General features: G+C 34.4%; 1 protein-coding gene and 2 long non-coding RNA genes across 8 annotated transcripts; 1 reads left to right on the top strand and 2 right to left on the bottom strand.

Moving 5' to 3' along the window:
• Positions 1-33775: 33775 nt before the first annotated feature.
• On the bottom strand, positions 33776-51971 carry LOC133334260 (uncharacterized). 6 transcript variants are annotated; one of them, XM_061542548.1, is made up of 7 exons: positions 51709-51971; positions 40176-40332; positions 39229-39550; positions 39001-39112; positions 36023-36967; positions 34137-34351; positions 33776-34067 (listed from the first exon to the last, which is right to left on the bottom strand). In XM_061542548.1, exons 5-7 carry the CDS (start codon positions 36855-36857, stop codon positions 34050-34052), a joined length of 1068 nt encoding a protein of 355 aa, XP_061398532.1. In that variant the 5' UTR covers positions 36858-36967; positions 39001-39112; positions 39229-39550; positions 40176-40332; positions 51709-51971; the 3' UTR covers positions 33776-34049. The 6 variants fall into 6 exon arrangements, with proteins under 6 accessions (XP_061398532.1, XP_061398533.1, XP_061398531.1 ...); XM_061542549.1 differs by having other exon boundaries at positions 40176-40320; XM_061542547.1 differs by lacking the exon at positions 51709-51971 and having other exon boundaries at positions 40176-40945.
• On the top strand, positions 49585-50347 carry LOC133334262 (uncharacterized). The gene is made up of 2 exons (XR_009754486.1): positions 49585-49978; positions 50033-50347. It is a non-coding gene; the product is annotated as an uncharacterized LOC133334262 (long non-coding RNA).
• Positions 51972-52627: 656 nt separating the features above from the next.
• LOC133334263 (uncharacterized) lies at positions 52628-55912 on the bottom strand. Its single transcript, XR_009754487.1, has 2 exons — positions 55685-55912; positions 52628-54113 (listed from the first exon to the last, which is right to left on the bottom strand). It is a non-coding gene; the product is annotated as an uncharacterized LOC133334263 (long non-coding RNA).
• Positions 55913-72089: the final 16177 nt, after the last annotated feature.

Below are 72089 nucleotides of genomic sequence, written 5' to 3'. Positions count from 1 at the left end.
AATCTTTGTACTAAAAATTATAAATATTGGTAAATTTTTTCGGGTAGCCCCCATATAAGGGTACCCCCCAATATTCTGTATTTTAGGGATCTTGAGCGCGGTTTTCAACCGAATTCGATGAAATTTGGTATATGGGGTTCTTATTGGGTACCAAATTTCCCCTCTAAAAATTATAAATATAGGTCCACTTTTTCTGGTAGCCCCCATATAAGGGTACCTCCCAAGTTCCAGTTTTTGGGGGGTTTTGATCGGATTTTTTCACCTAATTGACTGTAATTTAGTAATTTGAGTTCTTATTGGGTAGCAAATCTCTTCACAAAAAATTATATATATAGGTCAATTTTTTCGGGTAGCCCCCATATAAGGGTACCCCCAATTTTCAATATTTTGAGGTTCTTGAGCGCGTTTTTCAACCGAATTCGCTGAAATTTGGTAATTTGTAGTCGTATATGGTAACAAATCTCCCCACCAAAAATTATTAATATTCACCGATTTTTAGGGGTAGTCCCCATATAACCCCCTTTTTATACCCTCCACCATAGTATGGAGGGTATATTAGTTTTGTTTTTCCGTTTGTAACGCATCGAAATAATCATTTCCGACCCTATAAACTATATATATTCTTGATCAGCGTAAAATTCTAAGACGATCTAAGCATGTCCGTCTGTCGGTTGTAATCACTCTAGCGTCTAAACGAATTGAGATAGAGCCCCAAAATTTTGCATAGAGTCGTCTTTTGTCTGCAGGCAGGTCAAGTTCGATGATGGGCTATATCGGTCCACGTTTAGGCATAGTATAAGGGTACCCCCAATTTTCAATATTTTGAGGTTCTTGAGCGCGTTTTCAACCGAATTCGCTGAAATTTGGTAATTTGTAGTCGTATATGGTAACAAATCTCCCCACCAAAAATTATTAATATTCACCGATTTTTAGGGGTAGTCCCCATATAACCCCCTTTTTTATATTAAAATAGTTTACTGATTTGTTCCATGTGTTGCGGTTGGTTAGTCGTTACGGGGAATAGTCAATTTTTACCCTACAAAGACTATTTAGCCATCTGTTGTAAGCATTCCGCCTTCTAAAGATATTGTGATAAAAAAAACTCAAACATGATGATAATGAAATATATCGGCAGACTTTTAGGCATATCCTCAATATAGTGATACCTCCTGAAGGAAAGAATTGAGATAAACAATTAAAATATTTGGTTCAAAATTGGCATATACCGGTCATTAATTAGGCATAGCCCTCATATGATGATATCCCCAAATATTCACTATTTCCTACACTATGTAATCAATATTGGTCCCTCTTTAGGCATAGCCTCATACAACTTTGTAATCTAAATTACAGTAGTTTGAGGATTTCATACTCTACAATGCGTTATAAATATCAGTCCACTTTTTGGATCATACAGATTTTAGTAAAAATCCCCATTAAAAATTGCCGAAGTTTGTATTTAATGTACATAATGGTTTACATAAATCGGTATTATCGGTATGTGCCCACTTTTTGGTATGTTCCCTATATTTTCATTGCATGTATCTGTCAGTATAACTATGGTGGAGGGTATCCAAAGTTCGGCCCGGCCGAACTTAACGCTTTTTCACTTGTTATAGTTAATAACCAACTCAGAAAAATTTCAAAAAGATCGATTTTTTTATACGGAGGTTGCCTAGAAAAAGAGGCATTACTCGCAAAACGCAAAAAATCGCAACTTGTAAAAAATTGAAAATAACTCATCACTTAATTTATGTGCAAAATTTCAAAGAGGTCATATTGGGACATTTTTTTAAAGTTTACTGAAAGTCAATATATCAAATTACTTTAACTCTTTAAAGTCTTCATAGGCTAAATGGTTATTTTCAAGTATAGTGTCGCAAACATAAAAATGTAAACACAATCGAAATTATACGCACTCAAAGTTGATTAAGCACCACAGAAATATAAGCATTTTTGTAGAATAAATTATATGGAGCGTCTTGCACAGCCAGATTTTTATAATAATAAATATCACGTCTCTCTCTTGTGGAGTGTTCTAAATACAAAAAAAAAAAAAAAAAAATAACTCGTGAAAAGCGACACATTGATTTTTTCAATTTTGCACAAAAAAACTATAATTTGACCTATAGTGCGTTGGTCAGAAGAATGCATTTTGTTGGTAACAAAGACGTAGTATAAAGGTACCGCAGAACAATGGTAGGCTCATGATATGATCAATTATTATGAGAGCGTTTTAACTTGTGTTTCATGTTGCTTGCATTAGAATAATCAAAGCTGTTTCTGCTATCAATAGAGCCTCACATACCGTGGATTTTGAAGTGCAAGTGAAGTTCCTAAGTCAGATTTTGCAACGTTATTTTTGCCAAATTATAACCAAAAAGTTAATTCTGAGTTATTAAAGTTATAAAGAGATAATTGAGGAAAGATTTAAATAATAATTATGTAATTACTCTTTAAATACACTACATCTACATACTGATCAAGAATATATATACTTTATAGGGTCGGAAATGAATATTTCGGTGAGTTACAAACGGAATGACAAAATTAATATACCCTCCATACTATGGTGGAGGGTATAAAAATGAGAATAAATGTAACAACAACAATAATCAATTTTATGGGTGACAAACAAAATAAATAAATTTGCAATTTTTGCTTTAGACAGTAAAGCTGAATGAAAAAAGTATTTCTTCAACAACAACAATTTTTGGAGGGAGTACCGATGAAACAACATTTTCAACAATTTTTATTGTTTTAGAAAAATAACCAAACAAACAAAAGAATAGCAACGATTTTGGAGACAATAGAATTTTCGATTTTTTTTTTTTTGATTATGATGCTGCCGAATGCAAGCATCCAATTAGAAGCCACGATTGGCACGAAAAACAAAAAGAGGGGTTTCTATGACGTAGCAAAACTACCTTTGAACAAAACCGAATGTTTTGTTATTTACACGAAAATTTACTTTCGCGGGCTCACCATTGGCAATTTATGGACTGTATAAATTTTCAAGATGAAAGCTTCCAAATCCAGTAAGATATCCAATTTGATAGTTCAATCTGGCTCGAATTGACCAAATGTTTAACTCAGAGGGGCTCCGCCGATGGGGGTTAGTACGCCGAATGCGTCGAGCAGTGGACCGTAGGGGAGGGGTGTATGAATAGCGCAGTGTGCCGTGAAAGTAAAAGAATATAATAAAACACAACAGTTTTCTTAATAATAATTCTATAGTTTATTGTTGATATGCCTGTGCGCAACAATATGCGTACTGTCTGTCCGATTGACAATATGGTATTCCTTGATGCTTAAAGGAGGCGGAAAAGCAGGTGACAATTATTCGTTATAACGTCAAAAGGGCTAACCCAAGGTCGCAATAAACCGTAGCGCATACAATTTAAAGAATAATTGATGACCACAACAGGGGTCAATAAAAAGTATTAATTATATACAAATCTAAATTAAACAATTGGTTTTAATTACAGTGTATATTTCGCTAATTTGTTGTTGCAACAAACTTAAATATCTTTTGACGTATAATATAATATACTCAATTTTAAAAACATTTTAACATTTCATTCGCATCTCCCCAGCAGAGAAGGATGTAGTCGAGGGTGAATACAACAGTTCCCTTCGGGCACAACATTTTGACCAACGTACTGTAGTAACGTATGTCAAGTTTTTTTTAATTCGGGTCAGATTTAGAAATATCTCACTTATATACTTTCGTCCGATTTTAAATAAATAGTGCTGCAAATACCCAATATTTGGCCGAGTGGTATAATATTTTGCAAAACGTACTAAAGTTAGTGTTATCTATGTTCACCCATTAGGGTGAATTTGTCCGGAAACAGGTCAGTCATGCGAACTTATACACCAGAGGGGGTGTGCGAAAGGGGAGCAATACACTGCTGCTATTTTATCGACTTAGACTGTTAGCTACAGGAACAAACACATGATATGTATCGCTGACGAATGCAGAGCAGCGCTGCTTTATCTCTGCGCTGCTACTAGGTGCGCATTGTACTGACCATCTATAAGGTGAAAGGAGTTAATGATCGGGTGACTCAGAGGTATTGCTGTTCAGGGTGGAATAGGGTAGAGGAGACAGACCAAACTATATTATACCGAAATGATCATGACCTCATTTCGACAGGATAATGTTAGCAGCAATGAGAAATCAAATTGATCATGTTGTGATAGACAGAAGGCATTCATCCAGTGTATTAGACGTTCGATCGATCCGGGGAGCGAATATCGATTCGGACCACTACCTTGTAGCAGCCAAGGTTTGCACTCATCTTAATGTTGCAGCATAGGTGCGATCTAACTAACGGAAACTCAACGTCGAAAAGCTGCAAACAAAACAGGTAGCCAAGGCCTACTCGGCTCAACTTTCCCACCTGCTTGACGAAAACCCTTCTTGTCCCGATAGTTGTATAGAACACAATGGAAAAGAATTGCACCTTCCCTACATACTTCAGGAAAAGCAACACTTGGGTACAAAAAAAAAAATGGTACGATCAGGAGTGTCGTAATGCTAATGATCTGACAGTAGCTACACGTAATGTGATGGAGAATTATCGTGATAAAAGGAGAGAGGAGTAACGTGTTTTCAGAAAATAGGACAAGAAAACGTGAGCGTGAGCAAATCGAGATGTACAGAAGCCAGAATGAAGTCCGGAAATTTTAATAACGAGTAAAACAGTAAACAGATGGTTTTGGTGCAGGCACATTCTCCTGTAGAAATGAAGAAGGAATCCTGTTGACACATACAGATAGCGTGTTGAGCATCTGGAAAGAGCATTTTGAAAAGCTTGTGGTATCAAATAGTGGTGGTGAAGAAGATACCCCAGAACCAATGAGTGACGATGGTATAGTGTATACCACCTAGCCAAGATGAGGTCAATTAATCGGCTGAAGAACAGTAAAGCAGCAGGAGCCGATTGGTACCAGTCGAACTATTCAAGGCGGGGGTCCTTCGCACATGTTGACCAAAAAGGTATAATTCCCTGCTGGGAATTGTACTGCTTGGAACATGGCATCCAGCCTGATGGTCAAATGCCCTCTGATAAGACTTGATATGGAATTCTATGACGATTTAGCCATCAATTTTAATCATTCTACCTTCGGGGGATACTGAGGTAAAAAAACTTGACGGCCAGGTTCGAGAATGATATATAATAGATGGGCCCCCAGTTACGTCTATCCCTCATATTGTGTACCTACCCATTTTCGGTATTTTTAATATTTAGCGTGAAGGAAGGTATTGTGATGCCAAAATGTTTTGTTAAAAATAGAGCTATGTATTGCATAGAAGCTCAAATAATTACAACTCCAACTGTAAGGAACCTACACATAGAAATGTTTTTTTTTCTGCAATGACGATATCCATATTAAAGCAGCAGCTTACACCCCACCCAAAAATAAAATCATGTGTACGTCGGAGATGGCCTCATATCGACAAAATCGGTCCACATTTTGGGGTTTTCCGATTTTAGGACAAATCTCCATTAAAAATAGTTGAAATTTGTATTTGGTATACATTATGGTTTACAACAATAATTGTTGGTATATGTATACGTGTTGGTATGTTCCCCATATTTTCGTTTCAAGTAACTATCAATATACCTATGGTGGAGGGTATCCCGGCCGAACTTAACACCTTTTTCACTTGTTGTTACTAGAATTTGTTATGTTTGAATTTGGAAGAAATTGGTTTAGATTTGCATATAGCTCCCATGTATATGTTCATCCGATTTCAGGTTAAAGATGCACTAAATCGGTAATATACAACGGACTGCGGTGAAATTTGGTTGGTACAATTTTTTGTTTTGAGTCTGCAAATAAAAATATAGAATTGGGAAGAAATCGGTTCAGATTTGGATATGGCTCGCATATATATTTTCGTCCGATTTCAGGTTAAAAATGCACCAAATCGGTAATATACAATGGATGGCGATGAAATTTGGTTTGTACGATTTTTTTGGAGTCTGCAAATAAGTGTGTCGAATTTGGTTCAAAACGGTTCAGATTTAGATATAGCTCCAATATATAGGTTCTATCCGATATCACGTCTAATTAACTCAAAATACAAAATATATCCGATCATCGCAAAATTTAGTTTGCATGTTTTTATGGGAAAAAAAATAACTCAGAAAAATTTCAAAAAGATCGATTTTTATGCGGAGTTTGACTAGAAAAAGAGGCATTACTCGCAAAACGCAAAAAATCGCAACTTGTAATAAATTGAAAATAACTCATTATCACTTAATTTATGTGCAAAATTTCAAAGAGGTCATATTGGGACATTTTTTTAAAGTTTACTGAAAGTCAATATATCAAATTACTTTAACTCTTTAAAGTCTTCATAGGCTAAATGGTTATTTTCAAGTATAGTGTCGCAAACATAAAAATGTTTTGATTTAATATAATTATGCTCACTTGTATGTATATTTTCCATTTTACACTAATTAATTATTGTAAACACAATCGAAATTATACGCACTCAAAGTTGATTAAGCACCACAGAAATATAAGCATATTTATAGAATAAATTATATGGAGCGTCTTGCACGGCCAGATGTGTGACGGTACTTCATATTAACACTAATAAATATCACGTCTCTCTATTTTGGAGTGTTCTAAATACAAAAAAAAAAAAGCAATAACTCGTGAAAAGCGACACTTTGATTTTTTCAATTTTGCGCAGAAAAAAGAAACATTAACTGTTGCGGAAGAATTGTTGAGGAAATTTGCTTGAGTTTAAACACACTACTTCTAAATTTAAACACAATTGTTGTCCAATGTAAGTTTGCGTGTCCACTTTATAGTGAACATTGTTGGGAATGTGTTTTTGCATAGTGTTACTTAAATTTCCAGTTAACTTTACCATTTTCACAAATATTTGGGGTGTCGTTCGTTTGTAAAAAAAGTGGTCAAAAGCGTGGCGGAACTCATGCGCAAGGCGCATCGACTTTTGTGGAGCCAGGCTAAGTTATAGCATATGTTAAGCAGCTGTCTGAATTTCAATTTTGAGTTTGACTGTCTGTGTTTTACTTAATTGTTAATTAATAAGTTCATTTGAAGTCATTTCATTTAAAATCGTAATTGTTAGGGGTCTATACTAGGTTTATAGAACAAGTATTTGTCCAATGGTGATTCCGTCTGGAAAGAGCTTATTCTGGGTAAGGATTTCTGTTTTCTTTTTTTTGCAAAAATTTTATAGAGTGAGAAAACGTAGACTAGATCCTGTGGTCCTGAAATGGGACTTCCAGGAGCGTAAGGATGGGAGGGTAGCGAAGGGGACCGGTATCCCGGTTCCCCAAATGAAACGTTGGATATATGATCTCATTGTCAGTGTTGTTTGGTCCATGTCAGTCATCCGTTTGTTTACTTCTTGTACCCATAGGTGACATGGTGCGTAGGGGGATTCACAACAGTACGTACAGTGGGCGATTGGGCCTCGCTAGCGGCATTTAATTCAAATTTGAAAAAGCGTTATTTTTTACAGAAATCGATAACGGACGCATTGATTAGATTTTTGACGTCTTTTATAAGCTCTACGATAAGCTGATCATCAGCTGCGAGCTGTAAAACAAAAAATATGTTTTAGCAAGTGCTTTACAATATTTTTTCTTTGTTGTGCGCATTGATTTTGAGCTCCTTGGAAATTTACAATTTTTATTTGAGTTTCTAAAAGTGTGGCTTTTTATTAACTTCTAGGTATGTATTAAATAAAAAATCAGTGTTTGTGACCGACCTATAAATATGTTGTTTATAAAACGTAGTGGTAATTAAGTGTATTATCAACTAGCCCGCTATAGCGTGCACTTGTCGTTCGTGGAGTAGATCTTACAAGATTCGCACGGATTCGGTCTAACTCTTTTTTAGCTGGATGTATGAGTCATTGTGCGTCCAAAATATGAAATATGAACTGCTATTACCTGCTAACCTTCAAATCATGGCAATTTTTAGGAACAATGTCCATAGCAAAACGAGTGTTTTTTTTAGTATGGCATGAAGAAGCGACCCCAACCAAGAAATTTCTCGCCATGGAAACTTTGTAGTTGGTACAGTTCTCAAAAATCTGAAATATACTCAGGAGGGACAGTACGAAATTGACAAAAAGCTGGGAAATTTTACTAGTAAACTTGTAGAAAATTGTAGACTTGTCTTGCAGAGAAATTGAAAACATTAACAGCCAAATATTAAATATTGTTCCAACAGTTGTGAGTACCTTAAGAATTGGTCACCAATTGCATATGACCATGCTTGTTGGCAAAATGTTCAGTGCCATATCGGAATCGGCTTCGCAAACATGTGGAATCTGTAGCACGACTCCCAAAAATATGAACGATCTAAATTTGGTGAAAAGCTTTCCTATTAAGGGAAACCTATTTGAATATGGCTTATCAAGTCTCCACGGATTAGATTTTACAAAAAAGTCAAGCTCGTGGTGCTGACAAGGATGTCGTCGAACAAAATAAAAGAAGTATTCAGCAGAAGCTAATGGAAGAAATGAATTTGTTGGTGGATATACCAATGGCTGGTACTGGCAGCACTAACAACGGAAACACTGCAAGGAGGTTTTTCCAACAACCAAATTCGGCTGCTCGTATAACAGGAGTAAGCTATGATTTAACACATCAATTTAGCGTAGTCTTACGAGCATTGGCTTGTGGACACGACATAAATACGGACGCATTTGGATCTTACGCATTGGAAACGGCCGAAAATTTTATTAAAACATACTCCTGGTTTTACATGCCGTCGTCTGTTCACAGAATTTGAATTCATGGAGCAGATATTTCATTTTTCCCTTCCTATTGGTATGATGTCCGAAGAAGCTCTTGAAGCCAGGAACAAGGACTATCGAAACATACGCGAGAGCAATACGAGAAACAACTCAGGAAAAATACAATGGAAGACCCTTTGATATCTTCATTGTCAAATGGGTCTTCAATTTCGTCTTCAAAAAATATTATTATGGATGATGATGTTAAAAGCTTGCTTTTAATTCATTTTAATCATAGATTAAAAAAAATCTACGATTTTTTTTCTGAGCTGTGAAAAAAATCCGGCTGAAGATAGAAGAAGTTATTAATTAAATGCCGCTAACGAGGCCCAATCGCCCACTGGGGCACGGTGGAAAAAATACAGATCTAGCGTGCAGAAAATAAAAAATGAACTTGAAGGAAACTTTAAAACATTAATGCAGTTTTAAAGTAGAGTGTTGAGTGTACTGAAGTGCGTATAAAATAATCCGAATTAATTAAATGGAATAGTTATATAACCCATAGTTTATTTTAATTCAGGCGTTTCGGGCTAAATATATTTAAGGTCCGTTTTTTCTGAATTCCTTCAATTATAATAGGGGTTTCGGATGGAGTGCAGACGAGTTCAGCGTTGTTTTTTTTTTTTAATTTTTTGTGTGTCTGTCTAAAACATCATATTAATTTTTTCCTGCGACTTCCTGCGACTCTCGGATTTATGGCAATTTTTTTGAAAAAATGCCAATTTGGTGTAGGAAGCTTTTTAAGGTTTTGTGAATTTTGTTTATATTATTGATCAAATATGACTTGGAATAGATCACAGCATAGCAGGTAAGAAAAAAACAAGTTCAAAATGTCCGTCCAAAGGTACCATAAAAATGGGTGTGAGTATGAAAATGAGGGTATGTGAGTAAGCTGCTCCAAACAGCGATTTTAAAGTAATGCACATTTAGTCCAAATGTATTGTTAAATAAAAATTGAAATTACAACGAAATTTGTTGTAAGAGCCTTCCCAAATACCGCAGGTAAAGGGTCTACTTTATGAACCCTGAAAAAAATCATTGGTGTAACATTCATAAATACACGGCTTTACCTACATTTGTGGTTTTTGCTATAAGCAAACGGAAATTTTGTACGTGGAGGTGGAGTTTATGGACTTTTATTATACCTCTTATGGGGTTTCCAATGACTGACATGACTTCGGATGACTTTATGACTTTGTCATACGAATTTCGTTAGGGTCGGATACATGTATCAGTTACATATGAATAAAAAAAAATACATATTATATGGGGATTTATAGATTTTCAATAAGTGAGAGAAGGATTATGAGTTGCTGCAAGTTCGGTAAACGGGATGCCGCCAAAATTCTGGATGCAATAGAAAGGTCACCAACTAGTGCCACCAAATTAAAACAAAAGTTATGTGACTCTCTAGTTCTTCCATTTCCATATTTATCCACCATACAATGTGTTACGAGAAGCGAAGAAAAGATGCTATACTAAAGAATCGGACATAAAGGTTATTGATATATCTGCTGAAGTTAGTTTGTAGGCCTTGGCTGATCATACAACATCAAGAATCGTTGAGAAACAAAGAGAGGTTAAAGAATCGGACATAAAGGTAATTGATATATCTGCTGAAGTTAGTTTGTAGGCCTTGGCTGATCATACAACATCAAGAATCGTTGAGAAACAAAGAGAGGTTATTTCGAAGGCAATAGAAACAAGTGAAAAAAGCGTTAAGTTAGAACGGGCCGAACTTTGGATACCCTCCACCATCACGAATATATATACTTTATAGGGTCGGAAATGAATATTTCGATGAGTTACAAACTGAATGACAAAATTAATAAACCCTCCATACTATGGTGGATGGTATAAAAAGGGGGTTATATGGGGGGTACCCCAAAAAGGGGGGGCGAATATTATTAATTTTTCGTAAAAAGATTTGTTACCATACTCGACTACAAAATAAAAACTTCGATTGGAAAACGCGCTCATGAACCTCGAAATTCCGAAAATTGGGGGTGCCCTTATATGGGGCTACCAGAAAAAGTTGGCCGATATTTATAATTTTTAGTAGAGATTTTGGTACACAATAAGAACCCAATGTACCAAATTGCTGCGAATTCGGTTGAAAATCGCGCTCAAGATCCCCAAAATACCAAAAATTGGGGGTGCCCTCATATGGGGGCTACCCGAAAAAGGAAGCCGATATTTATTGTTTTTAGTAGAGATATTTGGTACCCAATAAGAACCCAATGAATCAGAGAATTCGGTTGAAAAATGAGCTCAAGAACACCAAAATACCGAAAATTGGGGCACCGTTATATGGGAGCTATGTTTAAACTTAGACCGGTATATCCCATAATTGAACTTGACCTGGCTGCCGACAAAAGACGACCCTATGCAAAATTTCAGCACCCTATCTCAATTCCTTGAGAAGATAGAGTGATTACAACAGATGGAAGGATGGACAGACGGGCATGGCTAGATCGTCTTAGAATTTTACCCTGATCAAGAATATATATATATACTTTATAGGGACGGAAATGAATATTTTGATGAGTTATAAACGGAATTTATATCCTGTTGGAGGATATAAAAATAGACATATTCCATTTAACAATCATGTGGAATTTGCGGTGCAACACCAAAAGTAATGAATGATTACAACAAAATTTCGTAATTAACACCAAACATCAACTTACACGAATACGACCTGTCTACCTTAGATGCAAGGATTCGATGTTTCGAATGTATATTGCACATTAATAGTTCTGATCGGCCACTTTTCGAAGAAAGGAATGTACGTATCATTAATGATTTGAAGGATGAAATTCATATTATTGTTGACACATCTAAGTCAGTATCCGGAACAACAAACGATGGCAATACTGCTAGGCGTTTTTGGCCAACCTGGTGGCATCGTCGATAACTGGTGTTGATGAATAATTAATTAAAAATTTTAGTATCATCCTTTCAATCGTGGCCTGTGGATATGCTATTAACACAGAGTCATCTAAGGGAACCCTACTCATTCTCTATTTTAATTTTTCAAGATTTTCAATGGGCTGGTAAATCAATACCAATGCTTGTTAAGGTTTGTAACTTTGCACATATATATTTGAAGATTTAAAAGAGAAGAAAAATAATTTACAAAAAAATTTGTTTTTATTTTGTTGTTGTTTTTTGTAATTAAAGAAAAGTCCTTATTTTTATGGCGGGCATGATAACTCCTCACTGCAACATCGGAATCCGAAAATCCCAACGGTTTTAGAAAGAGTGCATGTCTGGCTCTCGTATGAACTAGGATCATTAACTTCGCCCTAAAATTAACAAAATGGCGGAACTTTAAAAAAATATTTTAAAAAATAAGGAAGATCTTCACCGATTGGCTCTATTCTAGTTCATACAATAGCTATACACTCACAGAGAAACGTGTAAAAATTTGGAATCGATTGGATTATTAGTTTTTGAGTTATCGTGCCCTCCATTCGCAAAAGAGAAAAACGCGTTTAAAGTTTGTGAATCCCTTTAGCCGTCACTTGATGCTGACACAATAAATCTGCTATATTTTCACGAGTTCTTAAGATTTTCACTTGAAATTTTGTAGGAACATTCTTGAATTAGTGTAGAATTGAATTAAATAAAAAAATTTACCCCGCGAATGGGGGCGTCCCCTTAAAGAACTTACCGAAGAAGCATTTATTATTTTCGTGGAATTATATCCTTGTTTCTATAAGACTTCAAGCATACAGAAAATATTAGTGAATGGAGCTGATATAATTAAATGTTGTCTGAAGAAGCCGTGGAATCCAGAAATGAGGACTTTCGGAATTACAGGGAACTGTACACACAATGAGTAGATGAGTAGTGATCCAAAAATATCAAGTTTGCCTTGTAGTACATCTCTTAACCATCGATATAGTGAGCCACTATCGACATCTTCAGATAGTGGCTCACTATATCGATGGAGGATCCAATGCTACCAACTAATTCTGATCAACACTCGGATTCTGAATGTGATTAGTATTGAATAAGTAATGCCTAAATTTTATAAAATATATATAGAGTAAAGTTTTAGGTATATAATATTAACAATAATAAATATACATATTATACAAAAAGTGTTTGCTTAACCCACTTTTTACCCTCCAAATGTTTCGGAATTTTTAAAAGAAGCTTCCATTTTAGGAGTACTATTAGTTATAACGAAAAATGTTGCTTAGTAAAAATGTTTAAGAAGCTTCAAAATAGTAATTTTCACCTACAAATTTAAGTTTTTTCTAACTAACTTAGTGGGTAAATAAAAATGTTGCCAAATTTTTTCATAAAATAATTAAAATTGTCCATCTAAATCTATTCTTATACAAAATATAGATAAACATACAATGAAACATCTACTTTTATTTTCTTCGCGTTATTTCTGCATTTTTTCCCACTGTGTGGCGCCCAATAAAAATATAACCAGAGTCATAATCACAATTTAATTTCGGTGTTGCAATATATATGATTAGTTTTTCTTATAACCGTCGATACATTCAAAATTATGACGAGAAAACTTGAAGATGAATTTTATAATGTACATTATAATAGTTTTCTTCACGTCAATTACAAAAACTACCACGACTTGTGATCCCAAGAGAGAAATCAAGACTGAATTATAAACATAATATTGTCGCTCGATTCCTGTCCATGAAAACAGAAATTCGAAATCCAAATAAATGTTAGATTTGGATGTTCGAATGTAGTTAGGTATATGTTGTATGTAGAATGAGAACGAATAACTAACGTTAAACACCAACAAAAAGGACACATCCCTATCAAACTTATCATTCAAACCTTCCTTGATATTCATTGTATTAGTGTGATATACATTGGGTATCTAAGTTATTGTACTTTGCTCTATCATATCAATTAAAACCACTTGTTTTCACTTAGTATTGTTCTGCTTTTCGTCATATAAACCAATCATATTTGATAAGAAGGTGGAATATATATTTTGTTGAGTATATCTTGTTTAATTTAATTGTACTCTGTACCAACAAAGTGCCACTTGACCGGTCCCCGCCAGCGTCTTTTGCGACGGGAAACAATTCGGCTCAACAACCGCAATTATTAGGAAATTATTTGACTCTACAAATATACATATTAGGTGACAATTCGGCTCAACAACCTAATCCAGTAGGAAGCAATTCGGCCCAAAAAACACAGGAAACAATTTGTGTCAACAAAGAAAAACTATTTTAAATGAGAAATATATTCACAGCCAGTCAATGAGTAAAATACGGCCCCTTTCACAACGGTCGTTATTCTGCTATCAGTGTGGCTGCCCAGGAGTCACTTGTCTAACATGCCAGAAATGTCTGGGAAATGCCCAAAGGCGTGTGTCGAACTCGGGAGAGGCACGCTCGGTTCCAACTCCCGAACAGTAACTCATCTATCCGAAACAGGAAGAAATGTTACGATTCTGAAGGCAATTAAAGAGGTTGTTAGGAGCGTTCCGGTGGTTAAAGTACTAAATTTTCAAGAAAGAATGGAAAATTATAACAGGATTAGAAACAGGATTTTTGGTATTGAGGATAGTCACATAGAAAATAAGGTTATTTGTAAAAATGGTCAGGGAAAAATAGAAATGTCGTACGAGGAACCTGGACTAGGTAGGACCAACAAAATAAAACATACCATCGAACTTATGGAGGGTGCTTAGCCGGTTAAGGAGCGATATTACCCCATATCCCCAGCTGTACAAAAGCTAATATATGCTTCGGTTGGGGGTAATCGAAAAATGCACAAGTCCATGGAGAGCATGCGGCACAAGGTATTAAGACGACTTATTGGTCATTTCATCTGACATCGAGTCGCACATGAACCAATTGGCAAAGATGGCCGGAATTTAATTATAGGCTCTAAAAAGTCAAAATTTTCCACCAGGAACTACATTATTTGGGTTTTATCGTTGGAGGGGGAATAACGAAACCAAACCCATCAAAGTTTGAAGGTATACGCAAAGTTTGAAGGTATACGGTTAGAAGTTTTATCGGAGTTTATCGGTTGGTACCGGCGATTCATCAAAAACTTCTCCGAATTGACGGCACCCGAACTTGATCAAAAAGGGCAAAAAGTTTATTATAAGGCTGTTGACGCCTTCAATAAAGTCAAACATGCCCTTACAAAGGCCTCAGTGTTAGTAGACCCAGATTGAAAAAAATGGTTTTACATACAGTGTGATGCATTCGGTATGCTCTAATGCTGACCAAGAGTGTATGTGCTATTTAAATAGCACCGGATGCGTTAGATGCAACAACAGACACACACATCCATTAAAAATGCAATGTATGTTGTTGTATTGTTTTTCGTCTTTATTGTCAAATTCCATTCAGCGCTGGAAACGTCACTTACAAACAGGCTAGCTGTGACGTCGACAAAAAAGAAGAAAATATTTTGAAGTTTAAACAAAACCGCCGCCGCGTTAAAAAATGAAACAATCTAAGAACAAAAAACCCTTGAATATAAAAATTTTTATTTTAAAGTAATCAAGTGAAAAAGGCGTTAAGTTCGGCCGGGCCGAACTTTGGATACCCTCCACCATAGGTATATTGATAGTTACTTGAAATGAAAATGTAGGGAACATGCCAACACGTATACCTATACCAACAATTATTGTTGTAAACCATAATGTATACCAAATACAAATTCCACCTATTTTTAATGGAGATTTGTCCTAAAATCGGAAAACCGCAAAATGTGTACCAATTTTGTCGATATGAGTCGCACAACATGGCCTAGCCCCCGTAGTCGCTGCAGCTCAATACGACTGACTATGTCGATGTCCGTTTATAAATTGTAGAGCTCGTGGTTCATTCGACGCCGATATTCACCCTCGAAGCAGATCGGCCCGTAGATCTTTCGGAGAATTTTTCTTTCAAACACCCCAAAAGCTGCCACGGGTAGTATCAGCGTCTTGTAAAGTGTAAGTTTGGTCTGGCGGAGCTGCCACGGGTAGTATCAGCGTCTTGTAAAGTGTAAGTTTGGTCTGGCGGGAGGTGACCCTGCTTTTGAGTTGTTTGCTCAGACCATTGTAGCATCGGTTGGCCATCACAATCCTTCTCCGAATTTCAAAACTGATGTCATTCGTTTTATTTATGGCGGTGCCAAGGTATATAAAGTCTTTAACTGCCTCGAAGCTGTAGTTCTCAAGTTCCACAGTTGGTCCGAGTCTACTGGACGTCTTCGCGTTGATACCATCAGCTTGGTCTTCTCGCCGTTTACTGCCGGACCCACTTTGGCAGACCCCTTTTCAATTTATTCAAAGGTGGCTGTTACCGCTCGCAATGTTAGACCCATTATATCGATGTCATGGGCCTAGTCGAGTAACATGTGTTGTTTGGTGTATAGTGTGCCATTTCTGTTCACCCTTGCGTCTCGTATGACCTTTTCCAGTAGGATGTTAAAAAGATCACACGACAAACTGTCACCTTGTCTGAATCCTCGTTCGGTATTGAAGGGCTCCGATAGGTCCTTTCCTACTTTAACTGCTGATCTTATCGAGATCTGTAGAGGAAATACGTATGCCCGAAGATGTCGTGGGATTGAATTTGAGTCCGATGGTTATTTAGATCTAATTGATAACATAGACAAGAATAGAGAAAAATTTCCGGACTTCAAAATCGAAAATGGTATGGTTTTCAAACATGCTCTGATATGGAGATAGAAGAGTTGCAATGGAAGCTATGGGTTCCTGAGAGCTTAACTTACACCCTCATACAAATGGCTCACGAACCAGAAGTGAAATCATACGGTGGTATAAGGAAAACATTAGGACACCTACGCCTAAAAAATTATTGGCCTAATATGCCGTTACAGGTTCGGAAATTTATTCGAAACTGTTTCACCTTCGAAGAGTGTAAGAGCTCTAATCAGCACCTCATGCCCCCTATAGGAAACGAGGTTATTACCGACCGTCCGTTTCAAAAACTTTACGTCGACTTTCTGGTAAAATATCCCCGGTCCCATGCTTACGTCCTAGTAGTGGTCTACCATATGACCAAGTTTGAGTTCCTGTGCGGTTCACTCCAGGTCTGGATGTCTACAAAAGAAATTTTGTGCTTACTAATTTTCAAGATAATAGAAATGCCAAATGATGTGGAAATCTACGAAGTTGATACCACGCTGCAGAATTTTCAAATTAGAACTTGATTCTGATTCTAGTACGGGAAGGTCAAAAAGGAGCTTGAGATGGTTATGCACTAGAATACGTTTATTATCGTACGTATCTTTCAACGACTGCCAAGCCATAGCGAAACTTTTATGGGTGAGTGGAAACTTAGACACGATTTCCCTAGCTTCACCTTTTGTTTTCTGAACTAAGTGACAAAGCCTCTCAATGTCACTTAGGCGAGAGTTATTAATAAATATTGCTGAGAACAAGTCCCGGAATGAGGGCCACGACAAGAAATCTCCATTAAATTCATCAATCTCACACGGTGGTAGGTTGAAATTATGCATGGTATTTGAAATTCTAGGTGGCAAACTCCAATTAGAAAACGAAACTTCTGCAGGATTAGGAAAATTTGTTTGAACCATATTTGTAAAATTTGGGATATTCGAACTATCACGAGAACTATTGAGGTTATTTGCGGAATGTGGGTGATCAACAAGAGGCCGATTACAAGCACTACCGTTTTGTTGAGAATTTGGAGCTAAAGTAGTTTGCGGTGTGCTAGCATTAACGACGACAGGAGTTGCAGGAGGAGATTTCACCGACTTAATATTGTGAATCTTCTCCTTGATTTCCGACAAACAATCAATAAAGCCTTGCCTAGAGGATTGAAATTTGGAATCGGCAGACGAAATTTGATCGGAAGTTATACCTTCTAAAGTCATCAAATAGTCAATACACTTATCATAAGTGTCCTTGACTTTAGACCACAACTCTTGAAGTTCCGAGCTTTGAATTTCAAGGCTGAAAATCGTATGACTTTCTGGCTTAAGCTTATGGTACGAAGCAATAAATTTGACCACATTATCTGAAGCACGAATAAATTGTGTCAATGGAGTGACCAACATGATTCTATAAAAAAACAAACGATAGCGAAGCAAAAAAAGTCCAAAAAATCTATATTTTTACTATTTGAGGTCAAGTAGAACCGAATGTTGGGTACACACAGTCAAACTGGCAAAAGGATCGATGAAAAATAGCAAATATAGTCGATAGGATCAAAAAAAAAAACAAAAAAATTGTGAAAATTCCAAAAAAAGGAACAATAATTTTCGACAATAATTTAAAAATCGCTATCACCGACAGTAGGGTGCACGAAATTTCAAATTATGCTATAATTTTACAGACAAATTATTTTTTGTTGTAAAAGTAAATATTTATTTTTTCAATAAAAATGTCCAAATAGAGTTTTTAATTAACCAAAAATTAATGCGTTGAATGCGTCTATAAATTGCCGAAAGTACGGTACTTTTTCTTAAAGTCCAAAAATCTACAATAGACAAACAGATATAACAATATTTTTTTAAAAAATATTATTTATAAAATTTCACAATATTGTACCACGCACCCACTGTGCGGTGGTGAATAATGAATACCCCACAAAAGGGAATAAAACACAAGCAGTGTTGAGTGAGCGGCTAACGCACTACAAACAGACCACCGACAACGAACCAAAAGAGATGTGTGCGGAGAGCAAGATCTTGTTGGTACGTTTGTTTGTTAGTCGGCTCACACTAAACAAGGCGGCTGGAATGCGAGAATGATGTTTGTTGTTGATATCACACGATCAACAGAACAACGAGAACGATCCAACAGTGAGTGTTGGGAATCGAAAGATTGAACAGTAATACTGGTGGAGAGAAATAATTTGTTAGTAGATCGAAGGTTAATAAACAGACGCTACAAAAAGGCGCGTGGAATATTAGAATGTTATTGTTGTACGAGAGTGACTAATAAGGAAAAGTAGAAAAAGGGCAAGATGAGTATTCGTATTGTTTTTGTGCTTTTCTTTTTCTCACTAGTGGCTAGCGGAGTTAACGAGAATGCGGGGGTGTATATGTAGCCTTTACTGAGAAATAACAAATAAGCACTACACAATAGATCACTAGCAAATAAATTATTGCCAGAATAATCGACAATGAGAGGAAAACACGCGTTAAGGCAATTGTAAGTCACCAGTAGGTGACGTAGCGAAAAAATGTAGAAACTGAACTACGTACCCTTGACTTTAAGATGTTGTTTGTGTATGATATTCTTGATGATTTTGGTGACATATGCTGATGATGAGATGTTGTGTATGGTGAGGGGTGATGATGTTTTTCTCCTTTGAAATAGCGAAAATTGTTGGTAGACTATCCGACTTGATGGGATCAAAATGCAACAACAATGCTAGGAAATATCCGGCTCGAACGGATCAAAATGTTGGCGTGGTACCGATGAAGGGGAGAAAAACCAATGAAGAAAGAAAAAGATAATAAAACTAGTTTTGTGTTAAATGTATTTTCAAACTTTATTTGGTAAGTTAATGAGTTTCGAAAAGAAATAAAACTTTACCTCAAGGCGTGAGTGCGAGATCGAAATCGAGATTGCAAGTAACAAGAATTAGAATGGAAGTTTAAACAACGAGACCAATATTATAAGTGAGTCGCGGTGAGCAAATACAGCGTAAACAAGGCCGAGATCACATCGACGACCGTAGCACTGGGAAGTCCTCTCTGCATCCGAATTGAGCGAATGTGACTTCTAGGAGAGAGCGTAGGAAAGAGCGGATACTCTCTCCTACAATCCGAACCAGGCGAATGTGACTCCTAGAAGAAGTGCAGAGAAGATTCCCTCATTGACTCAAATGTGTGGCCAATTAATGTCAATAATAATTGGTATGCTACGGAAGGCGTGAACAACATATCGAACATATACATTGTCGTAAACAATGTAACGAACCTAAACACAATGGATTAGATGAGGGGTTTAACGGAGTTGCGGGAGTATTTTTTGATTTATCTAAATCTTTTGACCTCGTTGACCATGAAATTTTACTTAAGAAATTATTCTTCTGTGGAATGCAGGGCAGGGATATATAATTATTTAAAAGTTATTTTCTAATAGGAATCAATATGTTGTAGTCAATGTCCCAAAGTTGTACTAGTTCTATTCGCCATGGTTTACCCCAAGGTAGTTGTTTGCGTTAATGCAAAAGATGAAAAAAAAGAAAAGAACAATAATTTTAGAGTTTTTCCAAACGTATTTGGATATGTTTTATTGTATTATTCGTGGAACAATATAAATTACCTTTTCTAAAGGGGGTAGGGGTTGATGCTTTTTGGTCATGAACCAAAGAACGAGTGTAATGTAAAGCTATGTCGGCGCTTTGACAAAGTTACTCCTTAGATCTTGCTATTACATTTTGTCTTTAGTACGAAATACTCAAAGGTGTATACAAAGGTAGTGAACAAATTCTAACGATGGGGGTACAATTTATTTTAATTCAAACTGAATTATTCAATCTTTATGTTTTTTGTTCGGCTTTTTTGGTCAGATAATTGTTATGAAAATAAAACGATTTTTATTTCATATTTGCTCGACGTTTCGTTGGCTTTTTTCCAACATTTTCAAGAGCTGATTTATTGATCTATTGACAAAATAAAAATGAGGATATAATTTATTTCATTACATTTTAAATATTGCACTTAATTTTAACTTACTTTAATTATTTGTAATTTTCTATTATTTACTTATATTAAAAAAACGGGACTCCACCAACATTTATATAATAAAAATAAGTAATAAAATAAATAACAAATAAATAATGACAGTTAAAAATTAGGTATATCACAGAACTGGAGTTAGCTAATTGCAATAAAATACTGAAGCTTGGTATTGTCTTTGTCTTCTTTTGTGTTTATTGATCTGGCAATTCTTTTTTGTATTCGCAGACTTTCTAATGTGTATCGTTTGTTTTCATTCTTAGCTTTGTCGAATATTTTGACGTTCTTAAAGTCAGCTGTGTGGCCAGTCTCTCTTATATGCTGTGAGAGTGCTGTTTTTTCTGTTCCTTTGTTTATGTCGTTTTGATGTTCATTTACTCTCACGCTTAGCATACGTTTTGTTGTACCCACATACACTTTACGGGATTTTACTTTTTGTTTTGTTTTCGTTTTTCTTCTTTTGAATATCATTTGGAGTGTACTGTTTGATCTGTGTGTTATTGTTGTTGTTACGTCGTTTATGATATTTCGCAAGTTTTTTGTCTCCGTCAAGTTTGGTATGTAAGGTACACTGATAAAATTAATTTTTTGACTTTCGTTTTTTGGTTGTTTTGTTTTTGGTTGTTGTGTTCATATATTATGTCGTCTATTAGTCCGGGGGGTAACTGTTCTTCTTCAGTATTCCTTCGTATTTTTCGATGTTTTTCTTTATGTATTGTTCATCTGTGATGTATTTTATTTTGTTTAAAAGTTTTCTCGCAGTATTTACTTTCATATTCCTTGGTTGCGTGGTAATTTATGATTCGTCCTGATGATGTTTCTTTGGTGTACCATTTTGTTAATAATTTATTGTCATTCCTGATAATTAGCATATAAAATATGGTAGTTTGTTGTCAACTTTGATGTATTTTAGTTTGTCCTTCAGGTTCATGCTGTTTTTTATATTATAAGTGGGGGATATTATGGTCCTAAGTATTTTTCAAACATATTGGGCTAGATTATAGCATGGTACGTTTACGGAATTATGTTTCAAATTAATCATTGCCGCCCGCGTTGCAACATCTTGCTATGTTGCAAAATTAATATAGGTAACGTTTTTTCTTTTTTCAAAAAGCATATTATATAATTATTGTTTTGCTGGACGAGCATGAACGTGCAATGTCACGTCTAGATCTGATCCGTTAACTTTTTTATAATCAAAAGACTCGCAGAGTCTTGCGGCTAGGCAATTGAATATTCGGCAGTGTGCCGAGTATTTGTGAGTATTTGCGCAACAACTTTTATAAAGTACCGTTTTCTCTATGAAAATCCCGAGTGCATCTCTACTATTCAACGTTACTTCACGATGTGGAATTATTTGTAATTATGAAAGATGCGTAACATCAATATATTTTATTCGATTTCACAAATATGCCTGCAGAATATTATGGGATTTAGAATAAATATAAGATATGAATAAAATAACCTGAAAGTGACCAGCCCATGTACTCTGTAACTTCTTAACAACATTCGATATTGCCTATTTTACAACAATTTCATTTGTTTGTTTTATTGTTTTTACAATAACAAAAGAAAACTAACCAATACCGAATGTTGTTAAAAGTTACAGAATAGGCCTACAGATGTGAAATAAGAAAATATATGCCTCTGGGAGAGTGGTGGGTTGTACTAGTCAACTGGGACGAAGTCCCGGAATGTAGATCGTAGAATCTACATTTGCGTAGCATGTATATAGGCAAAAATATAGGCGATGTAATCTTTATGTTTTCCGTAATAAAACTGGCCTAGCAAAATTATTTTTGTTACTATCGACACCCTTACACACCATATCGACGGTATGGATAAAAGGGAGCATAATTTGCTCAAAGTTCCCCAGTCGCATATCCTAATGTAGGATGTATGTAGGAAGTGGGCATTGGACCAGTAATGATCCAACAGGAAGCCGTACTTTGAGCTATTAGGGAGCCTAATACTTTGGACCGTGTACCCTGTAGCATGATCTTCGGATAAAGATCTGCACCAAGTAATATATCGACTGGACGGGATGAGAAGAGATGGGGATCGGCCAAGCGTAGATTTGGCAAATTGGAACGAATATCGGTTGGTGTGGTGAATGAAGGCAGGCGATGGTGGAGAGGACAATGACTTTAGCTTCCATTAATTGCGTAGCATCAATTGGAGAACTAATACGGACATGACATTCTTTCTTGGAAGTAGTTGAAAAAGATCCACTGACCCCAGAAATAGTGGAAATGTTCGAAGTTGCGGGTATGCCTGTTCGATTTAGCATTTCTTCAGAAATGAATGATGCTTCAGAAGCAGGGTCAATAAGAGCTCTAGCTAGGTACGTAGTACCTTTATGAACTATATGAACGTTTGCCGTTCCTAACATGATTTTTTTGTTCTGGGTGGTATGGAATACCTGTCTATTTGAAAACGTGGCTTAATCCCTCTCGATGTAGAGGGCTGATTGGGAGACATTACGTTCCGAACTTGTGGTATTGTGGCCGTCGAAGACGAACCAGCAGTGGAATGTTCACTGTGCAAAAGAGTGTGGTGCCTTGAATGTAGTAGCCTACAATTGTGTAGGCTACTACAATGGTTGACTAGATGTTTAGCGGACAGACAGTTTAAACAGCAATTATGTCCCCTAATAGTATTAAATCTTTCAGGAACTGAAAGTTTTAGAAATTTTTGACAGTTTCTTACGTGATGCATTTGTCGTGGACAAATAATGCAAAACTTATTAGGAGATGAATTAGACGAGTTTCGAGGATAACAAGGGGTTCGATTCGTGCCAGCATTCGCGAAATGTGAACGAATTTTGCTTCTTGCTTGATTGAAGTTATCCAAATCTTCCCAGGAAGACAAAGCGGACTTATCTTTGTTACTTTGTTCCCAAAGTATGACGCAATTTTGTTGTAGCCTCTGAAGACATATGAACACTGGAATAGGGTCCCAGTCTTCTGTGGGACGTCATAATGTGACATGTATGATATGCACCCATTAATACCCTTTTGCAATATCCATAACAGGCAAATCAAATAAGAGTTTAAGTTGGTGGTTCACCAATATACGTGGATTGTCGTACGTACGCTTTAGAGCTTTCCACGCAATACCAAAATTTGTGTGGGTAAGCAAAACTGAGCCACAATTTCATGGGCGTCGCCACTGGTCTTTTTGTTTAAGTGACATAGGCATTCAATGTCACTAATGCCTGAATTGTTAATATATACGGCCCTTAAATAAGCCCCTAAATGTGGGCCAATTAAGGAAGTCACCATCAAAAACTTCTATGTCACAGGGCGGTAAGTTAAGCCTATACTAGAATTTTCCTCACCAATATTTGGAGAACCCTAAGGAAATATATATAGCGACATCGCATTTGGTGTCTGCGGTAGTAAAATGTTCACTAGAACAATCTTATTCTGTCAAATAATTTTGGCATTTGTCATACGTGGTTTGCACCTTTTCCAATAACCTCTTCACCTCATCTCCCTGTAGTTCTAAAATATAGATATTGATTTCTTCGTTTCGTGGGGAACCTAATTTGGCGTCAAATTTTACCAAAGCATCAGTAGCTCGGATGAATAAATCTAGAGAAGTGAGTGGCATTGTGAAATATAGAATCTGTCAATTTCAGAAAAATATGTGGAAGTAAGGGTTTTCGTTGAAAACTATATGGTGCAATAATAAATTGTAGCGAATACACCAAGTATATGTTACTGAATTGTTTAAAAAACAACTATGATTGATAAACTTGCACGAAAATGCACAAAAGTATTAAAACTTCAGAATATTTTGCCCGAAATGCAATTAATTTGAAGAATTTGACACGTGGTGTCTATGATAGCAATTGAAAAATAGCACGTGAAGCTGTAGATAAAATGTTTAAAATACACTGAAATACACTGGATACAGTAAAAATGTGGTTTAACGTGATTAAAACCAGCAAAAATGTAGAAAATTTATGAACATTAGAAATTCACTAAAAATTCTCTCAGTTTATTTAATTGTTCGCCAAGTAATTGCAGTGTATCGTATAATACACGTCAAGAATGGCAACGTATCGAAGATAACAATAGACAATAAAAATGTCTTTGAAATATTTTTAAGAGTCGAAAAACTCGAAAATATTTTATAATCACTAAAACCGATTTTAGGGTGCACGGACTGTAAAATGCACTTAAGTAATCGGTAGCCGACAACAAGCAACTTTATTTTAAATCAAAATTATTTTGAAATAATAAAGGTGCATACGTGGTATGCACCTTTTCCAATAACCTCTTCACCTCAGCTCCCTGTAGTTCTAAAATATAGATATTGATTTCTTCGTTTCGTGGGGAACCTAATTTGGCGTCAAATTTTACCAAAGCATCAGTAGCTCGGATGAATAAATCTAGAGAAGTGAGTGGCATTGTGAAATATAGAATCTGTCAATTTCAGAAAAATATGTGGAAGTAATGGTTTTCGTTGAAAACTATATGGTGCAATAATAAATTGTAGCGAATACACCAAGTATATGTTACTGAATTGTTTAAAAAACAACTATGATTGATAAACTTGCACGAAAATGCACAAAAGTATTAAAACTTCAGAATATTTTGCCCGAAATGCAATTAATTTGAAGAATTTGACACGTGGTGTCTATGATAGCAATTGAAAAATAGCACGTGAAGCTGTAGATAAAATGTTTAAAATACACTGAAATACACTGGATACAGTAAAAATGTGGTTTAACGTGATTAAAACCAGCAAAAATGTAGAAAATTTAAGAACATTAGAAATTCACTAAAAATTCTCTCAGTTTATTTAATTGTTCGCCAAGTAATTGCAGTGTATCGCATAATACACGTCAAGAATGGCAACGTATCGAAGATAACAATAGACAATAAAAATGTCTTTGAAATATTTTTAAGAGTCGAAAAACTCGAAAATATTTTATAATCACTAAAACCGATTTTAGGGTGCACGGACTGTAAAATGCACTTAAGTAATCGGTAGCCGACAACAAGCAACTTTATTTTAAATCAAAATTATTTTGAAATGGATATGTAAATATTTCGAAAAATATAATATGTAATATTAAATATATGAAATTAATATGTTTGTTAAATATTGCCAAATATAGAGTGCTCAATGTTGATAACGCAATTAAAAATTATTTTTAGTTCATATCTGAAGGATTCAACTCAAAAAATGTCAGAAAACGGTACTGACATATTTTTAAATATAATCATACAATTTGTTCGGACGTGTGAACACCCATCACATGTGATAGTGACGGGTGGCAACAATCAGCGGAATTGACAATCACTCTCTCATGTCATGTTGTTAATGTTTTTCTGTTTCTTCGTTGTTTGTCAAACAAGAAGAAGAATTTAGAAGAAAGAACACAATAACAATAAAATATATTTGAATTATAAAAGAAATGTATGAATATGAAAATACAGCGAAAATATGTGTGTTTGTGTGTTATTATTTTTGTTGTAAACATATAATTAGATTGACACTTAATGTTATTTTTGTTGTTCTGTTGGAAGGAAATTTGCCGACGGCAACGGACGGGTACTTAGGCGCCTAGTTAAACGACCGACATTTTTGTTTAATGATTGAATTATTTATAACAACATGAATATCACTTATTCGAAAAATATATACACATCTGTGTTGTTGGAAAATACTTATTTTTAAAAATAAATACGATTTGGTGTGCTGATCGTGGATCTTTGTGCAGGTTTTGTTGTTGTCCTCGACGATGTTGATATTTTCCTTCGTGAAAGGAGAAATAAAGGGAGACAGATTGGTTTTCGTTGAAAATAATCCGGCTCGATTGAACCAATGTTTGCGACGACGGTTTCGGTGTACGTTTTCCTTGTAAAGATTAGGAGGCTTTGTAGAATACGGCTCGATCGGACCAATGCTTGCGACGACGTTGTCGTTGTACGTTTTCCTTGCACAGGTTAGGAGGTTGATTGTAGAATTCGACTCGATCCGACCAATGTTTGCGTTGACGGTGTCGTAGTACGTTTTCCTTGTTCAGGTTAAGAGGTTGATTGTAGAATCCGGCTCGAAGGACCAATGTTTGCGTTATAGCAAAAGATGACAAGAAATAAAAACACAATAAGTTTAGAATTTTTTTCCAAACGTAGATTTCGATATGTTTTATTCTACAGGGGGTAGGGGTTGATGCTTTTTGGTCATGAACCAAAGAACGAAGGTAATGGAAATCTAAGATGTCACAAAGCGGCGCTTTGACAAAGTTACTCGTTAGATTTTGCTACTACCTTTTGTGCTTAGGACGAAATACTCAAAGACGTATACAAAGGTAGTGAATAAATTCTAACGATGGGGGTACAATTTATTTTAATTCCAACTGAAGTATATTTCAAATTAATCAGTATTTGTCTTGGTCCATTATTATTTTCCATTTTCCTAAATGATATTAAAAACCTTCAGCTAGCTGGGAAAATATTTATGTTCGCTGATGAACAGTGTTGCCAAAACTTCACTGACAAAAAATCTATATTTGCGTCATCCAAAATCTTTTTTTTAAGAAAGTTAATCAATAGAGTAATTTCTTTTAAAAGACGCGTTGGATCGATCTCATTGCTTTGAAATACTTTGTTGTCGGTTTGTACTTCATGTAGAATTGGTTCCAGAAAAAGCAAATATAGATGAATCTCTTCGTCTTTATACATTTCGTATAAGAGTTTGGCTTTGTGGCATTTTTCACTGATGTTTGCCATTTCAAAATGTAATTTTAATTCTTCCCATTGGAATAATATTCTTACAACCGCAATTTCTACATATAGCCATCTTGTGTCTGAGATTCTAGTAATTTTTAATGGTTCCTTAAATAAAAATAAATTTAAATATATTTTAACAAAATATTAAATTAAATAAAACATACCTTTCCATTTAAATTTTCGTACAACGTTTTATAAGATCGATGACGATTAGGGCTTTTTGAAAACCAATTGAATGTTTCATAAACAATAAATTCCAAATTTGTGGGTAAAAAGTCTTTTAAAGACTGATTTACAGCAAGCTGTAGCGAATGGCATACACATTTTACATGAATCAAATCAGGAACGTCTTTTTTTAGTGCCGCGTGGACGCTTTTATTTTTACCAATCATTACATTAGCATTATCCGTTCCAATACCGACCAATTTATTGATATTTAATTTAAATTTTTTTGGGGTATCTTTCAATGATCTAACTATGCTCTCGGCAGTTCCATTAGGATTTTCTTAAATATTCAAAAATGTAGAAAAAATCATATTTCTTTTTTGACTGTAGTAAATTATTGCCATACCTTAAAAAAAGAAGATGAAATATATTATTTTAAAATTTATAACTACTTACACAACTTACCTAAAGTTTTTGTAAACGATACATCAATTAAAATGCTATAAAAATTGTTGCCGATGTCATTAGAAAGTTAGTCATTAAATGTGGGCCGAGAACATTATTTATAATGTTGCTGCATTTTGTTCGGTGGAGCTTTATGGATGCACCGTCTATTGGTCTATTGGCTTTATTGAGCTATGGACAGCTATATACATGCATAATTCAGCTTCCTGATTTTGAAGTTTAAAGGTTAATGGTTTAAAAGGAATTGGCTTATTTCTTGTGATAAGCCCCATTGCATTTTCATGTTTTTTGGTTTCTGCATGTTTATCCAAACAACTAAACTTCGCCAACATATCACATTTGCAATATCTGCAAAAAACTTTTCCAGGATCTTCAGACTCTTTAATCCAATCCTTAAATTTTTCATTGCTCAGCCATTCTTTGCGAAACTTTTGCGCGTACGTTTTGTTTATGTTATTTTACACTTCAAATGAATTTATATTATTGTTATTCTTTATTTAATGCACAAATTTCGTTGTTTGTTTTCATGAAATGTGTTTGTCAGAAATTGACAGCTGTCAATAATATAGGCCCACTTTACACCAAGCGTCATTACGAATTTTTTATTGTAGTTCTTTACATCTTGGATTCATACTCACTAGTATTTTGTTTATATTATATTATTACATTTATTATAAATAATATAAATTTATTATAAATATATGAATATAAAAATACTTTCCGCTCACAACAAATATAAAAATATTTAAATATAATTAAATATATATTTAAATAAAAAGTGTGTTTATCTATTATTTGTAAATACTAGGCTTATATTATTTGTAAATACATATAACAATTTTTAAACAAAAATAATTGTAAAATAATAATTTTTACGCAAAAATATAATACAAACCAATATTTCTCGATAATAATGATTTATTTTCATGAGAAGCAAAATTAAAAATATATATTTTTCAAGGCGCGCGTATAAAGAGGACCATAAACACTAATGATTCACACGGTTGCATTTGTAGTACATAATTCTATTTTGGTAGTTAGCGCCTCCTACACCATATGTGATGCCACTTTTTTTGACGTTGGAAAACCAAACTGATCGTGTTAAACATATAAAGTTTTAATGTATCATTGTGAAACCAAAAAATTAAGTTTTTTTGGAAAAAAATTCAAAAATTTTATAAAATACCAAAAAAAAAATAATAATGCTAAAAAAGTGCTAGGCCATTTTTTTTGGTGCTAAACTAGTTTCAAAAGTGCTAGATCTAGCACTAAAAGTGCTAAATTGGCAACACTGCGGATGACATTAGCATTTTCTACCAGTACAAATACGATACGTCTTTAAAAAACCCTTATTGCAAGAATTTCAGCCCTTATATTTGAATCATTTACTTTTAATGGTCTTGTATTGAACCCAAAAAAGCTAAAATACTAAGATTTAGACCTACACCAAAAAATAACGATTTTGCTGCATTTGTAAATGGTGAATTAACACATGAGTCGGATAGTGTTAAATATCTTGGTTTGTATTGCAGAACAATATAGCATGGGATATGCACATCAATTCAGTTAAGGAGAAAATAGCCCCAGCATTAGCAGTGCTGCTTCAGAATCTATGATATATAGTTGTTTAACGCAAACGCATATTAATTATTAAGTAACAGCGTGTGCTTATAATAGAAACAACGTTAACATAAAACCTTTGCAATGCACTATAGGTCAAATGACCGATTTTTCTGTGCAAAATTGAAAAAAATCAAAGTGTCGGTTTTCACGAGTTGTTTTTGTTTTTGTATTTAGAACACTCTACAATAGAGAGACGTGATATTTATTAGTGCTAAATATGAAGTACCGTTACACATCTGGGTGTGCAAATCGCTCAATATAATTTATTTTATAAATATGCTTATATTTTTGTGGTGCTTAACCAACATTGAGTGCGCATAATTTCGATTGTGTTTACAATAATTAATTAGTGTAAAATGGAAAATATAGATACAAGTGAGCATAGTTATATTAAATCAAAACAACCTCCGTAAAAAATCGATCTTTTTGAAATATGGCGGAAAAAGTTAACAAAAAGAAAAAAACTGATGCTGTTTTCAAACATTAAGTGAGCAAAATTGATGTCGACAACATTTCGGATGAAAGAGAGAAATATTTAAAGCAAACAGTTCATTTATTTTGCTGAAAATTAGCGCAAAGTTGGTAAAAATGTCACAGAAACATGAATGTTTTCAGAGACAAAAATCATTAATGGCTATATTCGGATTTAAATTTTTTGCTTAAGAATTGTTCAGAAAAAACGGCATCAACTGAGAAACGTGACACCCCAAAAGCATATTCCACTTTCCGCGGATGAAGCTCTAGCTTTCCTTCTAGAATATAACTTTTCAAAAGAGTGGTATAATTCAAGCGTGTAATTTAAGTTGAAATCGGATAGAACATATATATGAAAGCTATATCTAAATCAGATCCGATTTGAATTAAATTTGGCAGAGGCATTTCAGATTTTTGTTGTTTTCTGATTTATGTTAGGTTTTAACGTGAAATCGGATGGAACATATATATGGATGTTATATCTAAATCTGACCCGATCTCAAACTAATTTTTCTGAGTTGTTTTAGCCTAAAAAAATGCAAACTAAATTTTACGATAATCGGAAGTATTTTGTGGGATTTGAGTTACTGGAGCTATATTTAAATCTGAAACGCTTTGAACCAAATTCGACACACTTATTTGCAGACTCAAAAAAATCGTACAAACCACATTTCATGGTCAACCGTTGTACATCACCAATTTGGTCCATTTTAAACCTCAAATCGGATGAAAATATATATGCAAGTCATATCCAAATCTTATTTTGCAGACTCCAAAAAAAAAAATTGTACCAACCAAATTTCATTGCAATCCGTTGTATATCACCGATTTGGTGCATCTTAAACCTGAAATCGGAAGAAAATATCTATGGGAGCTATATCCAAATCTGAACCGATTCTTTCCAAATTCAACAAAAACAATTCTCGTAACAAAAAAATCAGTTGGGCCAAATTTCATGTCGAACACTATGATTTTGTTGCCGCTATTAATTTTGCACAGAAAAAGTGGTCATTTGACCTATAGTGCAATGTTGGCAAAATAAAGCACTAAAGTTGGTATACAATTAACCGTCAAATTACTGCACTATCCAACTTTTTGGAAATATATGTAACAATGTGCTTCCAATTTATGGGTTGTGTTTTTTCATTTTAGGTTTTGTACTTTTAACCTTTTACTTCCTTTTTTATAGAAAGATAGTTGTTTTTTTGTTTAGTATTTAATTCAATTTCCTATTGGTTTTTATTGTTCAATTTTTGGTAGCTTTAGGGTTTGTTTTATGTACAATAGTTTAACTTATTTTAGGTTTAGGTAATTTATTTTAGGTTTAATATTTCAATTTTTCTATTTCAGTGTTGGTTATAACATTGTAGGCTTAAGTTTTAAAGTATTTGTTTTTATATTTCATTTCATTTTTTAACTGGTAAAAATTTTAGGTATAAGTTTTAAATTCATTGTTGTTGTAAAAATTCATGTTTTATGTAATTCAATTTAGATTAAGTTTTAATATAGGATAATATATATATATATATATATATGTGTTGTTGTACTTAAAATAGGGAGGTATCTTAAATTGGGAGCTTTACAAAAATCAAGGCCTATATGAACAATTTTTTCTAGAGATGTTTATTGTCCTCTAAAAACCTAGGATGTATATTTACTTGTTACTAGGTCAGCAAAATGTAGCAAAAACTTCTAAATATATAAAATAGGGCGATACCTAAAATGGGGGCCAATTCAATTATGGACCTAAGTCCATACTTTTTAACGGAAGCGTGTTTAGTCCATTGGGAACCCTAATGGTCAAAATAGAACAGTTTTCGTTGACATATGAATAAAAAATCCTAAAAATCGGGCGGTATCGTTGTGTGGGGTCAAAATAGATCTGTTTTCATCGAAAAATGAAGCTAAAATCTCTAAAATACTGAAAATAGGGCAGTATTGTTGTGTGGAGGATATGTCAAAACGTGGACCGATATTGGGCATTTTCAAACTTAAACTAAGTTTGGACAAAAAAACTACCGTGCACCAAATTCGGGCCAGATCGGGCAGACACATGGACGGACATGGCTAAATCGAATCCAAATTACCTGAAACGGATTTCGTCTTAGCATATGTGGTGTCTAAAACCATTATTTCGAGTAGGCACATTCTCATCGTATCAGGGTTTATACGATATACCTTCTGTAGGCAAAATGATGACCTAGACTTATCTCTAGTTTAGTGAAAGAGTTGCAATGGTAGAAATTGGTGTCCTGATCACAGGAAAGGCTACCCGGGTATTTGACACAAAAGTTCGGGTTAAAAAACCAGTTTTCCGGAACTGATTACTTCAATATGGGTATCGTTGGAAAGCTTATGAAAATAACTTTCGAACAAGAAGAAAAATGTGGGCAAAGGTCGACCACCTGAAAAAAGGGTGTTGGGTATAAAAATCAAGTTTGAAGACAACATATTCGTTAAAAATCGATATTTCAGGAAAACATATTCCTCAAATATCCACTCCACTTTAAATGTTAAATTACAGCCCATTCTGTGGTTAAATGTACTCACAGACTGTAAGATACTTAAGTTTTTTTGGGCGCGTTATGAACTATTCAAAATATTGGACTAATAGATTGCAAAATGCAAATTGCAAAATGCAAATATGCACACACACACTGGAAAATACTTTGAAACAATTAAACTTACCCATGTCGAATTGTGCTCCCCCCAAATGTAAAAATTAGCATTTCTAACTTCGTCGCTTTTTAAGACGTATGGGGGGCTACACCAAAATTTGGACATATGTTGCTAAGTAGACCCCTTAAATGCAAAATTAGAGTCCACGCGACAATAATAAACGGGCATGTAGACCCAAGAAACCTTGAATTTCAAATAACAGACAATCTTCTTTAATTAGAAGGCTACAAATACTTTGTTCTTCTGCAAAAAATACGACTTACGTTTTCCTCTCTATATAATACGATTAAACTTTTTCTTCTGTATATAATATGACTTTTGTTGTCGTCTTCTGTAATGAAGACTGTCTACGTTTTTTCTTCGTTATAGAAGGGGCCTAAGTAAAAATTTGCTAACCTGCCTTGATTTTAGTGTCTACTTTCATCGTTATGACAAACATCACCGCCAATGATGTTTTACTCCCTGTCCTTTGATTTACTATGTTTTCTGTGGTAGAGAAATATTAAGCATGAAAATTGGGATCCAAAAAATTATTTTTCTGAAGAACTTAGGAATTACTGTCAATTCAATGTTCTTCAACCTTCTCATGAAATTATTATTAGGATAATAATTTAGGATTAGGATAATCAAATGTATATTGATCCGCGTGAAGAAAAGTAGTGTAGGTTATCAGTAGACAACGAAATTTTATTTTTTTTTATTATGAATTAGGCTCAAGTTTTGGGACGGAGCATTTTTTGATTCTAAGTAAATTGTTATAGAAGCTGATTGTACAGTAAAAAATTCCAAACTTTTATATATTTTTTGCTGGGAAAAATACTTAAAAAATCAACACTTAAAGGTAACAAAATAAAAGTTCTCAAATATACAGTAGACTCTCACAATTTCTAATGATGGATTTTGCTCAATTTATCAGTTCCTGAATAATGAAATATGTGAAAATCAACTGTATATATTGTAATTGTCAGTTGTTCATATAAACACTATGTTTATTGCAAACATAAATTTAAACAAATTAATTTAATTTAAAAGAAACGTGTAAAATTCATATGATGATTTATATAAAGTGTTTTCGTTTGATATTATTAAATATTTTATATATTTATAATACAGTTAGAATTATATTGCAATTTTATTACACTCTTAATTTTAAATAAACATTTGAAGTTTTTATATTCGTGTATATAAATAAAGCGGTTTGTATTAAATTATATGACTTATTTTTTTTTATAAAAGTATACATTTATAATTATATTATAATGTGTATAATAATTTACTACAAGACCTAATGGAAAATATTTTGTATCTACAATATGAAATTAATACAAGATTTAGTGCACATTGTGCATATATTAATTTAACAGCATTGCATTGTAAAATAACTACCCGAAAAGGGTTTTGGAAAATTATTGTTGAAGAGATTGCTGTAATGAAAGAAAATTTTCATCATTAATATCTTTATTAAAATCATTAATATCATCATTAATATCAACCTTAATTTTTTTGCCTTTTTTCCTTTTGTTGTCTATAAACGTTTTTACTTGTGCTGGGGTTCTGCAGCATAGCACTTCATTTTCAGACACGACCCTCATGCACTCCTTGAGAGATGGCAACTTTTCCATTGAAGAAATGTCCCCAAATTCAGCAGTCAAAGCTTCTTGCTCATCGATTGTCCACCGGCATTTTTTTGTTTTTCCGCAAGAAGTATCTGTAAAAATTACACAATAATCATTTCATAAGCCTAAAACAGATGTAACAAACATCCTATTTAATAATGTCAAATGAAAATGAATGCGAACAAAAGATTAAAGTCGTTTAAGAATATAACAGTTTTATCTTTCTTTATTAGCATTCACTTTTTTCGGCATAGCACAGTGAAAAATTGCACACGAAAAACCTGACCAAAACCAAATGCAATATAAATTATGCAAACAAATATGTACTCCAAATTTATTTTTGATTAGAAAATCTAATATAAAAATAGAACAGTGTTTGGCTTGCTTGTTTGCAGGGACGTACGCAGGGGGGCGGCCCGGGGGGCCCGGGCCCCCCCCGAAATGAATTTTTTTCACAGTAAATTTATGTTTGCAACAGCGAATTTTTTAATTTTGTACTACCGGCCCCCCCCCGAAATGAAATCCTGTGTACGTTGCTGCTTGTTTGGGATACCATAGTATTTTGTTGTTGCAAAATCGTCAGGCAAAATCCCATTATTGTTGTTTTTATAAAAACAACGTTTGTTTATGAGTGGAGAACGATGGTAATGTTATAAAAACAACAATAATGGGATTTTGCCTGACGATTTTGCAACAACAAAATACTATGGTATCCCAAACAAGCAAGCCAAACACTGTTCTATTGATAGACACAGGCACGGTCGACGAAGGGGTTTTTGTTGTAACAGACAAAACAAACTTACATGGTTATGTTACTTCGTTCAGGTGGAACGAAAGCATAACAAGTGGAGAAAGATGAAAATGTTTATAAGTGCGGTTGTAAGATTTAGAAGATTTTCCGAAAGAATTTTAGTTTTATGTAATTCTTTTGTTCCTCTTCTATTGAGCTTACGATCTCGTCACTTGGGTAAAAAATGTTTTTTGTCATAGAAGTTATTTTTTTTTTAATAACTTCTGGGGAGAATATCCCAGACAAGAAACAAGGGAACTGATGAGGATTGGTGGCTCTTTCCGAAACCTAGGTATTCCCTGCCTTACCCCCTGGTAAACATTACCATCGTTCTCCACTCATAAACAAACGTTGTTTTTTTAAAAACAACAATAATGGGATTTTGCCTGACGATTTTGCAACAACAAACTAATATAAAAATATTTAAAACAAGTAATGTACTTTGTTCATATATATTGGAAACAACAAACCGATTTAAAATATTATAGAAAAAATAGTTTGTATTGGCTCTGTTCCAGAACCTGCAAGAATCTACTAGTTTTGAAATTTTTCCCATATCGTAAAGAGGAAATCGGTTATCGTAGTAAAAACTTTAACATACCTGCATTTCTGGAACAGACCAATTATTATTGCATTTGTGATTAATCTGTAAAATGTCAAATCGGCCATGATATCAAATCTTTACTGGATTTTAAATAAGGCAATTTGGGGAGTTTGAAAGTGCCGGTAGCATAATCTAAAAAAATATTTGTACTGTTTAAATAATTTTGTGAGTGGACCAAAAAGGCCACATTAATACTCAGTAGGAGGGTTAAGTGAAATGAAATATAAAATCAGGAATACAAAAAAAAAAAAATTAAGCTAGATCATAATGCATTTGATTTTGGTCATGGTTTTCGGTAAATTAACCACTGTGTATTTTGAAACATAAGTCTACGCAAGCTTAGTTATAGTTTCTACTCAATATACTTACTATCAAGTTTCTTATTGTAGGTACTACTAGTCTTCCTATTATACTTACTACTAATTTTCTTTTTTACCAAATTTGCGCCATATGTAATATTGTCTGATTCATCAAATGATGACTCAGATTCGGAAGATATGTTTCCACGAAGATTATCAAAACTATTATTTTCGGAGTTTTCCTCATTCCTACAACCAGCAGCTGACAGCAAAATCTTGGACACTGTAGTGATTTCCGCCATTGGTACCGATACTCTATAAATACTTTTGTGTATATCCTTATGGTGCCCAAGAAAATTTGCTAGCTTATCCACTGTGGCTTCTTCAACGTTTAGCAAAGCTGTATACGTTGCTATATGCTTCCTTAATTTAGTTCCTCTTAATGTGTGAGGAATAGTAGCCCCACACTCTAAGGCAAACTTGCGTAATAACGGGCAAGCTCTTATATATTTTTTTGATACTCCTGATGATCCGGGAGCCGAGAAAATATAGTGATTTGATTTCGGGATTCCGGCACTATTGCGATGCTTTAATATAAGGTCAACTGCCTTTCTACTTAAAGGATCCAGCAATATGCTGACAGTACGTCCTAATTTGCCTCTTAGGGTAATTCTTACATACTGTTTAGCGAATTCAAAAGATTGGTTAGAAATATTATCAAGAAATCCAGCTTCTATATTGTCAGTAATAGTTTCCTTCTTATTGTAGTTTTCAATAGTTATTCTCTCGATCTCACCGGCTCGTCGTCGATTGAACACTTGTAGACATATTAGAGTAGTTTCCAAAAGATTTTTCCAATCTTCAAAGATAAATTGTTTAGTTAATGTAGCTATAGAATGTACCATTTTGGTTCTTAGAAAATCATAAAGTTGTTTGATATCTTTTTTGTTTGGCAAATCTTCCTTCTTAGATCTTTTTTTGTTTTCTCTATCTTCAATAGCTGTTTTATTTATTTGAGTGGGAGTCTCTTCAACCCACAATGAAACAAAATTGTCCAAAAGGTCTTTCATATCAATATTTTGATTTTTTATGAACTCATTCTTTTGTATGTTCGCACATTTTTTTATCAAACCAGATAAGTTGGTGGCAACTGCTGGAGTAGAAAACCCCCGACCAAACTCCCACTTTGCAGTTTTGCGTAATGCTTCAATTGTCATATCAAACAAATGTGGCTTAAAAATTTCCTTCAACTCCTTTATTTCAGGATGTAATTTTATGCACTCAATTTTGAATCGACCCAAGAGTCTCATGTTCGCTCGAATTTGATCATGGTGGAGAATATCAGGTAACTTTTCGGATAACCTGTTGCCGTATCTAATTATTAGTTCGTCATACCGAATGACCTGTGTAATTTCATCGTTTCGTAGAACGGGAAAAATCGCTGTTTTCATTTCTGTGTTTGCCAATTCGTGTACGTATTGAGTGATTTTCCTACCTTCAATGAAATTGTTCCGTTTATTTTTTTTATTAGAGCATTTACTAATATGAGTTCTTGCCGAAGTGATGCTATAATACCCTTTACAGTGGACGCAGCATACGTAGTGGTCTGCTTTATGGTATGCTTCTGATTGTTGTCGTCTTGTAACGATAAGTGAACCTGTATTTTTATCATGAGCGGTATTATGTATAAAATCTCCTTCTTTTCGGAGCTTATCAAATATTTCTCTGCGTTTTCGGTTTCCTTTTGGTAAGGCCATTGCCATTTTAACCATATTCTCCTTTTTGTGCCTCAAACAAAAGTGTCGAGCAATCTTACATTGTAAGGTTTTACAAAACACACAGAAATGTTGCTTTGATTTTTGCTTCGAAAATGGTACTGTCAAAACATCGACTTTTACTGGTTTAGGTATAACCTCTATGAAGGAGCTCACATTTGTGCTATTGTTGTTGTTGCTAGAATCGGGGGGTAGAAATTCTGACGTAGAGTTTCCTGGCAAAGTTTCGATTGTAGAATTTATTGTGCTTATATCCGTAAAACCTACACAGTCACTGGTTTCTTGTGGTTCAATTGCCGTTGAGTTTTTGAAGTGCAATTGATCTGTAGTCCGCATTTCAGGGGACTTTCTATTAGATATTGCTCCCCATGACGATTCTTCTAATCTGTCCAATGACAATAGCGGCGACCTAATTCCGCTAGTTGATCCTGTTTCCTGTAGTATTTGTGGGTTTTTTACGGATGTGTAACCAGAAACGTTGTGTATTACCATACCATTTGAGTCAGGTGGTAGACAATCGGACGAAAAGTCTTCTAATTGAGTTTCAATTGTAGAATTTATTTTGCTTGCATCCGTGGTATACAAAGTATTATTGGTTACTTTGGGTTCAATTGCGGTCGAGTTTTTTATACAGCTAAGGTTAATATTCTGCATTTCTATATATTCTTCAGGATAATTTCTATTAGATATAGTGCACAAAGACGATTCTTTTAATATGTCAGCTGATGACAATGGCTGCGACTTTTTTATTCCTTGTTCTTTTCGTGGGGTTTCTTCAGATAACCCCAAAGAATTAATTGCTACAGTTTCCCAAACTTCGTTTTCTGGTTCATCAGTTGTTGACCTCTCCCATTCAGTGCATATTTCCACAGTAAAATCTTGAATATATGCTTTAGATGGACAATTTAAGTCCATTGATTATTCTAATAGCTCTGTTGATGAACAAATTTCTGATGGATCTGAATTATTTTTTGATTTTTCTTCCGATTTACTATTTTTGATGTCCGGCGGTAAAATTGCATTTTCTTTTATTTGCTTTTGTTTAAAAAGTTGTAATTTGTCATCTACAAAAATATACTATGTTAAAACTTTCCCCAAATATATATTTCTATATTTAAAATCAAATTTGATTCCAAAAAAACAATGCTAGGACTAATTAATAACTGCATCATCACCATGATTTTTCAATAAACAGTAATTATATCTATTATAAAAATTATATAGCTATTTTTGTTAACATACCGCTAGTCGAAATTAATTTAGATGCATATTTTCCGCCTTTACATTTCACCACACACGTACCTCCTTGGATTTGTGTTATAGATTTGGAATTTACGACACAAAATTCTGAATCGTCATATGTGATCAAGGAGAATTTAAATAATCTATAATAAAAAAATATTTAGTGTCAATTATTTTTGATAGATATTTTTAGTTTTATTTTTAAAACGTTTCTTGCTTCTCCCATAAACTTATGGTTTTTTGGGCTAAGTATGCTTACCTTGATAAATCAAATTGTACTCTTGATATAGTTTCAAAAGATGAAAAATCTGTCGTATTATTCTCTTCCGAATCCGATGCGTTATTTTCACCATGTATAGTGACTGAAGACATAGGCTCTTTATCTGATCTGTTTGATCCTAGTGGAGGTAGATTTTTTATATACTCTTTCATGTATAACATTGTCGACGGTGAAATATTTTGATAAGCACGACCACGGCTCGCAGGAATTCTTGGTGCTATTTGTGTTTCTTGATTCTCCGCGTTTATTGTCCCCATTAAATTCTCACTTTGTTTCTTCTCTTCAAGATTTTCTTTATTATCTATGTAAATTAATGTATTAATATTTTAGTCCTGGTAACGTTCTAATATAAAATCTAACTCTAATGTATTCTACGGAACTCTACAAAACTCCGACGGATATAATCTTGAGTTTTACTTAATTCGGTTAGTAAGTAAAGCATTTTCCTTTGACGCTTTTTAGACTTTTACAGTCATATAGTTTCTTGTGTTTAATTATGAAAAAATGGCGCCTGTGATGCTTTAAGTTTATTTTTATTTATTTTTTGGACAAAGTAGCACGATCTAAATGATCGTTTTTCTATTTTGTGGCCAAATTTGTTCCAGAAATTTTACAAATATTTTTGGAAATAAAATTCGAGCAATATTTATAAAATTCCGACGCGGGTTTGAAAATTATATTATTTCTTATTCACCTGCTGTGATTTTTTTCTTAAAAATCATTTTTGAATATTTTAGCAATAATTTTTCATACCCTTTGCATGCTGACAAGGACATGCGATGAAAAAAAGTTATTATCATGATTTCACAATATACAGGCATGTCATGGAAACTAATGTGTCGCATAGACACATAATTTATACTCTTATTTAAAAAAACGGTTTAATTATTTGAATATGTTTTGTATATTAAATTGTATTAACTTACCGTCAGCTTTAATGAAAATTGCGGAGTACGAACAGCCTTTATACTTTACAATACAATTGTCGGAATTGTGATGCTTCACGTCTTTTGTTTTGACAACATAGAAGTCACCGTCATTGTCAAACTTTACTAGGGAAAACATGTTGAACTAAAAAAAAAACTTTCAACGAAATTTTAAAAAATTAACTAATAAAATAAGTTTTAAGTTTTGTTTTATAGAGAGGGTTATTTTACATCTATTGAAGAATACGTAAAATTAAAGTAAAAAAAAAAAATTGGGACTAATAATTATTATAGATTCATTTTCAAATACGCGTCTTCAATCTTTTCTTCCTTTACAAAAAATAATTTAACGATAAAATATGCTAAGCAGAGCTTAAACATACTCTGTGTTTCTTGCACGAATTCGATCGGAAAGCGAAACTGGAGCAATCGCTCTCACTTTTTGATCGCTTCCTCGAGCGAGTAATAATCGCTCGCAAGTAACTCTGAATTAAGCAAAAGTAAAAAAATTCCGATTTGAATTCATTTTCACCCAATATGGTTAAGTCCATATACTTTTGGGTCCACTGTTGTCCCATTTGGAGGTGTGAGATTTCTGAATTCGCCATCAAAAATGGGATTAGACCACCCAATCTATTATTCCCTAAATATATTCCAACGTCAGAAAAAAATGCGATTTGTAGTCACCCAATATGGCTAAGTCCATATACTTTCGGATTTTCAACACTACTCCTTCATTTACTATTAAATTATACCTTAAAATTATACCTTTAAAACATCTCCATATATCCACCCACCTTTCTCTACTCAACAATTATATCCTATTTAGAAGTATTCCAACACTTATTGCTCTCGTTTTCCAAAACTTCTTTATATAACTATAGAGAGCTTTCCATTATTGATTCTCATACCAAATTCGACGATTCTAGATCCATTCATTCATAACATACGAATAGTAACATTTAAAGTACATATTAGAAGTTTTCGTACCCTTTTGGTACAAATTTCCAAAAACGATTTCTCACATCTATCCTACACACCATCGGTGACGCTGAATCCAAATTGCAGAGCTGTAGCTCTTCTCGGTTGCTTTTCGTACCCTTCCAAACGTCAAAAAATCCAGCCTTAGCACTCACCTACAGCCCAACATCAACCCGGACGGAGCCGATTATATGACACCCTACACCACTGCTGTTATGTGCACAAAATTGCATTGGGTTTTTATAGCCTTCACTCGACCTTATGTGTCAAATTTCATGCCTTTTGGGCTAATTTGCACATTTGGTGCACAATGCATCAAAACTCGGATGAAGTTATATATGGGAGCTATATCTGAATCAGATCCGATTTTCACCAAATTTCATAGAGTTAATTCTTGGTGTATACGACTACATGTGCTAAAGTTCATCCCCTTTGGGCTGATATTGCACAGGCTGTGCACAATAAACCAAAAATCGGATCAAGATATATGTGGGAGCTATATCTAAATCACATCCAATTTTCACCAAATCCCACAGAGTTAATTCTTGGTGTACATCGGCTACATTTGCCAAATTTCATCCCATTTGGGGTATTATTGCACAGGTTGTGCACAATAAACCAAAAATCGGATGAAGATATATATGGGAGCTATATCTAAATCAGATCCAAACCAAACAAACATTGTTTGCAAAATTTCATCTCAATCGGATAATAAATACGACCTGCATTTTGTTCACAAGAATACATGGACGGACATGCATAAATCGATTAAAAAAATGATTCTATGAATATCTTCAAAAGTAACCATGGGTCTATCTCGCTTATTTCTCTCTGTTACAAACAAATTCACAAATACATAAGACCCTTACCACTATGTGGTGTAGGGTATAAACACATTCTATTAAAATTTCGGTTTTAACACTTAGGCAGAAAAGGAAACTTGTAGAACTAAATTTTAATAACAGCAGCATTTGGGGTAGTTTGGACCAGGAAAGGCTGAATTTATTTACACAAAACAAGTAAATAAGCAGCTAATTTCGGCCGGGCCGAACTTTTAATACCCTCCATCATTTAGAAGGAATTTGAAATTTTAAAAAATCCGTCGAAAAATAAAGCTAAAATGAAAAAATACTGAATATCGGGAGATACCGTTATATGGGGGCTAAGCGAAGATGTGGACCTGCATAGATAGGTTGTAGTACCCATTGCGAATATTAAATGCGAAATTTGAAACAATTCTGGCGAAAATGTCGCTAAAATCATCAAAATACCGAATATCGGGAGGTACCGTTATATGGGGGCTATCCGAAAATGTGGACCTACATAGGCAATTTTCTGTCATAGGTTGTAGTACCCATTGCGAAAATTAAAGACGAAATTTGAAACAATTCCGGTGAAAAATGTTGCTAAAATCATCAAAATACCGAATATCGGGAGGTACCGTTATATGGGGGCTATACGAAGACGTCGACCTATATGGCCCCTTTTCAATACCAAAAGTCCTGCACACATTATATACATCTGAGCAAAATTTCATCAACCTATGTCATTTCGTTCGGAAGCTAGAGTGATTTCCACAGACGGACGGACATCGATAAATCGACATAGAATTTTACGCTGATCAAGAATATATATACTTTGTGGGGTATAAAATGTATATTTCGAGGTCTTGCAAACGGAATGACAAACTTAATATACCCTCCATACTATGTATGGTGGAGGGTATAATAATGCATATATTAGTGCATGGACTCCCGCAAACACAAAGACATAAAAGAGACTTCTGAGCAGGGCACCCGGTTTGTGATATTCTGGTCAGGAATTTAAATAAAGATTTTTTGGGTGTTAGACAGGTGGGTTTCCACTATTCAAGTGTAGCTCCAAATAATTTACATTTATTTTTGTCCTATATGGGGTCGCAACTTTTCAGCCGATGTACTCTATTTTCTTTTAAGAACAATAATCCAAAATTTTTTATCACTGTTTTATAACATAATTTGGATGTTATTGATAAATTGATCAAAACACACATTAATACGCAAAAAGCAAAAAAGTTTGTACTCAAATCATGAATTTCAATAAACTCTTGAAGACAAGCAGCATATCGTCATTTCCATGATTTTCTTCTTTTGATCCAATGATTTCAGGTACTCCAAGCGAAGTGTTTCTTAAATTCCGCACAATTGTAGGTAGTTTTTTAAACATGAAAAAATCTGCAAAAGTAAAATGTTTAATAATTGCAAACGATGATCTACGAACATGTACTTACACTTTCCATTGAATTTTGATGAACTGAGCTTCCTGGCATTTGATTTAATTTTACTCCTCAGGTAAGCAAGATTTTCATTGTGATAAACACTGCAAATGGTCAATATTTTCCAAACATTATCCATTTACGTTGATTTTGTTCTAATGTTAAAATAAAATTATTGTATAGGGAACACGAAATTGATTTTGTTCTTTGTTTTGCTATTTAATTCGATTTTGAGTAACAGGGATATGTAAATATATTTTCGACATAATGTAGCACGACCAATGACATCAACGATCACCGTTTGTATGTTTGATGCAGGGCCGCGGTTACATAATGTTGTGTCGAAAGTCGATACAATCTCAAAATCGAATCGATAAATAGCAAAAGAAGAGAACAAAATCAATTTATTGCTCCCTATACAATAATTTTATTTGAAAGGACGCGAAGTAATAAACAAAACATTGGAACAAAATATACGTAAATGGATAACGTTTGAAAAATATTGACCATTTACAGTGTTTTTCACAATGAAAATCTTGCTTACCTGAGGAGTAAAATAAAATCCAATGCCAGGAGGCCCAGTTCATCGAAATTCAAATGGAAAGTTTAAGTGCATGTTCGTAGATCATCGTTTGCAAATATTTAGCATTTTTCTTTTGCAGGTTTTTTATATTTGTAAAAACTACCTACACCTTGTGCGGAATTTAAGGAACACTTCATTAATGTGTGTTTTGATCAATTTTTCAATAACATCCAAATTTTGTTTTAAAAACAGTAATAATATTTTATGAATATTTATTAGTAAAATAAAACCAAAAATTTTTGTGTTGTTTTTAAAAATGTATATGGTTATTTCATCTATTCTTACGGTGACCAACATTTTTGGTTGAAAATAGAGTACATTTAGACATCGACTCAAAAGTTGTGACCCCATGTAGGACAAAAATAAATGTAAATTATTTGGAATAGTGGAAAGCCTACCTGTCTGGCACGGATTTAAATTCCTGACCAGAATATCACAAACCTCTCTCTATGAGGTTTTGAATGTCGCGCCGTACGAACTCCGCGATAAGAGTCGGCCTATATATGGATCGTGTGCACTGATCATAAGAGTGAATGCACTTATATGTGCATTATTTTGTTTGATTGAATTTAGCCTTGCCTGGTCCCAATTAACCCAAATGCTGCTGTTATTAAAACTTAGTTCAACAAGTTTCCTTTTCTGCCTAAGTGTTAAAATCGAAACTTTAATAGAAAGTGTTTTTATACCCTCCGCCATACTATGGAGGGTATATTAAGTTTGTCATTCCGTTTGTAACTCCTCGAAATTCTCATGTTAGACCCCACAAAGTATATATATTTTGGATCATCGTAAAATTCTAAGTCGATTTATCGATGTCCGTCTGTCTGTCTGTTGTAATTACGCTATCATTCGAACGAAATGAGATAGAAGGCTAAAATCTTGCACACATGTTTATTTTGTCAGTAGGCATGTTAAGTTCGTAAATGGGCCATGTCGGCCCACGTTTTTGTATAGCTCCCATATAACTGTACCTCCCAATATTCGGTATTTCGATGATTTAAGCTACATATTAACCGGAACTGTTCCAAATTTCGTATATGAAGTTCGGAATAGGTTCTACAGCATATGACACAAAATTGCACATTCAGGTCCACGGCTTCGTATAGCACCCATATAACGGTACATCCCGATATTCGGTATTTTGATGATTTTAGCGACATTATTAACCGGAACTGTTCCAAATTTCGTATTTGAAGTTCGAAATGGGTATTACAGCCTATGATAGAAAATTGCCTATGCTGGTCCCCGTTTCCGTATAGCCCCCATACATCGGTACCTCCCGAATTTCGGTATTTTGAAGGTTTCTGCCACAATCAACATTGATAAACATAGTGGTTAAGGGTATAAAAAGTTCGGCACGGCCGAAATTACTACTTACTACCTTAACGATTTTCTTCGTTTAAAAACTCACCTGCGCTTCTATGACTTTAAACAAATCAACATAGTGGACAACGAGAACCACCAATAAAAAAGAGGACACATAAAGTACGTTAATAAAATATGGAACGCAAACCCAAAAAAAGTACTGTTCACTATAATAGAGTAAACTTATGATGCAAGTAGGTAGTATGAATATCGGGAGATACCGTTATATGGGGGCTAAGCGAAGATGTGGACCTGCATAGATAGGTTGTAGTACCCATTGCGAATATTAAATGCGAAATTTGAAACAATTCTGGCGAAAATGTCGCTAAAATCATCAAAATACCGAATATCGGGAGGTACCGTTATATGGGGGCTATCCGAAAATGTGGACCTACATAGGCAATTTTCTGTCATAGGTTGTAGTACCCATTGCGAAAATTAAAGACGAAATTTGAAACAATTCCGGTGAAAAATGTTGCTAAAATCATCAAAATACCGAATATCGGGAGGTACCGTTATATGGGGGCTATACGAAGACGTCGACCTATATGGCCCCTTTTCAATACCAAAAGTCCTGCACACATTATATACATCTGAGCAAAATTTCATCAACCTATGTCATTTCGTTCGGAAGCTAGAGTGATTTCCACAGACGGACGGACATCGATAAATCGACATAGAATTTTACGCTGATCAAGAATATATATACTTTGTGGGGTATAAAATGTATATTTCGAGGTGTTACAAACGGAATGACAAACTTAATATACCCTCCATACTATGTATGGTGGAGGGTATAATAATGCATATATTAGTGCATGGACTCCCGCAAACACAAAGACATAAAAGAGACTTCTGAGCAGGGCACCCGGTTTGTGATATTCTGGTCAGGAATTTAAATAAAGATTTTTTGGGTGTTAGACAGGTGGGTTTCCACTATTCAAGTGTAGCTCCAAATAATTTACATTTATTTTTGTCCTATATGGGGTCGCAACTTTTCAGCCGATGTACTCTATTTTCTTTTAAGAACAATAATCCAAAATTTTTTATCACTGTTTTATAACATAATTTGGATGTTATTGATAAATTGATCAAAACACACATTAATACGCAAAAAGCAAAAAAGTTTGTACTCAAATCATGAATTTCAATAAACTCTTGAAGACAAGCAGCATATCGTCATTTCCATGATTTTCTTCTTTTGATCCAATGATTTCAGGTACTCCAAGCGAAGTGTTTCTTAAATTCCGCACAATTGTAGGTAGTTTTTTAAACATGAAAAAATCTGCAAAAGTAAAATGTTTAATAATTGCAAACGATGATCTACGAACATGTACTTACACTTTCCATTGAATTTTGATGAACTGAGCTTCCTGGCATTTGATTTAATTTTACTCCTCAGGTAAGCAAGATTTTCATTGTGATAAACACTGCAAATGGTCAATATTTTCCAAACATTATCCATTTACGTTGATTTTGTTCTAATGTTAAAATAAAATTATTGTATAGGGAACACGAAATTGATTTTGTTCTTTGTTTTGCTATTTAATTCGATTTTGAGTAACAGGGATATGTAAATATATTTTCGACATAATGTAGCACGACCAATGACATCAACGATCACCGTTTGTATGTTTGATGCAGGGCCGCGGTTACATAATGTTGTGTCGAAAGTCGATACAATCTCAAAATCGAATCGATAAATAGCAAAAGAAGAGAACAAAATCAATTTATTGCTCCCTATACAATAATTTTATTTGAAAGGGCGCGAAGTAATAAACAAAACATTGGAACAAAATATACGTAAATGGATAACGTTTGAAAAATATTGACCATTTACAGTGTTTTTCACAATGAAAATCTTGCTTACCTGAGGAGTAAAATAAAATCCAATGCCAGGAGGCCCAGTTCATCGAAATTCAAATGGAAAGTTTAAGTGCATGTTCGTAGATCATCGTTTGCAAATATTTAGCATTTTTCTTTTGCAGGTTTTTTATATTTGTAAAAACTACCTACACCTTGTGCGGAATTTAAGGAACACTTCATTAATGTGTGTTTTGATCAATTTTTCAATAACATCCAAATTTTGTTTTAAAAACAGTAATAATATTTTATGAATATGTATTAGTAAAATAAAACCAAAAATTTTTGTGTTGTTTTTAAAAATGTATATGGTTATTTCATCTATTCTTACGGTGACCAACATTTTTGGTTGAAAATAGAGTACATTTAGACATCGACTCAAAAGTTGTGACCCCATGTAGGACAAAAATAAATGTAAATTATTTGGAATAGTGGAAAGCCTACCTGTCTGGCACGGATTTAAATTCCTGACCAGAATATCACAAACCTCTCTCTATGAGGTTTTGAATGTCGCGCCGTACGAACTCCGCGATAAGAGTCGGCCTATATATGGATCGTGTGCACTGATCATAAGAGTGAATGCACTTATATGTGCATTATTTTGTTTGATTGAATTTAGCCTTGCCTGGTCCCAATTAACCCAAATGCTGCTGTTATTAAAACTTAGTTCAACAAGTTTCCTTTTCTGCCTAAGTGTTAAAATCGAAACTTTAATAGAAAGTGTTTTTATACCCTCCGCCATACTATGGAGGGTATATTAAGTTTGTCATTCCGTTTGTAACTCCTCGAAATTCTCATGTTAGACCCCACAAAGTATATATATTTTGGATCAGCGTAAAATTCTAAGTCGATTTATCGATGTCCGTCTGTCTGTCTGTTGTAATTACGCTATCATTCGAACGAAATGAGATAGAAGGCTAAAATCTTGCACACATGTTTATTTTGTCAGTAGGCATGTTAAGTTCGTAAATGGGCCATGTCGGCCCACGTTTTTGTATAGCTCCCATATAACTGTACCTCCCAATATTCGGTATTTCGATGATTTAAGCTACATATTAACCGGAACTGTTCCAAATTTCGTATATGAAGTTCGGAATAGGTTCTACAGCATATGACACAAAATTGCACATTCAGGTCCACGGCTTCGTATAGCACCCATATAACGGTACATCCCGATATTCGGTATTTTGATGATTTTAGCGACATTATTAACCGGAACTGTTCCAAATTTCGTATTTGAAGTTCGAAATGGGTATTACAGCCTATGATAGAAAATTGCCTATGCTGGTCCCCGTTTCCGTATAGCCCCCATACATCGGTACCTCCCGAATTTCGGTATTTTGAAGGTTTCTGCCACAATCAACATTGATAAACATAGTGGTTAAGGGTATAAAAAGTTCGGCACGGCCGAAATTACTACTTACTACCTTAACGATTTTCTTCGTTTAAAAACTCACCTGCGCTTCTATGACTTTAAACAAATCAACATAGTGGACAACGAGAACCACCAATAAAAAAGAGGACACATAAAGTACGTTAATAAAATATGGAACGCAAACCCAAAAAAAGTACTGTTCACTATAATAGAGTAAACTTATGATGCAAGTAGGCTTTAATAATCCAAAATGTTTAATAAAAAAGATGCATAACTATTTTTCAATAATAAAAACGCTAACACTGCAATAAATGAAAAATTTTACCTATTTTCATCGTGTAATGTGATGTGTGCCGCTTTATATCTTCTTAAACTATTTATACCCTACACCACATAGTGTTAGTTTGTAACTTCGGAGAATATACATAGGACTGTCCTTAAATGTCAGACTGTCTTTAAATACCAGAATTGCAGGCTACATTTTGAGTTTTTTTCTAAAATTTTCAAGCTGTCCCCCCTCTTCACCATTAACCGCCTGGGCCGCCCTTGTGTATAGAACTAAAATCATTTCAATCCAATGAATTGTATTAATTTTCAAATCTTGTAATAATCAATTTATGAAAATAAAAAGTCCGAACACCAAAAATTGAAACAAAATCTAATTATTTTGAATTGAAGGAGCGCCAGACATTATTTAATCACACACGCACACAAAGGGTTCATCGACAGCAGCAGTTTGGCAGTAAATGTATGGGCCGCTTACAAAGCATACAAATATTGAAAACAAAAAAAACAAAAAAAAAACATGACAAAAAAGGGTTATTCATGGCAAATGATTCATAAACACTCACACACTTTTCATTACAATTTTTATCAATTGTCCATCCAGGCATGTATTTTCCCTTTACACACCAGGTAAGGAAGGTTTGCACGCTGAAATAAATTTTTAGATCAACAATATTTCATAATAATTATCTATTACCTCACCTTGAATATTCATCTACAATATTTTATTTACATTGCGCTCTCTTCTTTCAAGTGTATTGTTCGGAAAACTAAAAATTGATTTTGATGAATTGATCATGTAACATCGGCTCTGTTGTCCAACAAAGAATAGCGCTTATCGCTGTAGATAATCGACTTGAATATCCCTAAACGCGAATAAAGTAACAAAAGCAATGATCGAAATAAAATTTTAGTTCCCTGAACAATACTTTCGAAAAAGGAGAACGCAAAGTAAACAAAATATTGTACGTGAATAGTTAAAGTGAGTTAGCGGATAATTATTAGAAAATATTGTTAATCAGAAATGTATTTCAACGCGTAAACCTTCCTAAACTACTGGGTGAAGGGAAATATATGCATAGATGGATATAAAAAGTGTATGTTAATGTTTATAAATTGTTTGCATTGAATAACCCTTTTTCTTTTGCCAGATTTTTTGGTTTTTTTAAATTTGTCATGCGGCTCATACATTTTACTGCCAAACTGCTGCTGCCGCTGAACATTTCGTGTGCGTGTATGATTAAATAATGTCTAGCGCTTCTTCAATCCAAAAATAATTAGATTTTGTTGGAAATTTTGATGTTCGGAATTTTTTCCAAACATAAAATTTGAAAATAAATACAATTCATTGGATTGGAGGGAATTCAGTTTCATAAATTGTTTTGATCTCTATCCTGCTTGAAAACTCACACATTAGTCATGTTTATGTTGGAGAATTTTCAAATAAATAATCATAAAGGAGGTTATTCTGAGGATTTTGGCTTATCTCTATTTTAGTAAAAACTCTGCAGTGGTTGAAATTGTTGTCCTGATCACAGGAAAGTACTTTTTTCGTGGGAAACGGCCCGGCTTTCCGGAACCGATAACTACAATATGGGTATCGTTGGAAAGCTTATTTTGAACAAGTAGTAACATGGCGGTATTATTTCTATCGCTTTATGAGATATTTCCAAAATACCTGTTTTCAAAATTGGGTTTTTTGTAAAACACTACCCATTATGGGGTTTCGCAATATTGGTACCAAATTAAATCGTACCTTTTGACTTTTCCAAAATGGTATAACATAAAAATATGGCCAAAGGTCGGCAAACTTAAAAATGTAATGAATATAGATATACTTTGGATCCCGTAGCCTGTGTTGGAAATACCCCAGAGGAGAAAATCTCAAGTCACGGCCGAAGGCCTGCCACCTAAAAAGATATTGTATAGGACTGTTTCCGTCGAAAAATGAAGCTGAAATCTTTAAAATACCAACAATCGGGTGGTATTGTTGTGTGGGGGATATATCAAAGATATCAAGATATAAGCCATTTTCGAACTAAAACTAAGTTTGGTCAAAAAACTACTGTGAACCGAATTTGGGCCAGATCTGGGGCTCCGTTTGAGAGTTGTCGAGCTCACCAGCCAGCCAGACAGACGGACGGACATTGCTAAGGCGACTCCAAATTGTCTGAAACGGGTTTACTCTTAACACGTGTGGGGTCTAACATTATTATTTCGAATTGGCACATTTTCATCGTATGAGGGGATAAAAACCAAAAGAGTTAAATGTCTTTTGGGAGCTCCAGCTGTGATCGGGCTGAAATTTTTGCCATAGTTAGTCCTCAGCTTCCTGACCACAACGACATACATATTTTCGAGGGGAAGTCCATACTTCCCGAGAAATGGGCCTTGACTTTTCGGAAAATCACCATTATTACTGCTATAACAATATGCATATCATTTTAAAGCTCACGAAGAGTACTTTATAATGCGGACAATATAGAAGAGTTAATAACGGTGATATATATCAAAAAGTCAGGACACATATCTCGGGAAGTATGGACTTCCCCCAGAAATATCAATATCGTTGTGATCAGGAAGCCAAGGACTTACTATGGTAAAAATATCAGCCCGATCCGAGAGGAGCCCATTATGAACCCAAAGGTACTATTGCAGGAAATTTCCTAAAAGTCAAGACACATATCCCGGGAAGTATAGACTTCCCCCGGGAACGCTATATATTGTTGTGATCATGGTCCCGGAGACTACCCCACCTCCAATCTTACTCCATCTTTTATAATAAATAATTTGTTTCTTATGCTTAATTAACTGTGCAGTTACTTACATTTTAATACTTCTTCAGCAGACGCACCGATTTCCTTAAAACCTCCTGGTTTTTCTTCTTTTTATAAGAGAGGGAAGACACACTTGCTCTTTAAAACGTCTTTTTTTAATTCTGCAGCAACTTTATTTTAAAATTTTTCTTTTATTTTTATAATTGGAAATTGCGCTATAAACTGTAAAAACCACTCCGATTTATTTCACACAGTAACAACGAATGACGCGCTTTTGAAAAACTTGCATAATATGGCTTCACGCAACATTAAACTACAACACTGTTGCCTATGAAAAATATCAACAGAGATGTATTTTTCAAGCCGAAACCTTCGGTCCGAAATCGACTCGATTTAAAGAAATCATGATATAAGCCCCAATGTTTTCCCCTTTAGCAGAAGGAACCAAGTAAAATGAATCTCATGTCAACTTTGAAAGGATAAAAATCTTAAAATATGTGAAAATCTAACAACATTAAAAAAATTTAAAGATGTATGCATATATCCTGTGTGGATTTATAAATATTTTGTAGCTTTGTTCCAGTACTGCAAGATACTATTTTTTTTTATTTTTCTCGATAACATAAAGGAATTGTATCTTATTAAAAAATTTTAGATTCTTGCAAACAAAAATTAAGAGAGAATGAACTAGGTGACTATGAATTACATATAGCGTCGTATGAATGGGTTTATTCGTGTACCCGCTTTACTTTTTTTGTTCTATGAGTTCGTAAAATCGAGTCGATTTTGCACCGCAAGTATAAACGCGCCTAATTTACTTTCTTTTGTTTCTGGATTTTTACGCAAATTTCAGCAAATTGACAACATAAGAAAATAGTGTATACTTTCATTTTCAGGCATACCCATGGTAGAAAAATACAGGTAGATGCATCAACGCTTAGAAGCATTGATATGTCAAAAATTTTGAAATTTATTTTCAAATAAAAATATATTTTTATATGTTTTCTTATACGACGTCATTCGGGGGTTATTATAATATGCCTTTTTCGACAATTTTTACAAATTTTAATAATTTTTCATTTAACATTTTCAATTCCAAAATTGGTTTGACAGTTCATTGTCTCAGCAGCTGCGTCGATGCGTCTACCTATATTCTTCTACCATGGGCATACCAAATACTTTAAATCATAAATGAAATGAAATCGTTTGGTATGCAAATATAATAGTCCATTTATATTGAAGTTCTTTATCAGGACTTAGCGCATTATCGGGTTTTATTTTCTTAATTTGATCAAAATCAGCCAGATTTGCCATACAAAATGAATCTTTACTTATTTTAAAACCGGCACAAATCCTCAAATGCAACACTGTTTTTTAAACATAAATCTGAACACTTCCAAAAAATCAAAAAGTAAAACTTCATATGAGTCAACGTTATATTTTGCATTTTGAGTTATCACAAAGAAAATACTAATTATGCAGTAATAGTACGTTAACACTAACTGGGTCAAGGTTAAACTTGTCAAATCATTTGCATACACGTCAAATAAACCGACATGAAGAAAGTTAAACTGAAAAACCTCATGTGAAAAAATAAGCAAAATAAAGGAAATAAAGTAGCAATGATTCCTACAGAAATCAAGTTTGACTGAAATTGCTTTTTTTAAATATTAAATACAAATAATGCGTATTCAAATGTTGAGATATGCTCTGTCTTAAAACTAGAGGGTAGTAGACCCTATTGTAGACCTATTTTTGCCGATAACATAAAGAAAAAAATGTTATTTTCAGATTCTGGAACATATCAAAAATTTAAGGATTTCTTGCTTAAACATCATAAACGTTTATCTAAATTCTGCGATATTTGTACGGGATTTTTTAAAATCTAGTGGAGATTTTATTCCGTATAACTGAGCTATAAATCCTAAAAAAGATCCAAAGTTTGGTTTTGTCTTCGGCAAAAAAATACAACACTGTTGACACTTTTGCATGCAGTGTTGTAAAACCTTTAGCATATTTTGATGTCATAAGTGACAACAGTGTTGTATTTCCACGTCGTGGTCGGAACGTAACGGAAGAATGTGATAACTTGTTATTGTAGTAAACATTTGTGGGTTTTTGCACATTCTAGTACATAGCAATTGCAAGTCCAAATCTACATTAGTTTATCGGTGAGAGAGTTTATAGTACGTTTACAACTGACTGGGTTAAGCCACTGAATTAAGGTTTAAAAAATAAACCCAAATTGGGTTGGTTAACCTCTGTCTCCATCCAATTGACAATTGGAATAAAAAAACTTGTTTGAGTTATTAGACTAATTTTCACAAATTTTCCACAGTCGCACTTTGGTTGGCTTTCGCTTTGTTTTTTATGATTAAATTAGTCCGAAGCTTATTCCGTAATATTTAAACGACTACACTCAATATGTATATTTCATAAATTTCATGTGATTTTTCTATGATTATTGCAAAAACAAAATAAAACTAGTAAGCAAAGGCTACAGTCGGGCGGGGCCGACCGTATAATACCCTACAACACTATAATAAGCCATACAGTTTATATAGGAATGATACTCGAACGCATTCTTCAAGATAGAGTGATAAATAATTTTTCGTGTAGTATGGCTTTAATCTATTTTTTTATATCCAATTTAAAAATTGATGTTGGACTCAAATGCTGCTCGTTTCGAATCATCCTATATCTAGAAAATGGCAAAAGTAAAACATTATTGTTTTTTTAACCGAAACCATGTGGACATGCTCATTTTCGTGGCATTTAACCCATATTTACCCCCTCTGTATCTCCAAATATAGACTCTTCTACATGATTTGCTTTTCTTTCAACTAAATCTGTATAAAAATGCCAGAAGTTCGTCTTTTGTATATTTGTAATTCCGCCTGGAAGTTATTTTCAGGATTTCGGTAAAATGAAAATGTTCGTATTTTTCGCACAAAAATAGTCGTCCATTCTACCCGCTGTCCTGAACTCTAACCTGATGCGATATTTCGTGTTCTTTGGTCTCTTATTGTGCCCTTTTTAACGGCTGCAAAATCAGAAAGATTTTTAGTTGCTGGCCCATTTCAGCCACTAAATATATTGCGGAAATCTTCAATAACAATAGGCCTAACATTTTTGAGCCTAACCCTACCCTCGTGAAAATTTTCGTGAAGATCGGACAATAATTGCAATCTGTATATTATAATCCCAACCTGTGTTGTAAGGTAAAAAAAAATATTAGAAAATGTATACTTCAATATTGTAAGTCAAAATGAGAAAATCACATGCGATAAAATATGAAAAAAAATAAAAAATATCACAAAATATTACAAAATGCATATTATCGTCATTATTGACATCTTTTTATGCGAAACAAAAAAAACATTCTGAATTGACAAGATTTGTCAAAATCTGTCCAGCCATTCTTGAGATATAAGCGCTCAAACTAACATCCATTTCCATTTTATATATAAATTCTACATATTTCGCTATATATACCTGATATCATTACTATCAACATCTATGTTACGGTCAGAATTGACCTTCTCGTTTATTTGTGATTTTGCCGGGACTAAAAATATTCGCGGTTTATTGAAAAATTTGATTTTTTCAACACAAAATTCGGGGTCAATTTCACCCGCTAAATATTATCCGATGTCCACCAAAATTAAAAGATTTCTGGCCAATGCTAAGCTCTAGCCCCATGCTAAATTTCGCTTGGTCTATAATTGCGACCTGTATAGCCACTTCAAAATCAGACATTTTTTCAGTATTTGGTCCATTTCAACCCCTAAACATGTGGCGATCATCTCCAAAAACAGTAGGCTTCTATTCTGACCCTAACCTCACCTTCGTGCAAAATTTCGTGAGGATCGGACCATAATTGCGACCTGTAGCGTGAATAAAAATTAACATGGACAGACGGACGGACGGACGGACATACATAGCTAGATCGACTCAGCTCGGCGAGCTAGGAAGATCCATATAACCCATAGTGTTGTAGGGTATAAATATGCAGCATTCTGTTACAGATTTTATGTTTTCTTTGTCAGAATTGAAATAATTTTCCATTAATTTGCCAACGTTCGTGTTAGGATGTTTATGCGTTAAAGAAAACATGCAGGCAGTCCAAAGTTGTCACTTCCAGTAATAGTGAAAGGCGTCAAATATTGTAGAAAATTGGTTGAAACTCGGCAACCCTACCGGAGTAAACATACATTTTTTTGCAAATAAAATGAATATATATAATGTTTGCAGGCTAAACATTAAAAAAATTTTTTTTTTTTTTAGAATGAGAAATAGTTAAAATACCATAGGAGCATAAAAAGTACATTTGTATATTTTGTGTCCCCAAAGAGATCATGTCCCCAAAGAGTTCACAGCATATAAAAAAATTTGGGGACTGTCCCCAACATGGCCAACTGTCCTCAAAGAGGTCAAATCCTCCAAAAACTGTCCCCAAACAATGCGGCAGACATATATATATATATATATATATATATGTCAAAAAGCAAGTACTTACTTTGTGGTCCACCAGAATTTTTCGAAACAAAAATGATCAAGATTTGAGGTTATAACACTTTCAATGTATGAGCATGCTGTGTACCAGACTTTTTCCAAAAAAATTCAACTTCAGTGTATGAGTGTGTCCGTCCACCGGACTCTATGAAAGCAAACAGGTAAAAAAGCGTTCGGCCGGGCCGAACTTAACGCTTCATCATAGTATAGTATGGAGGGTATATTAATTTTGTTTTTCCGTTTTGTAACGCATCGAAATAATCATTTCCGACCCTATAAAGTATATATATATTTTGATCAGCGTAAAATTCTATGACGATATAGCCATGTCCGTCTGCCTGTCCGTCTATTGTAATCACTCTAGCGTCTAAATGAATTGAGATAGATCGCTAATATTTCAGCAATTATGGATATAGGTCCGCCAATTCTCGGTATTTTCGGGTATATGGTAACAAATCTCCCCACCAAAAAATATTAATATTTGCCCCCTTTTTGGGGTAGTCCCCATATAACCCCCTTTTTATACCCTCCACCATAGTATGGAGGGTATATTAATTTTGTCATTCCGTTTGTAACTCATCGAAATATTCATTTCCCACCCAGCAAAGTATATATATTCTTGATCAGTGTAGAAGTCTAAGACGATCTAGCCATGTCCGTCCGTTGTAATCACGAAGGCAGGTCAAGTTCGAAGATGGGATATATCGGTCCACGTTTAAGCATAGCTCCCATATAAAGGTACCCCCCAATTTTCGGTATTTTGCGGTTTTTGAGCGCGAGTTACATCCCCATCTCTGGATGTATAGTAATCTAATAATAAATAAAAAATTGTCATGGATAAATCTTGTTTAGAAGATAATCTAATAATAAGTAAACATTGTCATGGATAAAGCGAAATACATGTTCAGAGACAATCATTCAATGCAACGTAAGCATAAATGTTTCGCTTCATTGAATGCAAGTATCTATCATTTTTATTTCTATATTTTAAAATTTTAGTCTTAAGACAAACTCTCAAATAAACAAAACTCTAAAGAAAAACCGTATATTTTTAATCCACGTTGCTGGTGCATTCGGGCTACCCAATTCCGAAGAATTGGATAGAAAAAAAACCTCCGTTTTAAGGCATTGTAAAGTTCGGCTAAGTTATTTTGCAAAGAAAATATATATAAAACAAGTTATAAAAAGAAAAAAATAGTGAAAAAATTTAAAAAAAATTAATAAATCAACAAATATATGTTAACAAAGACAAACATACGTTTACGGTTCACAACAGCAAATATAAGTTTACGGTCAGTACTAAAAACTAAGTGACTGTAAAAATATTAAACAAAATCATTAAAGAACTAAGGAGGTATAATAAAAAATAAAATAAATAAACATTTCAACACATATACTCATGAAATAGAACATGAAATAGCCACTAAAACTGACAGACCCATATATTCCAATATATCCAGGTATCCAAAAGTCCACGAAGAGGAAATTGAACGTCAAATCAGCGATATGTTGAAACAGGGAATAATTAAGGAAAGTTCCTCCCCATATAACAGCCCACTTTGGATTGTTCCCAAAAAGGAAGATTGTCGTGGAAACAAAAAGTGGCGCATAGTTATCGATTATAGGAACATGAATGATAACACCACCGCTGACAAATATATTAGATAAAGTGGGTACAACTCAGTACTTCTCTACTATCGATTTGGCTAAAGGTTTCCATCAGATTATGGTAAAGCCTGAACATAGAAAAAAGACTGAATTTTCAACTCCATTTGGCCATTATGAATTCATAAGAATGCCATTAAGGCTAAAGCATGCCCCGGCTACTTTCCAAAGATTAATGAATTCAGTATTAAGAAAATATATTAACCGAATATGTGTCGTATATTTGGACGAAATACTGGTATTTAGTGCTTCTCTACAATAACATATAGATAGTATGAAAAAGATATTTTCGGCCCTTGAAGAACCCGGTCTTAAAATCCAAGTTGATAAATATAAATTCTTAGCAAAAGAAACTTCTTATTTAGGACACATTTTGACTCCCGAAGGATTTAAACCAAATAAGGAGAAAGTGAGTGTAATTACAAATTTAAGATTATCCACAAACCAAAAGCAAATTAAATCGTTTTTAGGTATGACAGGGTATTATAGAAAATTCATAAGGAACACATATTGCATTTCCAATCATTTATTACCTTAAGAATGACAGACGAGGTGGCACAAGTGATCCAAATTATATATTAGCCTTTGATAAATTAAAGCAAATTATTATGGAACATCCTATTTTAAGGTATCCGGACTTCGAGAAAAGATTTAAGCTTACTACTGATGCTAGTAACTTTGTGTTGGGCGCAGTCCCCTCTCAAGATGGACACCCGATTAGTTTTGCTTCAAGAACATTAAATGAACACGAACGAAATTACTCAGCCATTGAAAAAACTTCTTGCGCTAGTATGGTGTAAAGTACTTTAGACCGAGAATTTGATTTACACACTGACCATCAACCACTTAAGTGGCTACAGATGAAGAATTATTCAAGAGATTTTAATTCTAGACTCCAAGATAGATTACATAAAAGGTAAAGAAATCAAATAGCCGATTTTTTAAGTCGAATTGATGCAGATAATAATGAGATTAAAAATATTGAAGATATTCAGAATGATTCGGTTGCAGCAACCATACATTCACAACATGAAGATCATAATGACCATTTTCCCATTTTAAATACAGTCGTCAATCGATTTAAAACCCGAATTATATTAATAGAAAGGAAAGAGAAAGAATCAGATCTAATTTTTGGGAATACTAGAATATTTATAGATAGAGCTGATCTTGACAGTAGTAATGTTCACAACATTTAAAAAAATATTTATAAAAGAATAGGTAAGATAGGAATTTATTTCTTCTTGCCCGACCCTGTATATAATCGTTTACAAATAGAATTAATACACCTATATTCTCAATACAATAACATAAATTTTGTACGTTGTGTCTAGTTTGCAAAGGATATCTATTCGGAAGATGAAGTTCTAAAACAAATATCTTTATTCCATGTTCGAGAGTCCGGACATGCTGGTCTTATTCCGAATTATGAGGGTATTAAGCACAAGATTTTTGTGTCTAGTTTGCAAAGGATATCTATTCGGAAGATGAAGTTCTAAAACAAATATCTTTATTCCATGTTCGAGAGTCCGGACATGCTGGTCTTATTCCGAATTATGAGGGTATTAAGCACAAGATTTTTTTTCAAATTTAAGATTGTTAGTGCAAAAAGTAGTAAACAACTGTGAAATCTGTGCATCGGGGAAATATGACAGAAATCCAATAAAGAAAAAAAATAGTTTGCCGAAATACCATTAGAGATTAATGAAATAATTCATGTTGATACATATGTAAACTCAAAACAATCATTTATAATATTTCTGGATAAATTTTCTAAGTTGGCTTTCATTTCGAAGACCGTAATAGCCTTACTCTAGTAGAAAAAATGAGACTATATATTTCAATTAATGGAAAAATGAAAAACTTATAGGGGATAATGAATTTAATAACCTGAAAGGAATTTTGTAGACTAGAAGGTATTAATATTCATTTTGCAAAGCCTAGCAGCCACACCGGAAATTCCGATGTAGAGAGATTAAAGAACACCTTACAAGGCAAAATTCAAATAACAAAAATCAACACCATTACAGAAAAAATTAGAACTCCTAATATAGTAGAACTCCCAATAAAGGAACAAATATCCAAAGCTATAGAATTATATAATAAAACATATCATTCAACAATAAAAGAAACACCTCATAATGTTCACTATGGCGGTGTAGAAAAGACGCTAATTGTAGAACGTCTAGAGGAACAGAAGTACAAAATTGCAAAATTAAATGAGCACAGCCAGAATTACGAAGATACTAGAGGGGGGTTTTATAACAAATTATAAAAATGTTCGTCATAAAGAACAACCTACATACAGAAAACAACCACTTCAAAATGTACATGAGACTAATATAAAACGACCTTTTAAATTCTCAGCTCCTAATAATGGTACTATTACTGATGTTGCTAATACTGTCGATTAAAGTTTCTCTATTTATCAGTCAGATCAGTAAAAACAATGGAATTGTTGAAATAAAAACTGGAAACGTATAAATCGTAAACGAAACATGAACATTGATACATATAATAAAAATAAAGGAGGTAGAACACATAATAATTAACATAAGTATAAATATAGAATGTTTAGATTTACATCGTAATAACAAATTGACATTATTATATCAAAATTTAAAGCATTACTACCAACAACAAGATACAAGAGGTTTAATAAATTTAGGATGACAAGAATATGCAGGATATATTTGATCCATTATCGACCAAGATTCTTACAATTCTATCTAATACTCATCAATTATTCTTCTTCGTTCGAAGAACAGAAAGTGGTAAATGATTCATTGTTAAACAAAATATTCTATTTGGACTAACTATCTAATCGAAAAACTTTAGAATATAAAATTTACCAATTACAAGATAATATAAAAATAAATAACTACAAGATCCACGAAAATATGCTTACGTACTTAATGTCTCCACATCGTATTTTTCCACCGAATTGGCTGTGGTTAAGTATTTTGAGTTCTTAATAGGTTCCAAGTATCTCCATAAAAAATCATGAATATAGGTCCATTTTTTCGGATAGCCCCCATATAAGGGTACCCCCAATTTTCGGTATTTTGGGGTTCTTGAGCACGTTTTTCTACCGAATTCGCTGCAATTGGTATTTTGAAGTAGTATATGGTAAAAAATCTCCCCACCAAAACCCCCATATAACCCCTTTTTATACCCTTGTTCTGGTAGCCCCCATATAACGGTATCTTCTAATTTTCTATATTTTGGGGGTTTTGATCGTATTTTTCCACCGAATTGGCTATAATTTAGTATTTCGAGTTCTTAATTGGTACCAAATGTCTCCACATAAAATTATAAACATAGGTCAATTTTTTTGGATAACCGTATAAGGGTACCCCCCAAATTTTCGGTATTTTGGGGTTCTTGATTGCGTTTTTCAACCGAATACGCTGAAATTTGGTACATTGGGTTCTTAATATGTTCCATATCTCTCGACAGCCCCCATATGAAGAGTGTATATTATTTTTGTAATTCCGTTTGTAACCCATCGAAATATTTATTTCCCACCCTATAAAGAGGGTATATTATTTTTGTATTTCCGTTTGTAACTCATCGAAATATTTATTTCCCACCCTATAAAGAATATATATTCTTGATCAGGGTAAAATTCTAAGACGATCTAGCCATGTCCGTCCGTGTGTTGTAATCACGCTATCTTCTTAAAGAATTGAGATAGGCTGCTGAAATTTTGCATAGGTTTGTCTTTTGTCTGCAGGCAGGTCAAGTTCTATGATGGGATATATCGGTCCAGGTTTAGGCATGGCTCCCATATAACGGTACCCCCAACTTTGGGTATTTTGCAGTTCTTGAGCGCGTTTTTCAACAGAATTCGCTGAATTTTGTTGCTTTCGCCTTTATTGGGTACTTAATGTCTCCACAAAAAATTATGAATATAAGGTTACCCCTAATTTGCGGTATTTTGGGGTTCTTGGACTCGTTTTTCTACCGAATTTGCTGCAATTTGGTATTTTGTAGTCGTATATGGTAACAAATCTCCCCACCAAAAATATTAATATTTGCCCCCTTTTTGGGGTAGTCCCCATATAACCCCTTTTTATACCCTCCACCATAGTATGGAGGGTATATTAAATTTGTCATTCTATTTGTAACTCATCGAAATATTCATTTCGCACCCTATAAAGTGTATATATTCTTGATCAGGGTAAAATTCTAAGACGATCTAGTCAAGTCCGTCTGTCCGTCCGTCTGTTGTAATCACGCTATCTTCTGAAGGAATTGAGATAGGGTGCTGAAATTTTGCATAGGTTTGTCTTTTGTCTGCCAGAAGGTCGAAGATGGGATATATCGGTCCCCGTTTAGGCATAGCTCCCATATAACGGTATCCCCCAATGTTCGGTATTTTGGGGTCCTTGAGTGCGTTTTTCAACCGAATTCGCTGAAATTTGGTACATTGGTTTTCCACCGAATTGGTTGTAATTTTGTATTTTGAGTTCTTAATAGGTTCCAAATCCCTCCACAAATAATTATGAATATGGGCCCATTTTTTCGGGTAGCCCCCATATAAGGGTACTCCCCAATTTTCCGTATTTTCGGGTTCGCTGAAATTTGGTACATTAGGTTCTTATTGGGTACCAAATGTCTCCACAGAAAATTATAAATATAGGTGCATTTATTCTGGTTGCCCCCACATAAAGGTTCTTCCGAATTTTCAGTATTTTAGGGGTTTTTATCGTATTTTTTCACCGAATTGGCTGTAATTTTGTATTTCGAGTTCTTAATAGGTTCCAAATCTCTCCACAAAAAATTATGAATATGGGCCCATTTTTTCGGGTAGCCCCCATATAAGGGTACCCCCAATATTCGGCATTTTAAGGTTCTTGAGAGCGTTTTTCAACCGAATTTGCTGCAATTTGGTATTTTGTAGTCGTATATAGTAACAAATCTCCCTACCAAAAATTATTAATCTTCGCCCTTTTTGGGGTAGTCCCCATATAACCCTTTTTATACCCTCCACCATAGTACGGAGGGTATATTAATTTTGTCATTCCGTTTGTAACTCATCGAAATATTCATTTCCGACCCTATAAAGTATATATATTCTTGATCAGGGTAAAATTCTAAGACGATCCAGCCATGTCCGTCCGTCTGTCCGTCCGTCTGTTGTAATCACGCTATCTTCCGAAGAAATTTACATAGGGTGCTGAAATTTTGCATAGGGTTGTCTTTTGTCTGCAGGCAGGTCAAGTTCGAAGATGGGATATATCGGTCCACGATTAGGCATAACTCCCATATAAGGGTTCCCCCAATTTTCGGTATTTTGGCGTTGTTGACCGTGTTTTTCAACCGAAGTCGCTGAAATTAACTGCATTGGGTTTATATTGGGTACTAAATGTCTCCACAAAAAAATATGAGTATAGGTCCACTTTTTCTAGTAGCCCCGATATAACGGCACCTTCTAACTTTCAGAATTTTGGGGGTTTTGATCGTATTTTTACATCGAATTGTCCGTAATTTAGTATTTTGAGTTCTTAATAGGTACCAAATTTCTCCACAAAAAATTATGAATATAGGTAAATTTTTTCGGATAGCCCCCATATAAGGGTACCCTCAGTATATCTATGATGGAGGGTATCCAAGGTTCGGTCCGGCCGAACTGAACGCATTTTTACTTGTTTATATTAAAATAGTTATCTGATCTATTCCGCGTTCTGATCTTGGTTTTAACCATTTCATCATGCGGATGAGATAAAACATTAGAACGTAACGTTCGATAATGAACTATAGCCGCAGTTAGGCCTAGCCCCTGTGTGAAGGTTCCAGAAGAAGTGGACCGATATTCCCCATCTTCGAATTTGAACTAAGTTTGGAAGCGCTCTCACGCGTTTTCAGTTTCAGACTCTGTTTGCTAACATCACGTATGTCGCTCTTTTTATTGCGTTCCTATTTCAGTACATTTCGTGATGCTGTGTGAATAAACATGTTCTGCCAAACCACGATGAAATACATGTTATACTTCCCAGAAAAAAAAATTACGTAACATATACAAGAACCCAAAATTAAAGAATCTAAATACCTACCAACCACTACATTTGATAAAAAATTACATACGATAGTTATTAACATTTCATCGGCCGTAACAACAAGAGTGATACCCGTCTATAGTTCAACAATTGGGGTAGCAGACCTACGTATATACCTAAAATCTGTAAGTGCCTTCATTTTAATTCATTTATTTTGTGAACATTGATGTGTAATTTGAGGGAATATGCTAAGAATCGCTAATCATATTAAATTTTATTGGGAAAAAGATATAAACAGCGATTGGTACGTTTACTTCATAGACCTGTTATTAACATCAATATTCCCCTCGCCGATCGTATGCAATATTACGTAAAGAAATAATTCTTTATATTTGTATAATTTCTTCGATATTTTTATGCTGAGACGCTGTTAAGACAAAAACAACGTGTTCTATAATCCTATGCTTCAAACAGAGTTATAACATTAATGTTCCATTTTCTGCAATAATCATCACAACAGTGATCGACTCTGCACCACAAACACCTTTTAAATGTTTGTTCTATAAAGAGTGCCAGATTATTGCAAGAGACAACAAATTACAGCATTTGTTATTTCCTGTGTTGCTGAATCGTCTGTCATTTAATACATGTCTTGTGGATCTTACATTCCCGATCTCTTATACATTGTATGGTGAGTTTGCATATTCATTGAGAGGTCAGCTAAAGTAAAGCTTGACTGTTATTCTCTTGTCTCTGATACTGATAACACACGATCCCTTTCTACTCTTTGGCTGATGTTGTAGATGTTTATGTCTTCGCTAGCTGGTATAATTCAACTTGCCTGCCCTCTTTTTACATCATGTTATTGCTCTTACTTGTTTCTCACGCTGAGTCCATTGACCTACTTTCATACTGAGAGCCAGTTGGTCAATGTTTAATGAACTCTTGATGATCATATTAGATTAAAACATACACCTCGCCGACAGTTTGGTAGAATTTGAAGCTACTCTTAACGCCAATTAGCTTCCTATGACCACCCGCTGTCTCGCTGAGACACATATCGAGGATGTAAAATCTACATCGTCGCGACTGAAGATGTCTTATGAGCAATGCTTAGCTGATTTAGCAAATGAGGTGGAAGAGGACGAAGATGAATCCGAAGAAAGGAAAGCCAATGAGGAAAAATATAATAATTCATATTCTGCTTATTGTCGATGTATGTCAAAATTGAAAGAAGTTTTCGAGACTCGAGTTCAAATAGCTCGAGTTCAATAGCTCGAGTTCAAATAGCTCTAACCAATTCGGGATTTACATCCGCATGGAACAACCTATGTTTTCGATTCGAAAGCAAACGAGTGCTCATAAATCTTCAGCTCAATGATTTATTTGCTCTTCCTACTATCCAACTTGAAACATTAGATTCGATAAAGAAACTACAGAGGAATATAAACTCGTGTATATTTGCTTTGAAACTTTACGAAATCGAAGTAGAAAGTTGGAACCCAATTTTTGTATTTGTTTGTTCAAATCGCCTCCCATCCTTATGAGAACAGCCACTTTCTAACAAAACAAATATTCCCAAGTGGCAGGAACTGGACGCTTTTCTCACTAAGCGGTATAGGAAATAGGAGTCACTAATCAGTATAGGACACTGGAGAGTAAATCCAAGCATTCCACCACTAAAAATTCAAGTTGAACGATTCATGCATTCCAGGCAAAGGTTATAAAGACTACATTTAGCCTATATCCAAACGAGTTTCATATTATTAGGAAATGCCATCGTTTCCCAACATTCAATCATACGCAGAGATTGACAGAAATAAAAATTGCAATCTTTATTTAAATTTTTTCCAGCTCTCATGCTGGCTTATGCCAGAAGCGCCACAATACTCTGCTACATAAGGATTTAGACAAACAAAATTCATCCCATAAAACTTCTTCGCCAGCTTCCCAAATACAGCCATCCCAGCCTAATACACAGTCGCCGTCATTAACATTTCAACCGTCTCCAACTCGTTCTATACAGTCCACTATTTCTGTTATTGTGTAATTCAAAACTGTTTTGCTATTAATTCTATTGGTGTTTTACTTAGGACAGCCATTGTGAAGATAATTCATTTGAGCGTTGACTACATTCATATCGTAGAATCATGCTAACTCGCTCAAACTTCCTTCTAAACCAACCTCAGTCATTATTTCAGGCCTCAATAACACGGACTCCGCGACCTCATTGAAACAATACCAGTTTGTCTTAGCCTCCTATGCAGATGACGAATTTGAAGTTGATATTTCTGCTTACCACATCTTTCAAATAATCTGCCCTCCCAAACCATTGAGTCGGATATTGTATCCGCGTTACCACCACTACATCTAGCGGAACCAAATTTTTATAAAAGCTCCAAAATTGACCTTTCGATTGGGGCCGATATTCTTCCATGCATCATGATTTCTGGGTGCCAACGGCAAATTTGCGGATATTTGTTTGCACAGGAGACCGTCTTCGGATGGATCCTTACTGGTCCTCTTCCAACTCTTAATTTAAAAACATTTAAAAACATACTCTACTTGCGAATCCTATTTCTGCGGAGCTACATTAGAAAGGACAATTTCGAAATTTTGAGAACTGGAAAATATTCCCCAACAAAGTGTAATGTCAGCGACAGATCGATACTGTGAAGAAATGTACGAAAAACTACAACTAGCAATTGAGAGTCTTCTTCTTTGTTTCTACTTTGATTGATATTTCTACCATTGCGTCACACTTCTGGAAGTAACTCTTCAAATTTGTCTGTTCTAATTTCGATTCTGAATCATGTCACATGACAAGTTTATACGCCTCGCCGAGAGTTTGGTAGAATTTGAAGCTGCTCTTAACGCCAATGAGCTTCCTATGACCACCCGCTGTCTCGCTGAGACACATATCGAGGAAGTAAAATCTACATAGTCGCGACTAAAGATGTCTTATGAGCAATGCTTAGCTGATTTTGCAAATGAGGTGGAAGAGGACCAAGATGAATCCGAAGAAAGGAAAACAATGAGGTGGCAACCGTAAAGGAAAAATATAAGAATTCATATTAGTAGAATATGGATGTAGGGTTTAAAATACAAAGGATTAGCCAGAAGTCATTAAAATGGTCAAAAACTCATTAAAGTATCAAAGTACAGTAAACAAATCGTCTGTCTGTCCGTGTATGTGTGAATATGTGCGCTTTTGTTTACAAATAGTTTGTGTGTGTTTGATCCTCCGTTCTGAGTATGGCAAAGTATGTGTTTGTGTGGGTGTGTCTCCGTTCGAAAACTGTGTTGATCGACGTGTGTGGCGCACTCTTGACCTTGAGTATGGTAATGTGTGTGCGTGTGTGTCCGTTCGGTTTAAGAATATTGTGCATGGCAAACTATGTGGGAGGGGGGCGGATGGGACAAATATGCGAAACCAACTATAGGGACTAACAACAACAACATGCATTCATCAATTGTATCGATACTTGAAATAAAAATAGTGGACCTATATCGACATTTCCACAAACCTGTTATATAAACCACAATGTAAACTATAAAACAAATTTCAGAAATTTAAATGGACAATTATTCTCTCAGCTTTATGGATAATGAGGGCATATACACTTTGACACGTTTAAAATTGTTCTAGATCCATGTTTCTTTGGATCAAATTTGTTTCAGAAAATTCGAAGATGGGATATATCGTTAAGCATAGCTCCCATATAAGGGTACCCCCAAATTTTCGGAGTTTTGGGTTCTTCAGCGCGTTTTTCAACCAAATTCACTGAAATTTGATACATTGGGTTTTTATTGAGTACTAAATGTCGCAACAAAAAATTATAAATATAGGTCCATTTTTCTGGTAGCCCCCATATAGCGGTACCTCCTAATTTTCAGTATTTTGAGGGTTTTAGTCGTATTTTTCCACCAAATTGGCTGTGATTTAATACTTTGAGTTCTAAATAGGTTTCAAATCACTCCACAAAAAATTATGAATATAGGTCCATTTTTTCTGGTAGCCCCCCATATAAGGGTACCCCCAATTTTCGGTATTTTGGGGTTCTTTTTCAACCGAATTCGCTGAAATTTGGTATATTGGGTTCTTATTGGGTACCAAATATCTCCACTAAAAAGTATAAATATAAGTCCATTTTTTCTGGTAGCCCCCATATAAGGGTACCCCCAAATTTCGGTATGTTGGGGTTCAAAAGCGCGTTTTTCAACCGAATTCGCTGAAATTTGGTACATTGGGTTCTTAATGGGTACCAAATATCTCCACTAAAAATAATAAATATAAGTCAATTTTTTTCTGTTAGCCCCCATAAAAAGGTACCCCCAAATTTCGGCATTTGGAGGTTCTTGAGCGCGTTTTTCAACCGAAATCACGGAAATTTGGTATTTCGTAACCGTATATGGAAACAAATCTCCCTACCAAAAATTATTAATAGTCAACCCGTTTTAGGCGTAGTCCCCATATAACCCCATTACTATAATTATCTGTTTTTTCCGCGTTTTGGGTTTGGTTCTAACACTGTGTTGTAATCATTTCACCTGCGAAGGATATCGAGATAAAAAACTAGAACGTCCGGTTCGATAATGAACTATATATGAACTATAACCCGTATTGAGACCTAGCCCCTGTGTTGGAGGTACCAGAAGGAGTGTACCGATGTTCCCCATCTTCGAACTTGAACTAAGTTTGGAAGATGGCCAAAGTTTGGATGAAATCGAAATTTTCTGAAACAAATTTGACCCAAAGAAACATGGATCTAGAACCATTTTAACCGTGTCAAAGTGTATATGCCCTCATTATGCATAAAGCTGAGAGAATAATTGTCCATTTAAATTTCTGAAATTTGTTTTATAGTTTACATTGTGGTTTATATAACCGGTTTGTGGAAATGTCGAAATGTCCACTTTTTGGTATTTTCCCTATATTTTTAGTTCAAGTACCTGTTAGTATATCTATAGTGGAGGGTCTTCAAAGTTCGGCCCGGCCGAACTTAACGCTTTTTCACTTGTTTTTTTTTCCTCTAATATTGAAATCTCTTTTTAACAAAGTCTTGCCACAAAAATTTTCGTGAAAACACTTCTTTTTTCAAATTAAATTAAATCAATATATCGTACAAAATGTATGCTATAGTACATTTACATTGTACTGGATTTCGTTGACACAGTGGGTCTAAATTGTAAATTCCATTGCATATGTTCCAAATAAATCCTCGCATATATCAAAATATTTTTTATTCATACCTCATATTAAGCTAAATAAAGGTTTTTCTTTTAAATTGTTAGAAATGACAATATATATATATATATATATATATATATATTCCTTTTCAACTACAAAATTTGTGGGGATGAGCCAGGGTAACCACTGTTTAATACCCATCATAATTTTTCTACACATCGAAAAATTATGTAAATTAATTTCTTAAAATTCTGGTATATCAAAATATATAAAAGTGAACATTTTGTGTATTTTTTGTTTAATGGACTCTGAAATTTCGCACAGCGTAAAGTCACTTTTGTTCACTTTGTTATTCTCTGACCTCTTGTTTGTTTTACAGTAAGTACTTCTACACAGTAAAAAACTCTCTTATTTCCATTACATAATTCTCAAACCCAGATTCCTTTAATATTAGAGTTAATCTTCGTTATCTACAGGCTAAGTGGGTCTGCTAACCCAACATAAACCAAAGACATAAAAGTATAAATATACGGCAACTCATACGTCGACAAATTGCAATAGGTGGCGTTTTTTCTGTTGTTATGATATATCAGCGAACAATGTTAAGCATTTTAACCATAACATCGCAAGCATATAAAATGCAAATTTATACTTTAAGTGCAAATCTCTGATTTCATTTACATTTTGTACACACATTTTCCCTCATTAACATGCCTCTGATATGTTTGAATCTTCCTACATGTGTTTTCATAAACTATTTTTCCAAGTCTTTTATGGTTTCTTTGCTAAATTCATAATTTTGTGTATCATATGTCTGCCCAATGGTTCGGTTTTGGCATTCCGTCTCTTAATACCGCTGACCATTCTTATCGATACAATGGATGCATGCATGTTGTTGTTATTCCCTATTATCCGTATAGCTTGCTTGTCATATTTGTCCCCCCTTTCCCCTTGCCACATATTTGCCGTCCTTTCCACGCATGCCCAACACTCAACGATACTCGATTTAACATAAACACATTGGTATTAATATTATCAGAAATAAACATCAAACTCTCCCCTTTTCCTCTAGCATCAAACATTTCGTAAAAACATACTTGTTTCTGCCTCTTCCCTTTTCACTCCTAATCATAGTTGCATAACATTGCGAAATTCATTATGCTGTTTATCATATTTCTGCCCTATGGTTCTTATCAACAAGTGTTGGTCTCTTTGTTTTTTGGCGCCCCTAATGCCGCTGACCATTTTTATCGATACAATTGATTAATACATGTTGTTGTTGTTATTCCCTATAGTTGGTTTCACATATTTGTCCCATCAGCCCCCCACCCTTGTAAACATTTCGGTAAGCTCCGCGCATGCCCACATAGTTTGCCATTCACAATATTCTTAAACCGAACGGACACATACACTCGCACACACATTGCCATAATCAAGGTCAAGAGCGTGCCCACACACGTCGATCAACACAGTTTGCGAACGGAGACACACCCACACAAACACATACTTTGCCATACTCAGGACGGAGGATCACACACACATACACACAAACTATTTGTAAACAAAAGCGCATGTGTTCTCACATACACGGACAGACAGACGATTTGTTTACTGTAATTTAATAACTTAATGAGTTTTTGTCCATTTTAATGACTTTTGGCTAATCCTTTGTGATTTAAACCCTACATCCGTATTCTACTTATTGTAGATGTATATCAAAATTGATGTATATTGATTTATATCGATGCATATCAAAAAGTCTGGCAACGTCATACCTGAGTAGTCGTGTTTTTTATTCGTCGCAGCTGATCATCCGCTAAATTCACTTTTGTTCTATGGACTATCGGCTTTGATTATTGTTTGCTCCTGGATGTTTCAATTATTTAATTGATATCGTTAATGAATCGAATGAAAATTAATTATAATTATTCACAATCTCAAGAGTAAACCTTTTTTGATAATTACTTTCTTGAGTTAGAATTTTTATGTCTGGGGTATGCCCTGTTTTTGTGCAGTGTGCTGCAAGAGCTGTTTTTTGCTCTATGGGTTTGTAAAGATTTATGTGCGGATATTCTTGTCTCTAATTTAGTCTTAGTAGTGCCAACATATACCTTTTGGCTTACGTTGGACTTGTCTCCCTTACATTTAATGCGGTATACTCCGTTGGATTTCTCCTCGTCTTGTATTTTACTTTTTAATTTGCTGAAAAGATTATTCAGCGTGTTTGTAGTTTTAAATGCCAGCTCAAATGTTGTGTTGTCGTAAATGTTAGAATGTTTTTATCTTTCTGATACCCCGCGTCAGAGTTTTGTAAATTTTCTCGCTGTTGTCGCTTGTTTTCTTTGTCTCCTCTTTTCTTGCTCGTATCATGAGATTGTCAATGATTTTGTCCGGAAAATAATTTTTCCTCAGGATATTCTTAATTATATTAATGTTTTTGTTGTGATAGTCTGGGTGGCTTATGTCTAAAACTCTATTTATGAAATTGGATGCAGTGTTGATTATTGTTCTTCTCGGATGTCTAGATGTAAAGTTAATCAGTCGTCCCGACGCTGTAGGTTTCTGGTACCAGTCATGTTTAAGATGAGGTCGTTTTCGTATCACTAGTGAATCCAGTTATGGAAATTGGTTGTTGTTTTCAAGTTCCATATTAAATTGTATTTGAGAGTTGAATGAGTTCAAGATGTCCAAATTGTTCTTTATTTCGTCTTTTTTCATGACTGTAAAAGTGTCGTCCACATATTTGGTCAAAATCTTTGGTTTTGTGTACATTCGCTGTATTGATGAGTCCAGTAATTTCTCCATAACTATGTCAGCTATGACAGGGGAGACTGGAGAGTCCATAGGCATACCTTTATATTGTTTATATATTTTGTCGTCATATATGAAATATCTTGTGTCCATTATACATATCGTCAGAATTTCCATGAACAATTCTTTTGTCATAGATGTATATGTTTTAATTGTATCCCACTTATCTTTTATGGTGTTGAGAGCAAAATTTACTGGTATGCTAGGAAATAGTGATACAACGTCAAATGAAATTAAGGTTTCGTAG

The sequence above is a fragment of the Musca vetustissima genome, unplaced genomic scaffold (genome assembly GCF_032173495.1).
Source record: "Musca vetustissima isolate MV318-11 ecotype Yass unplaced genomic scaffold, APGP_CSIRO_Mvet_v1 utg15766, whole genome shotgun sequence".
NCBI classification, from domain to species: domain Eukaryota; kingdom Metazoa; phylum Arthropoda; class Insecta; order Diptera; family Muscidae; genus Musca; species Musca vetustissima.
This window is presented reverse-complemented; position numbering and strand designations above follow the sequence as displayed.

What these genes read in the sequence shown, in the direction of transcription:
- LOC133334260 (XM_061542548.1), bottom strand. Translation starts at nt 36,857, where the DNA reads ATGGTACATTCTATAGCTACATTAACTAAACAATTTATCTTTGAAGAT. An exon ending in CTACAATAAGAAACTTGATA is followed by an intron (nt 34,352 to 36,022) that starts GTAAGTATATTG and finishes TAATTTTTACAG; the next exon opens with ATACTTCTTGCGGAAAAACA.